This window comes from Eleutherodactylus coqui, chromosome 11 (assembly GCF_035609145.1).
Source record: "Eleutherodactylus coqui strain aEleCoq1 chromosome 11, aEleCoq1.hap1, whole genome shotgun sequence".
NCBI classification, from domain to species: domain Eukaryota; kingdom Metazoa; phylum Chordata; class Amphibia; order Anura; family Eleutherodactylidae; genus Eleutherodactylus; species Eleutherodactylus coqui.
This window is the reverse complement of record NC_089847.1, coordinates 34968506-35040594: the sequence shown is the minus strand read 5'-3', so window position 1 is coordinate 35040594 and position 72089 is coordinate 34968506. Positions and strand designations below refer to the sequence as shown.

General features: G+C 45.7%; 1 protein-coding gene across 1 annotated transcript; it reads right to left on the bottom strand.

Annotated features, from left to right (window-relative positions):
• Window positions 1-49195: 49195 nt before the first annotated feature.
• On the bottom strand, window positions 49196-61797 carry DYNLRB2 (dynein light chain roadblock-type 2). The gene is made up of 4 exons (XM_066583771.1): window positions 61688-61797; window positions 59933-60008; window positions 57982-58149; window positions 49196-50192 (listed from the first exon to the last, which is right to left on the bottom strand). Exons 1-4 carry the CDS (start codon window positions 61688-61690, stop codon window positions 50149-50151), a joined length of 291 nt encoding a protein of 96 aa, XP_066439868.1. The 5' UTR covers window positions 61691-61797; the 3' UTR covers window positions 49196-50148.
• Between the last annotated feature and the right edge of the window lie 10292 nt (window positions 61798-72089).

The window sequence follows — 72089 nt, the reverse complement described above, 5'->3', positions numbered from 1 at the left end:
GCTTACCCCAATAACAGAAGATAAATATGACAAATTTCTAAGCATATGGACCCCATGGATAAGCTATGCCCTCCCGACGGCAGGAATGAACCTACTAATCTAAACATGCCCTCACGGTGCCTTTGCCCCTACGGGCGGCAGTCCTGAGAGAGAGGGAACAACCCCCCCCCCCCTGAAATACTATTTGGCCCTGGTCAGGCCATTGTTTTCTCTTTTAACGCATATTGTCTTTCCCGAAATTTGCATTGACAGCTGTGTTTTAAAATAACGATTGTTTACCATTACTTTATTTTAAAAATGCAAGGATTGCTCTACCCTCTTATATCAAAACTGGAAACCTCTTCATAGTACCTTTTCCCTGTATGTACGTTTAATTGAAAAATCAATAAAGATTATTGTAAAAAAAAAAAAAAAAAGAAAACGGGGAGGGACGCTCTGTCCAGTGCTGGATGGGCTATTGATGTACACTTGTAGCACCGTATAGCCTACTCTCTTATTCTGGTTATGACTGTAATTCAGCAGTATTTCTGCATCCAAAAAAACTGTCAAAATTGCGCACTTCCCACCGGGCCAGTCTCTACTTTTACCAAATGCCAATCTCCAAATCCTCCAAGCATATTTTTGAAACGGATTTAATTTCCCTGAAAAAGTAGGCTATTGGCCAGTTTCCAGCAATTTCAACACAGGGGTTACTTTTGCCACATGCTAAATTAGAAAGAACCTGAATTATTGGAGGTTTACCTCACCTTGCATGTAAAAAATTCTGAACCTTTCAGTTTTGAGGGTACGCTCACACGTAGTGGAGATGCTGCAGATTTTACACTGCACAAAAATCCAATTTTTATGAGGATTTTGGTGCAGATCGATAGCTGATTTACCCTTCTCAATAGAAGAGGTGATGTCTGCTGTGGAAACGCGCCACAATCTGCACCAGTGTTGTGGATTTTGATGCAGAAATGATGTGGATTTTCCACTGTGGCAAATCTGCACTATATCTGCTATGTGTGAACATACCCTGAGTCAATTTACACAGGGTGCAGTCAAAAAGCCCAACCCAGCGCTATCTCTCCATGCTGGGGTCATATGTTGAAATAACAATAGTGTACTTGAATAGGAAGGCATGGATGCTCTACATGATGGTATAACGCATGGGCTCCTGGGGGCCCCAGAACATGGATTTCAATTTCATATTGTGGCCCCTGTAAGAGGTGGAGAGTAAAACCCAATTGCAAAGTTGAAGAGCAACATGTGAGAAGCGGAAATCTGATTTCTGCGGCTCTCTAAGTTAAATGGGACCGCTGCTATGATCGAAGTAAGGAAAGCGTGCTCGAAGTGACCTGCTAAAACTATCAGTTAAGAATATAAATAAAGTCTGATACATTTTCCATGAGTGAGAACCAGTTTTTTCACCACAGACACAAATTTGTTTCTACCACTCTGCACTGGAAAGATAAGCCCCAGCATGTCTATGGCTTGACTGTTGCTAAAGCGATATCAAAGAGAACCAGGAGTTGACTTTAGGTGTCTTGACCTTGATTGACCTTGGTCCTTAATCTCTTACACAGACAGGGTAGATTGCGTTTTCTAGCACATTTCGTATTCTAAGGTCTTCATTAATGTGCAATCTTACAATGACCATGCATGTCCACAGACCTGGCACTGAGGATGGTGACCAAGGTAAAAAAAAGTCCTTATTTCAAAAGCATTCAAGCTCCCTTCAAGACTATATACCCTCCTAAATCTATAGGCATTTTGCAAACCCCGTTGCATGCTTCTGCTTGTATTTCTGTATTTATCGAGCTCGCTCTTCAGTTAGGAGAACAGGCACCAGCTGCAGTTTATTCCCTGGTCCCAGGTACAGATCAGTCATAATACTCTCCCAGGAGCTTTCAGGCTATTTAAACCCTCCGTGGGGATAAAAAAGAGTCACTATAGTGGTAGAATGCCCAAAAGATGTTCCGTCAGTCTCCAGTGATGCATGATATATATTTGTCTGTTCTATTTCTTATCGTTTTGTTCTCTTCATTCAAGTTTTGTCATCACATGTACTCATTGAACACTGTCTGTGTATGCATATATATTGAAGGGTTTTTATTGTGATGTGTACCACTATATATATATATATATATATATATATATATATATATATATATATATATATATATATATATATATATATATATATATATATATATATATATATATATATAGTCATACAAGGTGAAGCCTTGATCCTGCAGAGTTACTCTTTCTGGTTCTACTATCGAATGGAGTTTGTATGTTCTCCCTCTGTTCATTAGGATCCCCTTTATGCTCTTGTTGCATCAATCTAAAAGCACACTTAGGTGAAATGACACACACCTCGAGACTGTCCATTTATTCACATTACCAGGAATAAAAATGAATTTTTATTTACAGTGTTGCCTTCACACATCAGTACTTCTTAAACTCTGAGGTGATCTTCACTGGTAAGGAACCACACAAATTTTAATGAGGTGCAACATGAGTCCTAAATGTCCTGTGGCAAAGAAACCATTGTTGTTTGTGCCCCCAAGAATGCTACATTTCAAATAAGTGTCCAGGAGGGAAAGAGGTTTTACCTGCAGTTTAAGCTATTACTGAGCCAATTAGCATCCAGGTAGGAAAGCTCCTTAAATAAAGACTGAGCATATCCCTAAATCATGCCAAGAAAATAAACCAGCTCATCAATAGGATGCACAGACTTTACCGGACGTAATTGTAGAAGACAGCAAGAAAAGGATCTAGCATCCATAAAATCACAGCTCTATTGAGACATTAAAATCCCAACAGGAAGGACATACAATGACATGATAACTGATGCGTTTCAAGATATTACAAGAGTTCTAAGTCATAGCATGCTATGATTAAAAGCTAGAAACCTACTGCACACCGATGAGGGGCAACCACCCGAAACAGCTGTCTGTGTATGGAATCTGGCTTGGCTTTCAATTCCCAGTCATTGTTACAAGGCTTGTATAAAGAGTCTAACATTGATTTGAAGGAATGCTGCCTTCCAACAGGTGGCACTGTGGAGGTATTGTTCCTCCTCCCTTATTTGCATATTACCCAGAGGAGCATGAATGACCTTTTAAGTCTCCTCACTCACTGATCTCCCTAAAGAGAAAAGATACCGTAGCATTTCTGACCCAAATTATAGGCCTCTCACTAGCAAAGCCAGAAACCTGCTGAACACTGATGAGGGGCAAACACGCCCAAAAAAGCTGTCTGTGCATGGAATCTAGCTTGGCTTTCAATTCTTAGTCATCGCTACAAGACTTGTATAAAGAGTCTAACATTGATTTGAAATAATGCTGCCTTCCAATAGGTGACACTGCGGAGGTATTGTTCCCCCTCTCTTATTTGTATATTACCCAGAGGAGCATGAATGGCTTTTTAAATCTCCTTACTCATTGCTCTCTCTAAGGAGAAAATATAGAATTTCTGACCCATGATTAAAAGCGTATCAGTAAATGGCCCCCAGTCTGGTTAAGAAATAGATGATATGCAGCGCTCCGTAGGGTGACCCTGGACACATGGCATGTGCTGAGGAGCTGGGAGGGCAAGGTGCTAGCTTGTCATGGCGGCACTAACCATGCTCCCTCCTAGAGGGATGCACACAACCAAGGCCAGGGCAGCAATGGGCCTCTTCTGGACACCCCCGGCATGGGGATGCCCAATAAATATTGGTGAAGGAGTTGTCACGGGTGACGTCACCATTCCAGCACCCACTGGCATGAACATCGGTGGGGAAATAACTGAGCCACAGACAGTAGTATAGTACCTCAGGTCCCCGGGAACAGTCAGGGTCTAGAAATAACTTTACTTGAAACTTCCGCAGTACAAGGCACAAATGACAAGTTTGAAAAGTGCAGAAATTAGATAAGGTAAAGTACCTCCACATGGCAGACCCAGACTTCAGGCAGCCTGTGTGTGACTAAATAAAGACTCATACCTCCACTCAGCAGGACCCAGACTTCAGGACGCTGGAGTGTGTACAATGAAAGTAGAGTACCTCCAGCTGGCGGTCTCAGACTTCAGGATGCGCGGGTGTGAAAAACAGTTAGGACAGAGTACCTCTGCCCTAGGCCTTGGAATTCTACACAGTTTCCTTGGATATCAATGCATGCCTGACAGCCATGTTGCAACTTCTTCAACCCATTCAGATAGAATTCCTTTGGGTGGGGCGGCAAACCAGGTGTCAGCCACTGCAATTGCATCAGAAATGGAGGCAAATTTGGTTCTCTTGAGGTGTTTCTTCAAATTAGAAAACAGATGGTAGTCTGAGAGAGTCAGATCACCAGATCAGGCAAACAAGGAGGTTAATTCAGCTTCTTGAAGCCCAGGTTAACTAGTATGCTCTGGCTGATGGCTGCTGTGTTGGACGAGGCATGGTCCGTCAAGAGCACAACATCTTGAGTCATCATTCTGTGCCTTTTTGACTTCAGTGCCTCCTTCAATTTTATCCATAAGTGTTTTGGAAAACATAGCTGTGATAATAGATCTCTTTGGAAGGTAGTCATGGGAAGTATCCAAGTATCCTATCTTTACCCCAGAAGACAGGTGCCATCACCTTGGATGATGAATTCTGCACTCTGAACATCTTTGGAACCATTGTACCTCTATTGTTTTGATTAAAAATGATACGTAAAAAGCCATGTCTCATCCATCATCACCAGTCAAGACAGAAAAGCATTGGCATTCTGCCAAAATGCTGCAGAATTCTCCGGGAGGCTTGCACTCAGGCATGCTTTTGATCTGCTGACAAGCATTTTGGGACCCACTTGGCAGGCACTTTCCTTATGTCCAGATAATCATGAATTAAGGACCCTAGTCTTTCTCTGGAAATGTTCAGAGCCTCAGCTATTGTCTTAACAGAAATTCACTAATCTTTCAGAGTGATGTCATGGATGAAGTCTACAGTTTCTGGAATAGTCACCACTGGAGGTTTCCTGGAATGGTCTTCATCGTCAGTGTTGACGTTTTAAATTTGGCAACCCAGTTTTTCACTGTGGGGTATGAAGAGCACTTGTCACCTAATGATTGCACCGTGTCACCATGAACATGTTTGGCCGACATTACTTTCAGAAACTGGAACTTCATCACTGCTCTGCTCTTTGCATTGACATCTGCTGCAGACGCCTCCATGTTGTATTCCAACCTGCATAACATAAGAATGGCACATGAGGTTACGCTAAAATATCCTCACAGAGTATTACAAAGATTGAACTTTCAAATGATATAACTTGCAAAACCGAGAACTTATCACCACACCCTCGTATAACATGCTGCCTGCAATTTGGAGAACATGTGCAAGCTGACAGGTTCCCTTTAAATTGGACTGAGCTGCAATTCCAGATACAACCAATTGACAAGAATGGAGCTGTTTCTGGGGAAAAAAAGCAAATACATTTTTTTTCTAATCTCATATAAGCCTTTAAACCTGGGCTGCCAGTATATAACACATTCTCTATATTAGATATAATAGGCTTTTCGCCATTGTGATATGTTCAGATGAGCAATCTGATATAAACTGGCTTCAGACTCGCTTGTATTGTCATCTAGAAATACTGCAGATTCAATTTCTATAAAGTGCAGCTTGACGAAAGGTTATAAATTTGAAATCAATGCATTCGATGTCAGCGGCCCCGTCAGATGTAATGATTTATTGTGGTCACATGACATTCCCTTCCTAAAGTGTTCAGCTTCTGGCTGTTGTAATGAGACGTTATCATCCATCATCAGATTACGCATGGAATGCTTCTCTTAATATGTGTCACGCTTTTCCACTGTCATTAAAATTCTAGGATTTCACTAAAACGCCGTATCGGTTGTTTGTTTTAATCTATCTCCAGATATCATTCCAAAGACACCGAGCCAATTTCATCCACTTACTCTATTTTTATACGTCAAGTCTTACATTGTGTTCATTTGAGGCCAGTGATTGTATTCAATTTAAAGCGGGTGTCAGATTTCATTTAAAGAGGTTGTCAAATTCTGTATTAAGGTGGCCATACGCCTTCCATAGCTGTTGGCTGACAATTATTACTCCTGAAGTCTCCAGACACATGAACGTTTGGTGTGGCCAAGCATTCATGTGGTTTCCATGAAAAGAATGAAGAAAGTCGCAACTCTGGAAGACGCTTATCTCCGGGAAGAACAAAAGATTTGGGTGTTAAAATTCATTGAGCCAATCCTTGTTTTCCCCCAACATTATCTGTCTTGGGAAAGGCAGGAGGTCTTCATATACGTCTGACAGTTGGTCGGTCCTGCTAAAATCAGCTGGTTTGGATGACTTTAATCTAATTTTGAATATGGGCTTTTAGGTAATTATTAATTAATAGAGGGGAGGGGCCTCCTGTTCAAAGCAGCAGACAGCATTTTTTAAATGGGTTGTCTGTCCTCTGGATATGCCATCAGTAGTTTATGGATAGGGGTCCACCACTTAGGACCCCTGTCTATCGGCTGATCATCTGACCCATTGTCACTGTAAAAAAAGCTACCTGCTGTTTATTAAATTGCCTAAAAAATTCATCAAATTGACTGAGTTAATGATCAACATAGTTCACAATTGGTGGATTGCAAGCGAGACGAGCTATCGAACATGGGGTCCATATACTGTTTTTGCACAGATGACCTGTGTTGTAATTGTCCATCTTTGACTTTAAGAACTATTTCTTAACTTCCTCTTTTAAAAAAAATGTACAACTTAAAGCTCACCTAAAACAAAGACCTGAAAGTTCAGCTGTGTCCGTGGATATCCCAAACACCCTATTGCATCCAAAGCCAAAATTACACAAGCCCATATTCATGCTGATATATTCAAGGTTCCCACCTTACACCTGATGTAATTGTCCTTCTACTTATATCTGACATACTGTAGAAAGAACATAGTGGTGATCTGTGGATTTCTTTCCTTGACTAATAAAGTGTTGGCTTAGCATGGCTAAAGAACTTCTTTTTTTCTTTAGCCTACAAGGCCATTTTTGTGCTAGTGAACAAAATTCATAAATGGCCACTTGGTTGCCTTCATGTTATTTGTGTATGCCAAGATCAACAAAACTTCCTAGGCACCTTAGAGAGTAACTTGAATTGTGGTATTGTAGTAAGCCAGAATGGGTGTGACATACTGAGCAGATATTGTTAGCCTCAAAGTGGCCGTTACTTTCCTAAATGGCTAAACTACTTGAAAGATGGGGGTGATGGTGAGGGGCTCATCTCTGCTCCCTGGTATGTTTGTGTGGTTTAGTATAATGTCCCCTGTGAAAAGAAAAGTCCAGAGAGTCAGGATGAGAGTAGCAGCTTAACTCATGTTTTACTTGATCCATAGGGACAACAGTGCAACATCAAATTGATGAAGACACAAAATTTTGTAATCCAATTTTAGAGTCCAGTCCTGAGGATAGTGGCTTAAACAAGGGCTGCCTTCTCTGCTCTGTACTGCTGAAGTGGGTTTTCTCGTCATGGCCCCAGAGTATGTAGCCAGGCTGTAGCTCCGCACTGCTTGTGTGGGTTTCTCACCATGGTCCTGGAAGTCTGTAGCTTTGCCGATACACCATTTCTCCTGTAGGAGCTAGTTCTAAGAATGTCTCTAAGCTCCTGTTCCTTAAACCAGCTTACTAGTTTACACTAAACTACTCTCCTGAATTGTCTAGAAGATTACAAGAACTTTGAAAGGAACTGGTCTCTCTTCTCTCTCTCTCTCTCTCTCTCTCTCTCTCTCTGTACTATACTCTATCAAACCACCATCTTCAAGTTTAGAGGTCAATAAAAGGCACAACACATTTAAATGCACATTTAAACAATTACTTTAGTGATGACATCATCTCGACACCTCTGAGGTCACCTCTGTGGCCAGTGATTGGCTGCAGCAGTCACATGGCATGTTGACACAACATCACTTGAGCAGAAAGAACAGAGGTCAGCAAGGGACAAGGCAAGTGATGGTATGGAAGAGGTACAGGATTAGTAAGGTACTACTTTTTTGTTATTTTACTCCATTCTAAGCTGTTTTTTGTTTTGTTTTTTTAAATCATGGGGTTGGATAATACGTTTTAAGGACACAAATCCTAGAAATGAAAGAAAAAAAGAAGGAAAGTACATAAATCTATAAAACAAAACCCCAAACCACTCAGTCTTCTATAAAATAAGGTGTCTATTTCTTCCCCTGCATTTAGATATTTGAGGAAAAGATGAAAGAATGGGCACAAACTACTCTATGGCAAATATGTAACACATTAACAAGGCGTTCACATCATAGAGGCATCTAAGGTACCTTGCACTTTTTTTTTCTCCACACGTAGTGTGAAATTGGAGAAGACTCCTTATCCACAAGGATCTTTATATTAGCAAAAAGAAAATTAACTTGAGGATAAGTAAGAGGATTTACAAACACCAAAGTGTCCTGTTGTTGAACGGCATCCGAGAAGGAAGTCCCCATTTTGTCTTGCTTTCTATAAAGTCCACTCTCCCCTATGGATGACCCTGTACAGTAATAAACAGTTGGGTGATCTATCACTGTAAAACGATACAAACTGAGGATCAGCCGCTGTGAAACCTACAATGGTGGCCATGCTGGATGCCACTAATATTTTAGTACCTTTTTATTGTTGGAAAACCTGGTCAAAAGACAGTTTCTTGGTGCATGCCAATAAGATTTTTTTTGCCTTTCTCTGGATCAACATTGGGGGGGAGGGGAGAGGCAATATCCTGAACTGGTTGGACACATGTCTTTCTTCGACCTTATATATTATGTTACTAAGTCATCAAGTAGCTTTGTATAAATGGTTGGGTCAGCAGGAAAAGGAACAGCAGACATTATACCAGTGTTTCCTCTGAATCTGGTCTCTAACCTCAAATATAAATGAAATATGTCTTTCAACACTTCCATCTCTAACATCTAGACCCAGAGATTATTTGCAATGGTAACTCACTATATTGTAATTTACTATATGGATTGAGCTCTTCCTTTAAAAGGTGGAAGTTTCACTCTCACCATATGGTTTACTTACAGCTGATATCATCCGTATGTAAGAGATCCCTCAATTTCCACTACCCGATCAATCATTTATGGGACATCCAAGGAAGACATCTAAGTTAGTGTTTGTACTTCCATTAGTCTGTGCAAAGTAAGAGAATTCAGTGTTTTGACAGGATTCAAGGTAATAGTGGAAACTGTAATGCAGAAGCGGCATTTAAATGGAGTGGCAGTAAACAGTCGGTGGCTACAAGGTGCCGCATTAAAAACTTTTTACTGTACGTATGATAGATTCTTACTCTCTACAGGTGGGGGCAATTTCTTTCAACATTGTAAGCAGGATACATTGCCAAAAGAACAACAGCAGAGGCCTAATGCCCACAAGGATACAGTTTCTTACATCCTTCAGTCCTGAGGAGGCACCCACTGACACAGGGGTAATTTCTGTCAGGTACAGGTTTAAGGGGTATTCTGGGATTATTTTTTTTTTTCTATTGATCACCGACAGGTCATCAGTGGATGATCGATGAGGATCCGCCTCTCTGATACCAGCCAATTGGTTGATTCCCGGGGCCAGAGTCACTGCGGTCAGTGCAGGATGCAGAAAGTGCTGACCATAGCGCAGTGGCTTGGGTTGTTATTACATTAAATTCAATGCTGGCTGCAGTGCAGAACCAGCCCAGGCTGCTGCTATATGGTCAGCACTTCCTGCTTCTTGCACTGATCACAATGACAGCATCCCCAGGAATAGGCTGATCAGTGGAGATCTGAGCGGACCCTGATGATCATTTATTGATAGGGCTTTACTAGTCTGATTTGGCCATTGTCTTCTGGGCCTACTCACTTGGCCCAATTTGGCCCATCTGTCCATGGCAGCCTTTATTGGCCAGGCAACGTCACCTGCTGTGGCAGCCACCATAGGGCTTTTCAGAGACCTACATTTGTCCCTTTGTGCCCTTAAGTTAATTGGGGCCATATAGCATGCCAATTATTGGGATGAAGTTACACTTTTGGGAATAGCTGCGCACTGCACCTTTAGCCTTTGCCACTCATTCTCAATGGAACTATCCAAGATGGCAATTTGGTGTATTTTTATACAGTTCACCCTCCACCTCACTATTGTCGCTGATGACGTAGGTCATGTCACCAAATAATGTGATGCTTCACGGGTGGGATCATTAGAGCAGGGATTCCTCCACTAACTTACCTCACTACAGAAACAGTACTGATAGCATATGGCCAATATGCATTTCATTTAGATTTATGGCAGGCTGTCTGCATTCAGTATACCCTTGTCATACTATAACTCAGTGTCTTCCAATTTGTGGTTCTACAGCTACAGTATGATGAAATTACAGCTCCCAGCATGTTCTGATAGCCTGCGGCTGTCCATTCTTTTCAATAGGTACCATGTAATACTTCTTTTCTTCTGTGGTGACACTGCAGGGGAATTGAACACTTGCTGCCAGGTTCCCATACAGATCACAGCTGATTGAGACCTCTTAAAACACTAAAATTGGCAAGAGATCTCTTCAATCTGGCATGAATATGAGCTGCTGCATTATTTTGGGGTTGGTTCAGTATAAATTACCCAGTAAGATAATTGTCACTGCATTTAGATGATTATATAATTTCTTTAACACTTCCCTAACTGACTCATGATCGATTCGAGGACTCCAAACAAAGACCAAAAAAACCCCAGAGAAGACGGGGATGCATATCTGAGTGTAGTATTCTAATAAAGAACGTACAAGGAGATCTTTAGTCTTTTCATCTGAAGGGGTTGGGATTGCCTGGGCACAACTCCAATGAATGCCAGATCTTTAGGGTTGTCCCACCAACCACAAGCCGTGATGAACACAGGGAGATATGGTCCAAAACACCTCGACTTGTATATCAGAAATGAGATAAGTCAAAAAACACCAACAGTGGTGCTGCTGTAAAAGAACCAATGCTGGGAGCTCCCAAAACCAGAACAACAGGTATCTGATGAAGACCCCTGTGAGGGTCGAAACACATTGCACTCTACCATTTGCCCTGATAGATCGATAAATCCTGATGGGCGTAATCTTCTGGTAAAGGGAGTCCCAGTGTCGGTGCTTTGTACAGCAGCTCCATTGTTGGTGTTTTTTGACTCGTCTAATTGACTCATGGACACATTTGGTTAATCTATTACTTTTCATAAAGAGTTGTTTATTTTCAATGCCCTTAGATACGTTGTCTGTGGATACATTTGTATCCATACAAAGGGAACACAAGCTGTATCCTAGGGCAATGGAGCTGAGTAAATCACTCTATGTATGAATTCATGCTGGGAAGATAAAATATGTAGCAGAGGTTATGCCTGGGCATTTAGTTATAACACTCCTTTATATGTGTTCAGCTCCACTGAATACATTAGATTTAGTCATTGTTACTTTTTATTGTGTTATCAGTATAACTAGAAGAGCCGCAGAGGAAGCGAGGGAGTAACGAGCACAAATGAATGATATTAGGCACTTCCGGACTTCATCGCTGTACAGAGTTCAATCAAGACTTGTCTATTTTCTCAATGTTAGGAGTTCAACATAAATCCAATGTTGCCGATTTTTTAATGTTTCTGATTGTTCAGTTAGATTTTCGGTCCTTGTTCCGTATATTTCTCACCCAACTGAGGATTAGATCTTAATACAGAGAAGGAAATCCTATCTTAAAGGAGGAATTCTCCGCTTTGGAAACTTCCTTTTTTTAGAAAGGTCTAATGCGGGTTGTGTGATAAGCACCCAGATACCAGGATATGCCAGAGAACATGGAGGCTTGTTTAGTACAATAGCAGTTCACACTTCAAGATGATTGCAAGGCATCACTAGAATGCTATACAGAACTACCTAAAATTTAGCATGGAGACAACTGAATGCATCATTTTTCCCTCATCTCACTCTTCACTCCCACCAGACTCATCAATCACAATCAATGGCTCCATACTTTTACCGGTTCCACAAGTCCACCGTCTCATCGTAACATTTGACTCTGCTCTCTCTTTCAAACAGTACATAAAGGCTCTCGCTACCACCTGCCGCCTCCAGCTCAAAAACATCTCAGATACAATCTTTTCTTAACTGCGAGTCAACAAAAATGCTAGTGCATGCCCTCATCATCTCCCATCTAGACTACTGCAACATTCTTCTTTGTGGCTTCCTATCCAAGGCACTTGTGCCGCTCTAATCCATCCTCAACTCTGCTGCCCAGCTAATCCACCTCTCACCCCTTTACTCCATTGCCCTCTGCCAATCCCTTCACTGTCTGCTTATTGCCCAGAGAATCCAGTTCAAGTTATTATCGATGACATACAAGGCCATCAACAATCTGTGATCTCCATACATCTCTGACCTAATGTCCCGAAACCTCGACGCTCGTAAACTCTGGTCAGGGGAGTACCTATAGGTTGTGCAGGGGTAGCAGTTGCTACTGAGCCCTAAAAGCGTAGGGCACCAAAGGCTTTCTATCATATAAGAAGACACCGGTATTATAAACAGCAGATGGTAGGTAGGGGGACCTGTTACAGATTTTGCATTGAGGTTCAAGAGTTTGCCTTTGATCGTCACAAAGCCTCGTCCTCTGCTCTCTCCTAGAGTGCTCCTCACATAATCGTCTCCAACATCCCTCCCACGCATGACCTATATTTATGGGACTCACTAACTTCACCCATCAGACTCTCCATCATCAAAAGGAATCTGAAAACCCAACTCTTCAGACAAGTCTACAACTTACAGTAACTCTAATGTCATCACAACAGGAACGCTTTCTTGCCCCCCCCCCCCATTGTCTCTCCCCCTCCCCTGTACACTGTGAGCCCTCGTAGGCAGAGTCATCTCTTCCTCTGTATCAATTTGTTAGTTATTTCGTATGTTGATCGTTTCCGTCATTTTATATATGTACTTTGGTTATGTGTGTCGCTAAACCCCTATTTTTCATTTGTACAGTGCCCTGGAATAAATGGCGCTATAAACTAAAATAAATCAACCCCAATATATACTCTCTTTTTTCTCAACTAACTTGATATGCAGAACTATTTGTCTCTTGATGCTGATGGGTTGATATATCAATCTCTGTTAGTCCTTTGTTTATTAACCACTCTTCACAGCACAGTGTCTATCTATATAACAGCTTGAAGGTTAATGGGGATGAACCAAGATTGTAAGTTATCACGTATTCACAGGATAGAGGATAACCTACTGATCGGTGGGGTCTCACTGCTGAAACCCCTGCCGATCTCCAGAACGGGATTGCCATGTCTTGTTCTGCCTGTTGCTGTGGGAGTCACTTCTCCCCCACCGTGATGTCAGTATGAAGAGAGTGCGGGTTAACCGCCATTCATTTCAATGGGGCTTATATAAATATCCAAACAGGTATTTTAAATGAATGAAGCACTAATGAGTTTTTTTGACCAGCGCTTAATTCAGTCTCCTTCTCACTGGGGGAGGGTGCTGTAACCCTACAGTGAGGTGAGCAGAGGACACAGGTACCCCACTCTCGAGATTGTCGGGGTTCTCAACGGTGAGACCCCACTGAGCAATACAGAGGCTTTGTTATACTAACCAGCCATTAGATATCACTATAGAATTATATAATAATATAGTTTTCATTTAACCCCTTTGGGTGGTTTCACGTCTGCGTTGGAATATCGGGTTCCATCTCAGATCTGGCACAAAGTACCGGAAGAAGTAACACTGCATGCAGTGCTTTTCCTTCCAGCTAAAAGCCGGGCTGCTGAGTGGTAAGTGAGCAGACCCCATTACCCCCTTAATGACATGGCCTATTTTAGCGTTGAGGACCAAATGATTTTTGGTATTTTTTCATCTCCATTTTTCAAAAGCCATACCTTTTTTATTTTTCCGTTGACGCGGCCGTATAAGGGCTTGTTTTTTGCGTGGCAAACAGTATTTTTTATTGGTACCATTTTTGGGTACATAGACTATATTGTAAAACTTTTATTATTTTTTTATGATAGCAGGGAGAGAAAACGCATCAATTCTGCCATAGATTTTTTTTTTTAAAGCGTTAATTATGCAGCATAAATGACACACTATATTTTTTCTGCGGGCCTGTACGGTTACAACGATACGAAAATTCTTCCTTTTTTTTTTAGGTTTTTCCACTTTTCCACACTAAAAACCCTTTGTTTGGAAATTAGTATTTTATTCTAAATCGCTGCATTCAAACTCCTATAACTTTTTTACTTTTCCATGGACGAAGCTCTATGAGGGCTTATTTTTTGCGAGATAAGCTGTAGTTTTTATTGGTACCATTTTGGGGTACATACATTTTTTTGATCACTTTTATTGCGTTTTTAAGAGGCAAAATGCTAAAAATTAGCATTTTGCCTCAGTTTTTTAGCATTTTTTTTTAACGCTTTTTGCCGTGCAGGATGAAAAGCATGTTCAGTTTATTTTTCTTTACTTTTTTTTAACATTTTTATTTTTTGTACTTTATTTTTCTCTTCTTTTTACACAATCTGTGTCCCTCTGAGGGACTTGCACTGCAGGACTGAGGATCGCTACGATAAGGCATGGCAGGACTTCTCTCCTGCCATGCCTTATCACTTATTATAGCAATCTTAGTCAATGGCAATACAGGACGCCGGTATCTGGCATCCTGTTGCCATAGCAACCAGCCGGGCTCTTGCGATTATATCGCGAGAGCCGGCTGAAGTCACAGAGGGAGTGCGCTCCCTCTGTGAACCCTTTCCCTGCCGCGATCTAGGTAGAGGGTGGGGGCATCGCCGATGCCCCCCGCTGTCGCAGCGGGAGGCCGGCTACTAGTGACAGCCGACTCCTGCTGCGGGATAGCGCAAGATCATATCCCTATGATATAAGGGTACGTCATTTTGCGGGAAGTATCCCGCTCCCATGACTGTTCGGCTTCATCCTAATACGGAGCCATCCAGCTGCAGGGATTCCCCTTTCCTGCTTCCTGAACGGAGGGTCTCCTGACAATAAGGTGATCATAGGCTATCATACTGTTGATACCCGATTGATAACCTGTGGTCTCTGGTAGAATCCAACAGCACTCGTTCAATTCACTTACAGCGCTGCCACAGGGGAAATGAAGCATTACACAGTTCTGATTGAAATCAATTCATGGACTTTCGAGGTCCGCCTCTTTGTTCTGACTAGTAGTTGAGGGTCCTGAACAGGGGATGTCCTGTACTAACTCAGAGTTCCTTATCAATGTACTTTAAAATAAGTTTTTACCAATGCATTAATTTGCTGTATCTCTCTTTATACTATTTAACTGCATATTTGAACAGAGCTGTGACTGTTTGTTGGTTGTTTGATTGATCTATGCTGTGATTACTTCCCTACCCCGATCCTATTTCTGTTATATTCCCCCCTCCCCATACTCTTAATGAACAAATAAAGAATATATACAAAAAAATAGTTTTTTGAAAAGAAAACTTATTTAAAGTGAAGATTTTCTATTTCCCTTTGTTGAATTGTTCCTCTTTTTAGCAAAATAAAGCAGTATTTAATGCAGTGTTTGATACAGTTTTTTAATCCAAAACTAGAAGTGGATTCAAAAGGATGGGCAATATAAAGGATGGACTTCTGCTTCTCCTTTCTGCTTGACCCACTTCTGGCTTTGGCTCAAAAACATTAAAAAAGTAAAGAAAAACGTGTGTAAAGCAATCCTAAATTTTGAGATTTTAAGGCATTTTCCTGAAAATCGTGGCCTGTCCTTACTTTAGGCCACCAGTGCTTGATCTGTGGGCACCTGATCCCCAGGACCATTGATCAGTAGACTAAAGGAGAAGCTTAGACCCATTTAAATTAAATGAACTGTTCCACTGACTAGAGAGGGTCTCAGGGGTCCGAAACCCTATACGCACACTGCTGGCCTATCCTAAGGACAGGCAATCAATGTAACTTCTTGGAAAATCCTTTAGAACTTATTTTATGCAACCATTTGGGCTTTGTCAAAACAGAAGCAATCTGTTGTCTTTTTTAGAAAACCATATACTGTTGGGGAGTTAATAGTAGGCCCCCTTGGTATGGACCCTGAACTATAAGTCAGAATCAGCTTCGAAGAGCATTTTCCCTTTCTGGACCCAGCATGTTTGTGCATTGTATTGACAACTCTTCGATTCCAACCTGTGTAATGTTTTATTTATCCTAGTGGGGCGCTGTTGGGTAATGAAACACTTAAAGGCAAATTCCCCCATAGATTACAGCTGAGAGGTACAAGCAGCAGGCTTGTTGTTGAAGACCCTTCTGACACATTTTTTTCTTCTTCTCTGTATTAGGATCCAATCCAATGTAAATTCCTGGAAGACCCATTTAGGAATTATATGGTATTTTCTGTAGTTTCATGCCCATCAATAACATACTGTTATACAGTTTGAGATTTCATATTCGATATATCATACAATTACCGGTATGTCACGGTGTGCAGCCACTTCCCATAATGCTCACCTGCTGCTGGGGCCGAATTCAGACACAGGTTCCACCCACGCCTTTTGCCTAAATACAAAGGCAATCTGCTTTAAATGGGTCAAGGGATGAGGACATCTGGACATGTGACTCAATGAATGGATGAAACGAAGTGAATGTCTCAGAGGACATGAAAAGTGACGCAGATGTTCATTAACATATTTGTGGGACCCCTGAAGCTGGTAAGTTAAGAGATGGGACACACGTTGCGTTAAACAGAACAGTCTTTACTTGGATGCCAAAGTGGCAACCAGTATTTAGAATTTGGTAATACAAACACTGCTTTGCATCCTGGATGAAATCAAGTTACAGTCTCTTTATGCACGCAGCAGGCCTGGCGTAGCTCCGGGGACACAATCGTTAACACACGAGAATATGAACTTACAGTCTTTATGGTTGTGAGGCTTTGAACCTTCTAGCAATGTAGTGGCTCGGAGTTAGTGGGGCCCATTCATAATGTTAAATGTCTGTCTCGTGCAATGTGCCTTGTCAGTGTCTTATATGTAGTGTGCATTTGGTATGTGTATTGCACCTCTGCAGCACTGAATGGGTTAATGCCTGGGTTATGTCTGGAAAATGTATCATGTGACCATGTTGGATGTGGATATGTGTTTGCAAGGTGGATGCAAGTCAGTCTGTGCTAGTCTGGAGTAGTAGTCGTAGTGGTCTTCTTGAAGGAGTGCTTGCAAAGAGTGTCAGTCAGTTATCCAGTCTGCGGGGAAGTGGACCCCACAGACATTGGTCGGTCTGTGTGAGGAGAATGGAAGAAGATGAACGATTCCCTTCTGTTTGGCCTGGGCCTACTCTCCCCAGTGTTTAGTGCTACCACTAAACACAAAGCGAGAGAGAAGGACCACTGCTTAAGAGTGACACCAGAAGCGTGAGTGTTGACCGGTAGAGAGTTGGAGAGAGAAGAGTCACGGGGAGCGGGATCACACAGATAACTGAGACTGTGGATTGTCCGGATCACCCTGAGAAGTCCCACCTGCCACACCACCTTCTAGAAGTGTACTTTGTGTCTGACAATTGTACGTTGCAACTTTACTGACGTTACAGTAAACGGACATTACTGACTGTTCCCGGTTTGTCCAGAAAGTATCCCTGTGTGTGGACCATTTTATCTCACCATCTAGAATCACCGCAGAGGACGGAATGGTGGTGTCATAAGTGACAAGATGTCAGGTAACCTCCAGTTACACTTTCCCCTGTGACCCTCCCCAGCGGTTACTTAGATGGGTTCCAAGCTTCTCCCAAGGTAGGAGACCGTAATGCCACCATGACAAGGCCCTTATCTACCTTGCCATCTTTACGGCTGTGAGCCCACTACTCGGATGCTGCAGCAATACAGAGCCCAAACTGCTCTAATGGCCAGGAGGCTCCAGCGATTTCCAAAGTTTACCACGGTGGCTAACTCTGTGGCAATGGCTCTCTCCACAACAACACAATAACAACCTGCATGTGTGATGCAACTCCCTGTAGGGTCAGCTTTGCCCAGCAATTCATCTGCATATTCACATGATCCATCCTGCACACTAGTCTGTTATGCAAATCTTAAAAATGGCAACCGCATTAGAGTTGAGACAACACGTCCTGGAAACCACAACAGAGTCCGTAATATAAACAAAATTAAACAACTGCACATAAAGCATCAGTGACCATCCCATCTGCCTAAAATAAACAGGAATAAAACTTCTGCCCCTCTACAAACTATTCAACCCAAATGTTTTCACTTGAGAGGAAGTTTGGGAGCTGATTTGTGGTATAAATGAAGATGGAAATGTACCTTTCCCAGGGACTATCTCCAGGGCCAGTCTTAGGCTGGAAGGTGCTCCATGTAGTACTTGCCCCACCCCCCTCTTATGGTGTACCTTATAATGCCCGATGATAGAATGATGCCGTATACAATTAACCATACTATAAACCAGTGGTGGCGAACCTATTGCACGTGTGTCACAGGCGGTATGCAGAGCCCTCCCTACTGGCACACACGCCGTTGTCTGCTGCTCACCATGGTAGTGAATACTGCCTGGGGTTCTACAGCTTCCCAGCTGGTATTTACTCAGCGGCGCTGATCCCAGCGCACACTGTGACGTCAGTATGCTCCCAGGATCCTCCTCCCCTGACGTCTGCTCCTTGGTTCTGCGAGAGCAGGGGGAGTTGGCGTCCAGACACACACACTGATGTCCACAGCAGCGCTTCTACGAGAAGGAGGAAGTATGTATATGGGGGGCGCTATTATAACTGAGGCTGATATAGGGGATATTATTAGTAATAGTGTCCTCTATATCGGCCCTGGTAGTAACAGTATTACTGTTGGGCCGCTGTGGGGGTGACTATTACCACTAGGACCGCTGTGGGTGACACTACTACTACTGGGGCTACTGTGGAGGTCACTAGTACTACTGAGGGGGTCAGTATTACTGCTGAGGCCACTGTAGGGGCCACTATTACTACTGGGGAAACTGCAAGGGTTACTATTATTGCTGGGGCAGCTGTGCGGGTCACTATAACTGCTGGGGCTGCTGTGGGAATCAATATTACTTCTGGGGCCGCTGTGGGGGTCACTATTACTACTGGGGCCACTGGGGGGGCACTATTACTACTGGGGCCACTGTTAGGGGGTCACTATTACTACTGGGGCTGCTGTAGGGGTCACTATTACTACTGTTGGGGTCACTATAACTACTGAAACCACTGTGGGTGTCACTATTACAACTGGGGCCACTGTGGGGTTCACTATTCCTGCTGGGGCTATTGTGAGGGTCACTATTACTACTTGAGCCGCTGTGGGCATCACTTATACTACTTGGGCTACTGTACAGGTCCCTATTACTACTAAAACGACTGTGGGGGTCACTAATACTGCTAACAGAGTCACTATTACTGCTGGGGCTACTGTGGGGGTCACTATTACTACTGAGACCACTGTGGGGGTCACTATTACTACTGATACCACTGTGGGGGTCAATATTACTACTGATGAGGTCCCTATTACTGCTGAGGCCACTGTGGGGGTCCCTATTATGGCTGAGGCCACTGCGGGGGTCCCTATTACTACTGACAGAGTCCCTATTACTCCTGAGGCCACTGTGGCGGTCCCTATTACTGCTGAGGCCACTGTAGGGGTCCCTATTACTGCTGAGGCCACTGTGGGTGTCCCTATTACTGCTGGGGTTACTGTGGAGGTCACTAGTTCTACTGAGGGGGTCACTATTACTACTGAGGCCACTCTGGGGGTCACTACTACTACTGGGGATACTGTGGAGGTCTCTAGTACTACAGGGGGTACTGTGGAGGTCACATGTACTACTGAGGGAGTCACTATTACTACTGAGGGCACTGTGGGTGTCACTAGTATTACTGAGGCCACTTTGGGGACACTGTTACTACATAAGCCACTGTGGGGGTCCCGCCACACAACACCCACACTCTGCGCCCACCCTCACATATAACACTTACAAATGATACACAGAGAGACAAGTAACACATATGTAAAGGATCAACCCTAGTTAGGGATCGTGTAGGGTAGCGCGTCTCCCAAATAGATTAGGGAGATAGGTACCGCTCATAGGTATGAATGAGAGATAGAGATCCTGTATTTCACAGAATTTTTGTGTTCAGGTCTACAGGATAGACGTTTTAAATACTGGTGCGGTACGAAAATTGATACCCATTCATAACACGATATTGTTTTGCATATTGGAGATGCTGAAACAATTTTCAATGATTACCCAGTTGTAGCACAGTGTTGTTTCATACATGAGGTAGTGCTAGGTACATGGGCTCATTGCACGTCAATGATGCTGAACAAAAAAGCTCGACGCGTTTCCCTGTCCTGGTAAAGGGCAGTTCCTCAGGAGCACGGGTGATTGTCACCCATTCATTCGTGTATCTAAATTGTCACAATAAAATAATAAAACAGCAGGCTTAGCCGGCCGCTCACCATCAGATACACTGATTAGTAACATGCAGGGTGGTGAATCCCAAGTGGTTCCCCATTAAGAAAACAACTGCGACCACATTTAGTGTAAACAATGTAACTTTACTAAATGCAACCGCCAACAAGTGGTACAGAAACCTAAAGAAAAGCTTAAACGTTGCAAGCTTATAATACGGGAAAGACTGTTTGTTCTCCTCTACTCTGTTCCTACTTACTTCACAAGAGCCCCTGTAGACTATGCTGTTTCATAGATGGCTGATTGTCCTACAATCCCCAATAGTGGCCACACCCCTAAATTAGGCCACCACTAGGCAATCAATCCCATGATGCAGCTCTTCCCCAGCATGCATGCTCGCTATCTCTGGCAGTTCCATAGGGCTGACAGATGAAGCAATGTGTATTCTTGACCGCCACTCCATTCATCCATGAAAAACAAAGGACCCCAATTCTCCTCATTGGTGGGGGTCCTAGCAACTGGACCTTCACTGATTAAACACTTATTCCCTCATCCTGTGTATAGGGGATAAGTTATAATCTTGGTAGAACCCCTTTAAGGGCCCTGGGACCAGAACTGGACTTGATATGTAGCAGTAAGGAGAGCTCTAAGGCTTTGTCCGACACTTCTATGTACCCAGTTGTGTGTCCGCATGGCCTCGGCTGGGGTGGTAGAGATGGCCATAAACATTATATATAAGACGTTTAGTTCAAATTAGTTTTTTCATATAAAAGCATTTCAACCTTTTTCTACTGGTGCCTCACTAGATATAACATAGTAAGGTCTGGGCCTCGCTATCGGCTGAAGTCCATGCCACAATTTTTAAAATTATTTTATCTTAAAATTTCACATAAAAGCTTGAGACAAAAAATTTTAATCTTTACTGTGTAGCGTTATGCCATGGCAATGGACGACCCATCCAGAGGACATCTCATTCATAGCATTAGCCTGGAATACCCCCTTAGGCCTAATTCCCACAGGCGGATTTCCAACGCGTACTACGGGGCGAAAATCTGCGGCGTTGCCCCGTAGCTATTAGGTTCTATTGAACCTAATAGCGCAATGCTCACGGTGGGGAATTCCGCCATGGAATTCCGCCTGGGAATTCTATCGTACTCACCTGCTGCATGTTCTATTTGCCGCGGGCGTACGCGCAGACGGCTTCCATTGCACTCAATGGAAGCCGTCTGTCACGCTATCTTCCTCTGTGTAGCACAGTGGAAGATAACATGAAAACACTTCACCGCCTACCGCCGGGCGCGTCATATGACGCGGTGGGCGTATCATGTGACACTGCCGGCGCGTCATGCGCTCTACTGCACATGCGCACCGCAGCGTCATGCGGAACGTCGGGCGGCGGATCCGGAGGTAAGTATGGGGTCTCTCGGGGGGGCGTCGTGACGGACTCTGCTGCGGTATTCCGCAGGTCGTGGGCATTAGGCCTTATAGTTGAAGTATTGATTTTGGGACTCACGAACACAAGAGACAGGACAATAAAGCAGACAGAAGTATTAAAAACAAATAAAATGGTCCCTTCCATGTCTGGTCTATAGTGGCCCTAAAAAACTGCCATCGCTCTAGAGACCCAGAGCCCATTGTAAATGAAGCCCTTGATTTCTATCGAGGCAGGAGTCATGTCAAATCAGGGTAAAGGTTCCAGGCATCTCATCAGATCCATAGGCGATCCTCCTGCCCATATACTCTCAGCCCGTCTTATATACTATTTACAAAAATGGTCTACACGCTCGTGTGCTCATAGACATTCTATTGTTCATCGTGCTGACTCATCTTAATATTTGTCTGTCTGTGTTGGCTCATCCTTAAATATTGGCCAGATACCTGAAGAACTCACAAGCCAGTGAAACATTAAGAGCCATTGTTTAGATAGATTCTTTCTTAAAGGGGTTCTGTCATTAGAAAAAAATATTCTAGACTTCCCTATTCCTCCCCCGTCAGTCTTCTTACCGCATCTTCTCCCCACTGATCTTTTCCTGGCTCCTCCAGGCCCTCGGGTCACCTCACCTCCAGCCAGTGGATTCTTCTATGTCCAGTGATGTAGTGTCTATTCTCAGCATTCTGCTTCCTGCAGGTCAGAGTACCCGGTCACTAGTGACGTAGCGTACACTGCCTGGCAGGGAATGCCAAATCCTTGGCAGCCTGCTTTTGTACCCAGGCTATTGCCACGACTGCACATGTGCGGTGTCTCGCCGCGAGTGTTCACATACTATATGAGCACTAACGGCAGGACCCCGGACCTGCATGCTAAAGCAGGCCGACAAGGATTCAGCATTCCCTGCTAGGCAGTGAACCCCACATCACTAGTGACTGGGTACACTGACCTGCAGAAAGTGAACAGTAGTGGAAGAAGAGAATGCGGCCGGCTGGAGGTGACGTGATCCGGGGGACTGGGGGAACCAGTAGAAAATGGGTGGGAGAACGATGCTGTAAGAAGCTGCCTGGTGAGGAATAGGAAAGAAGCACATTTTTTTTTCCTAATGACAAAACTCATTTAACCCCTTAAGGACATGGCCTATTTTGGCGTTGAGGACAATTTTTTGTAGATTTTCATCTAGAGTTTTCAAAAGCCTTAAATTTTTTTTGTTTGTCGACACGGCCGTATAAGCGTTTGTTTTTTTGCATGGCGAACTGTAGTTTATGGGTACATAGACTACATTGTAAAACTTTTATAAATTCTACCATAGATTTTTTTTTAAGGCGTAAATTATGCAGCATAAATGACACACTACATTTTTTTCTGCGGGCCGATTACAACGATACCAAAATTCTTATATTTTTTTGTTTAGGTTTTTCCAGTTTTCAGCAATAAAACCCCTTTTTTGGAAATCTTTTTTTTTCTAAATCGCTGCATTCTCAAAGTCTTCCCTCTGTGAACCCTTTCCCTGCAGCAGGGAAGGGGTTAACAGCGGGGGCGCATCTCCGATCAGTGACAGCCAGTTCCCGCTGCCGGATAGCCTGAGGTCTGTCATGATCTCGCGCTATCCCTATGACGCAAGGGTACGTCATTTTGCGCTCCCATGACGTACCCTTACGTTATATGGAGGGAAGGGGTTAGGGCTCTTTTACACGGCCCAATAAAAATTGTTCAAAGTCCTGCATCCAGCAAGAATCTGAACGTTTATCGTGCAATGTAAATGCATGCCCCGACTGAACAACGAGCGCGGGCTCATTCAGGTTTAGTCATTCACTTATAAATGACTCCCTGACCCCCCCCCCTCATATTCATTCATTGAGTGATGCTTATTCCAACACAGGAACGATTATCACTCGGGCAACTTGTCAGACAACTGTGCCTGACAGGTCGTCCCATGCAAAAGGGTTCTTCGGTGCTTACACAATTTCCTCACATCCTCGGCAAACTTGCACATTGGACTTTAGATTTCTCACAGCCATTTTCTTGAAGGCCCTTTAGTGCTGATAACCATCTCGGATCTGCTGACCACTGCCCAGCCACAGCCTTCCACACTCTTCAGCATAATGAAAACAAAGGTTTGGTACCCCCATCAACAGTAATTCAGGGACCATAAACTTATAATCCCTGATCAGTGTCTAGTTAAGAATGTTTGTGTACCTCTTGTAGCATTCCTGGCCTGAACACCCCCCCCCTTCCCCCGCCCAACAGTAATTCAGGGACCATAAAACTTTCACTCCGCTATCAGTGCCTAGGCAAAAAAAGTTTGCTTTCTGTTGCAGAATTAAGTGCTTTTAAGTGCGAACCAATCCCATCCATATCTGTGCCTTGTCATAAGTATGTATGTTGTGTGTATAAATATTCATGCCTCTTCACATCTATTCCATTTTTAGGGTGGATTCAGACGACCGAATATTGGCTGGGTTTTCACGCCGAGCCGATATACGGTGTCCTTGTCTGCAGGGGTGGGGGGGAGGATGGAAGAGCCAGGAGCCATTTCGACTATGTTAGTCTTTGTTAAGCTAACCTGGTGACCGTTCAGCCACGGAGTTGTGACAATGTTGTGGGGACATTCCTGTGACCCCCTTGTGCGTGCGGCCGAGCATTATCCAGCTGCCTCTTGGAAGCCGCCATGAGAGGAACACATGTGGCTGAAGGATGTCCTGAACATATCACTGAGCTGTTATTGTCCCTCGTACCACTACTAGGGGTGACCGACTGTTATATACGATAGAACATCACACCAACAGCAAAAGGCAGGATTGAGGCGCTCACCCCAAGGTCTCCAGACACGAACATTACCCCATCAATGCCCAAACTAAATCTAGATTCATGGTTGAAGACAACATGGTTCTACTCCGTAGCAGTCCGGATTCGTCATTTACAACACCACTGCAAACGGAGCTGATGGTGGGTGTCAAAGGCAGAACATGTAATGGGCGCCGTGAGACCAAATGTCCTTCTGCCTATAGAGTATATGCTACAGTTAGCTTCAGGTTTTATCCTGAAGGAAAATCCTTCCAGGCAATCCTGAAAGAGAGTGTAGAATTGTAGCAGTATTTGGTGCATGCTGAAAGAAACATAGACTTCTCCAATGGATTTCAGACCTGGTAAAAAATAGTACATAGTTATATAGTATCCATCCGTGCAACCTGTAAATAAAGCATACTAATCGCTAGTTACTGGACCTATAACGTTTGCACCAAAAACTGCTACAGTTCCACTCTCCTGTATTATTCTGCTCCCAGGTCTATGGATACCACCGCACTTTACAAAAATACAATGGAGGAGCCTCTCCATACCTTACAGTTTACATCCAGAACTCGAAAACTTGTCCTGGTCAAGTTATGATCACAAGGAGAGTGGCTCATTACAGTAGAGGGCTCTATTAACTGTACTATAACGTCTGTGCATCTCTGTGATCACCAGGTGCCTAGTCTGGTAATAATAAATATAGGACAAGCTCCATTCATACATGCTCACCTTCCTGCAATGCACTGCTGTATGTAGACCTTCCTACCAGGGAGCAGCATCACACATGCACCATATGTTTTGCCTTCATACCCATGAGACGTCTTACCGGGGAGCTGTTTGCCCAGAGGATTCCTTGTGCTCCAGGAAGGTTATAATTAGACTCCCGAGTCCTATTTCCATAGAAAGAGTTCGATGACAACAGACTCCGTCTGACAGTTTCCTTAAGTGTTTCTGGAAAATATGTTGTGATTTAGAATTGGGATGTACAAACCTGATTTCATCCAGAGTCAGTGGCTTACTGTATTGACCATATTCGATTGAGCTCAATATGTTAGTCAATTGGACAGACCCAAATTCTAGAAATTTGTGCCATTCATTTAGTAAATACATGATTGTAATTTAATGGTGATTGTAACACAACCTAAAGGGTCCAAGGTGATGTTGCAGCGTCGGCCCTAGTCCCCATGGTGAGCCATGTCAGCGCATGCTCACCTTCTATTAGCACTTATCAACTCCTTGCTGTTTAGTGGTTAATTGACTGTCTGAAGTCATTGACTGCTCAGTCAGTCAGTCAGTATTGTTTGGTTATTTAAACCAGCGCTTCTAAATAGAAGGTGCTGGTTATACACCCTGTCAAAGTTTTCTAGTCTTGTTGAAGTCTCCTTGTAGAGCCAGATTTCCATAACTGATGTGTTAGTTTGTGCTGCTGGGACCTATAGTATTATGGTTTCTAGAAGCACATTTCCGCAGGTGTGGCATGATTGAGCTGGCTGGGTGTGGTGTTCCCCTGCTAGCCAATCACCGCTGGTCTGTTACAGATAAATATTCACCTTTGCAAGAGGTAGCTGGTATCCCTTCACTCTATGATTTGGTTTCCCTGGTGAGCAGTCATGTTCCTTTGCAGCTTGCTATATGATCCGTGTCCTGTCTGCCTCTCTGTCCTGGGTCGGTTTCCCGGCCTTCTGTCTTGCATTGAGGCTTCCTGCAAATCTGTATCTGCTCTTATGTTTACTTTCTGTCAGTTTTAAGTCAGTTTTTCCCTTGCTCTGGCCTGCTGTTGCCTGTGCAGCTTGCTGTATGTTTGGTGTCTGGTTTCCTAGTCCATGCAGCTTGATGTATGATCTGTGCTCAGTGTGCCCGTTGGTCTGGTTCTATGTTTTAACTCTTTAGTCAAGTCTGAGGTTCCAGTGTGGGTCCACCTTTATCGAGGCGATGGCCCTGCTTATATGTAGGGTCCTGTCATTCCCCTTGCAGTCAGGGGTAAGTCGTCTCGTTAGTGTAGGGACCGCGAAAGAACGAGGACAAGGGCTGTAGACAAGGGGTGGGATGGGGGTGGAGCTAGGCCCCACCCCCTCCCACAGCCAGCAATGGGAAGAGACGGGGTGGTGCTTAGCTCCACCCCTGTCCTGCCCCCTCCCATTGCAAAGAACGAGCAGGGAGGCGAGCAGATGTGAGCCTGCGTGGGGGAGGGAGGGGAAAGGGGCGATGGCATGGTAGCCTCGGCGTATATGCATCGGGGCCCATGCCGTGTGAACGGGCGCACAAACTGTAGATTCGTGCACCCGTTCACGAGCTTCTACACCCCAGATAGTAGCGTATATCGGCTGGCTGTGAAAACGCAGGCCATTATACGCTTGTGGGAATAAGCACTAACACTGTACAAGTAGCTCTGGTGTGAGTGATATAAAAACACAATGCAAATCAAAATCAGTGAAAGGAGAGCAACATTTTTTAACCTCCTCACAATTTATGGGATTGAATATTGACACGTTTCCTGCACATTTTACATATGTTTAAATTATAAAATGTTGCTGAAAGCAAAGGCACACCTTACATTCCAGGCGTGTCCCTTGTATGTGATATATGATGATTTATTGTAATGTGGGCCACTTATCTGATAAGTTTTCTCATTATCTCAGTAATTAACATATTCACATCTGTACAATTCCAGAACTGCCCTCCCCCCCCCCAACCCGGTGTGGCTAATGGTCATGAGATTTTGCTGGTAAATCATGTGACTATTTTCCCCAAGTGGGTGTGGTTTAGCTGCATGAGTCCAGCGCTCTGTCTTGTCTCACCCTTGAGATGTGTATAGCCACACATTTATATACCGTGTTTCCCCCCAAATAAGACACTGTCTTATATTAATTTTTGCCCCAAAAGAGACACAGTGTCTTATTTTCGGGGGGGGGGGGGTTTATGCTCACCTGGCCCGCAGCACCTGAGTCCCTTGTGCTGGTCTCCGGAGTTGCGGCAGGCTTCTGTCTCCTCAGCGTTGGCACAGCACTCTCTTGCTGGTGACGGGGCTTTGAATACGCCACCTCCAGCAAGCGAGGACTATGATTGGCTATATCAGCTGTGCTCGTGATCCAATCAGAGCGGGCACTTGATGAACCAATCACAGCCATTCAGTGATGTCATTCACTAAATGGCTGTGAATGATCAAGCCCTGTCATCAGAAAGAGAGTGCTGTGTCAACTCTGAGGACACAGCAGCCTTCCACAGCGCGGCAGAGCACCATGAGCGACTCGCACGCCCCCGGCTAAGTGAGTATTGTCGGGTTTTTTTTTTCCATGTAGTTTAGCTCGGGCTTATTTTTGGGGGAGGGTTTATATTTCAAGCCCCCCTGAAAATCAGGGTAGGGCTTATTATTGGGGTAGGGTTTATTTTTGGGAAAACACAGTAGCAGGTTCTCCATGATGTAAAGAAGCGATCATGTTATGCTTACATACCGACCTTTTACCATCGTGTCGTTTCCAGGTCCAACATTCTTTTCTGATTAATTTCTTAATGTGCAAGGGTGAGTCAATAATTATCCGCACAACAGCTATAAACTATTTCAATAGAAATAGAAAACTTATAATTTCAACGCACTTCTTCCATCATTGTACAAGCTTCTTTATGCCCTCAGAACAAAACGTTTTTGGCTCCGCAGTGAGTCACGCATGCACCGCTTGCTTCAGTTGTTGACCTCAGGTGACTCAACAACCCCTTAATGTCTCTTTAAATTGACAAAACAGGTGATAGTCTGAAGGGGCGAGATTAGGACTCTATGGAGGGTGAGCTAATATCTCATACTCGAGATTCTAAAGGGTTTCAACAGTATGAGTAGGAGTATGTGGATGGGCATTGTCCTGCAACACCGCAATGACTTTCAACAGTTGTCTTCAATACTTGCTTCGAATTGCAGGCTTCAAAAAGCATCTCATGACTAATTAGCAAACAATTTGCTACTTCATCAAAAGCCAGTCTTCTGTCTAACAGAATCAATGTTGTTGTCAGATGTGGCTGTGAATGGGCATTCAGCAACGTCTTCATGGTTAACACTTGTGCGACCATTGTTTTATTTTTCAATACATTTGTACACACTCCTTGTGACAAAGCACTGTTACCATATTGTGCTGAAATCTTTGATGGATTTTGGCCCCTGATACACCTTCAGACCACAAAAAATGGATCTCTGAACACTGGTCTTCTTTTCTATCAATTAAGTTTTTAGATTTTCCTATTTTTCTGCTGCCCATATCCTTGTTACTAGAGAAGCTAAATGCATAATGACAGGCAGTGGCTTGTGAAAGTGCCGGAAGGGAAACTCCTAGTGGCAGCCACTTGAAGCTTGATTTTTAGTGGTAATGTAAGGGAATCATCCTAAAGATTTAAAATTTCCTTAGAGATAGGAAACCCAAACTTGTAATGACCTGTAGAAGCCAGTTTGAAAAACTGCACCCAGATATTTCTTCCTGTGTACTGTGTTTTCCTTAGCTGCCAGGAGGTCCTGAAAGCTGTGGGGAAAAGGATTTTTATGCTGTGATAAAGGAAGAGAGCGCTGGGGTGTTGTGAGCTACAACAAAGAGCTGTAGTTGTGGCACCAAAGTATGATAACCCACAGGAGAGCCATAGGAATGGCCAGCTGAGAAGCAGTAGCTGTTTTAAGGATGCTGATACCCTTCATTGCATAGTTGGCGACTGTCTAGATCTGCCAAGGGACTGCAACCGAGACGGTGAGAGCCAAAGCTGTGCAGGAGCTGCCAGTTGAGAGAGAAAGTTCGGAACTGTTCCACAGATGCAACAGACATTGATAATTCTGCAGCACCCAGTTGTAAGTGAGGTCAACCTCATTAAAAACCAAACAGTGTGTACACAACAGTGACTTTCTACAGACTAAGCAGGCCTGCTAATAGATGGTCATTGGCAGTATTTTTGTTATCTATGAATGATGTGTATTAGGCCACATATTGTTCAGGTCCACGTAACGGTACAGTGAAAGTGCAATTGTTTAGCAATAGATTTTACTATTTTGTAACTCCATCATTGACAATGTATCCTGTGACCAAGGTCACATTCCATTATCCACGACAGTAAAACAAGAAAATGTTTAATGTGAGTATATTACAAGGATAAAGATACACACATAGGCTGTTACATGAAGTTGTGTGAATGTTAACCCTTTCCAATCCACTGTCTGACGTCTGAAGACATTCTGATTGAAGGCTGCACAGCTCCGACGTCGGCAGACATCCGGCAGGGTATTCTTACTGTATATTACTGTCCGCTCTGTTCTCGGGGGTCTCTCCAGCATGTCCCACACCACAGTACTGGCTCTAGCCAGCAGATGGCGCCATTGTATAATGGCAGAAAGGAAAAGCCTCCTAAGAAACCCTGAATCCAAAATTGGATTGCAAAGGGTTAATGTCCATATAAGGGCTTATTTACATGGGTGATTTTCCTGTACGAGTTTTGCAAGATGCACAAAACTCACATGAAAATAGAACTCCTTTGTTTAAATAGGTCTATTTACAGGTGCAAGAGAGACGGAAACACTGCAGCATGTCCGATTTTTCTGTGATATCACAGAAACCTCTACCATTATTTTCTATGGGCGAATTAAAAATCACATCGCACTCGTATGTACATGCGAGTTTCATGTAATTTTTAAAATTTTTCTATTGAAACATGCAATTCTCACACGCACATGAAAAACGCTAGTGAAAATCGCATATACCGCAATGCGACTTTCTCTCAAAACTCATTGCACTCACAGTGAAAATCACCGGATTAAGAATGCTTTGTCGATCCAGGTTTCTCAGACCAATATTGCCTAAGTTCAATGTATATACTGTACATTTAATGACGAAAGCTCCCCCTAGTGGTGACTGCAGGCATCTAGAATTTTATTGCTTCACTTTATGGCTATGGAGGAAATTTGGAGCTCAGCGTCAGATATTTCTTTGTACTTATATTACGTGCTATAGTCGCTGGATTACTGGAACTGTGGGGTTACTCCAAAGGCATTTAATATGCCTGTTCAGATTTCTACAGTGGATATAAAAAGTCTGCACACCCCTGTTAAAATTCCATGTTTTTGTCATGTTAAACAATCTGATAAAGAAGAATGACTTATCCCCAGCCCTCTGGGTGGGGTAGGTCTGCATTTAAACCCTGCTGGCCCAGAACTCTGTGCCATTGTTTGCTTTGACTCAGTCCTGACTACACCCACATTCTGTGACCTGACTTTGTGCTTAGATATCTGCTTGTTTTTTGACTTTGCTTCTGCCTTACCCTCCTGTACCTCATTTGTGACCTTTTGGTTTTGACATGGCTTGTTTCCTGACTATTCTCTGGTTGCGCCTCTCTGTCCTCGTCAGGACATGGTTCCCACCTGTCGGTTTCCCAGTCCCTCCTCCTGACACTAGTGCAGCGCATGGACCGTCGTCCAGTTGTCACTCTGGGGCTTAGCCCAGGGGGGCAAGTATGTAGGGATACGGTAGAGGGTTGGCGTAGGGAATCCCTGTCTATCTGCCCTGGCCAGCCCTAACATTTCTTAGTTGGCCTATAAGGATCTTACAAGACATCAAAGAGATCTGATTGTTTGAAGATATCAGCTAGGAGAAGGGGCCAAGACATCTCCAAGACATTACATATACCAGGAATGCAGAGAAGATGTCAGCAAGAAGGAGCTTACGTAGTGACATTACCAAGAATTGGATGACCTTCAAAAATTGATGAAAAGACCAAAAGAACATTGGTTCAGTAGGCTGCCAAGTGGCCGACAGCAACACTAAAGAAACTGCAAGTACTGGTTGCATAGTGCATGTGGCAACCATCTCCCATATTCTTCTAGTCTTTTTTAAGAAAGAAAAACATCCAAGCCCGGCTATGTTTTGCCAAAACCTCCAAAAGCCTTTGGGACAACTTGTTATGGTCTGATGAGGCCAAGGGGGACTTTTTGGCCATCATTCTAAATGCTATGTTTAGTACAAAACCATCCCTGTGCATCATCAAAAGACCACCATACCCACAGTGAAGAAGGTGGAGGCAGCATTATGTGTACGGCTACTTTTCTTCTGCTGGAACTGGGCCTTTAGTCAAGGTGGCTCAAAACCTTCAGGCCTCTGCTAAAAAGATTGCCAAGTCAAGACGTGCCATACTGATACACACCTACGCAAAATAACTGAATGCTGTCATAAAGTCAAAAAGTACATCAACAAAGTATTAGTTTTTGGGCTTATTCAGACAACCGTATAATGGACGAGTTTTCACGTCCGGCCGATATACGGCGTCCCTCTCTGCAGGGGGAGGAGGCTGGAAGAGCCGGGAGCAGTGCACTGAGCTCCCACCCCCTCTCCGCCCCTCGCCACTATTTGCAATGGGAGGGGCGGAACGGGGGGGGGGGGGGAATCTAAGTTCCGAAACTTAGCTCCACCCTGTCTCGCGCCCTCCCATTGCAAATAGTGGCGAGGGGCAAAGAGGGGGCTCAGTGCACTGCTCCCGGCTCTTCCAGCCTCCTCCCCCTGCAGAGAGGGACGCTGTATATCAGCCTGACGTTAAAACACAACCGATATACGGTCGTCTGAAGGAGCCCTTAGGGTGTGCATATTTATGCAACTACACTATTTTTGTTTTTCTTTTTACATTTTTCCACCTTAAATGATTTCAGTTTGCTTTTCAATGGAATCGCACAGATAACGGATCACATTTAGGCCGGATGCTCATGGCCCAGTCGGAGTCAGTATGCGGGATACCGCAGCGGAATCCGACCTGGTGCCCGGCCGCTGACCGCTGCAGGCCCCTGCATACCTGTCCGGATAATTTCTCATCTGTGCTGTGGATGTGCCGGACTGTCCATGCGGAATCCACACCGAAATAGAACATGCCGCTATTTTCCCTCTGCAAGTGGAAAATCGTGAGTGATTTCCGCTCGTGGGAAAAGCGATTTTCTATAGCATGTCTCTGGGCAGTATTTGCTGTGGAATTTGGAGGCGGACGGATGCAAATATGCCTGTGTGCATTGGGCCTGAGGCTGCATTCCCATGAGCTCCCGCCCCCTCTCTGCCTCCTTTCTGCCCCTCTGCACTATTTGCAATGGGGAGAGGCGGGCCATGGGGCGGGGCTAAGTTCTGAGAATTAGCCCCGCCCCCATCCCGCCTCTCCCCATTGCAAATACTGGAGAGGAGGCAGAGAGGGCGTGGGAGCTCAGTTCCTGCTCCTGGCTCTTCCATCCTCCCCCCCCCCCCTGCACACAAGGACGACGTATATCGGCTCGGCGTGAAAACCGAGCCGATATACGGTCGTCTGAATGCAGCCTGAGGGTGGAAGTAAATCCGATATGATTCATCTTCGTCAGGTGTTTTAACATAACAAAACATGGCATTTTAACAGGATATGTAGACTTTTTATATCCACTGTAAGTCTAGGCTCATAAATCTATCAGCAAACTACAAATACAGCAAGTCTCTAGTATAGTTTTTTACAAAATAGCTTTCTTTCTGAATAGGACTATTTCAATAACAGGGAAGGACGGGAATCAATCATAGCCATGATGGTGCGTCTACACAGCAGTCACTAGTTCGGTGACAGACAATGGCAGGTGATGTGATTTACCTGCTGATTATACATAGAATACTTCTGATAATGTATACCAAGGAACTGCACCGAGCCATTCATCAGGCTTGGGAAGTAAGCCGTGGAGCAACACTATTATATCAATGCAATCTCTTGGAGCGTACAAAGTACTGTACTGTTTCATTCACTTACTTAAGATGAAAAAAGTTTAGTACCGTGTGAGCCAGTAGAGCAAAATGTGATTGTTTCCAGTAGGAGAAACCAAGTAAAATGTTTTTATTAAAGCTTTTGTGCAATTTTGCACATAAACAAAAGAAAAAGTACAATATATAGCAGGTTTCGCAGGACCGCAATAATGGCTTATGGATTAGGAAAAAGAGATATTGTACCAAATAATGCAACAACAGCCTCTGCTATATGTCCTTCCGCTACATCCTATATAAATTGTATGTGCATAATAAAACAATGTGGCGCCGGGGCCGTGGACCTGACAACTTCTTGTGCTCATAGAAATAATACAACTTTCAAGCACCTGCAGCCATATGGAAAAGAAAAAATTAAAATATTAAGGGTAAATGAAAGGAGGGATAGTACATCTTGGGACGAAAGAGAAAAAGGGAGGGGGGATAGCTAGCAGAAAAGAAGGGAAACCCTCTAGTAAGTATATAGCTGGTTGAAACCTTGCTATGTGTCATCAATATACCGGCCTCATGAACCCTTCGAGACCCATCTTTACTAACCTGTTATATTTTGGAACTCGGACGAGTCACGGAATGCGTTCCATAGCACCCAGGCGCATCCATTTGAGCATGCAGCCTCAGAGTCCTCGTCAACCAACTCCTCCATATACATTAATTGATTCAGCTCCTAGATAAATTCCAGAATCAAGGGGGTGACACTACTCTGCTAATAGCGTGGGAATATAGCCCTGGTTGCAGTGACGATATGGCATAACAGACCTTTTTTAATTGTGGCGTAAGGGCCAGGAATGACAGAAAGCAGTGCCAGCTGCGGGGTAACCTCCACCGTGCCACGAGAAATCAACCCCATATAGCTCAAAGACCCTTTTCCGGAAAGTTGTGGACATTCCTACTATATATGTAGCATTGTACCAAGCTCAGACCTACATCACCAACATACATTTGAAACTGAGGGAAATATGTGGTGAATCAGGTCTGGGCATCTGTACCACCTAGAGAGGAGCTTAAAATTTTTCTCTTGCGCCACACAGGCCAAGAGTAGTTTGTGTGCAAACGTTAAAGCTCTCTCCCAATCAGAGTTCTGCAACTCCAAGGCCAAGTCCCTGTCCCAACCCCTGATGTATTGTGGGAGACCCTCTGTGAGCCTTCCCAAAATGATTCTGTAGATCCTAGTGAGGACCTGGACCAAGGGCGGACTCCCAAAAATAATTCTTCAATGGGTTTAGGAGGTTTCTGGAGGGGGCACGACCCCAACCGCGTCCTCTAGAATGAAAACAACTGGGGATACTCCATCCACATCAGTTTCTGATCAGGTTAAGATGCCTGTAGCTCATTAAATGATGGAAGACCCCCAGAACTCACAATCTGCCAGCACCGCGTATCGTCCTGCTCCCGCCAGCGGAAGAACCTCTGTCTCACCTGCCCTGGAGGGAACGTGGGGTTGTGAAAAAGAGGGGTCAAGGCTCCCCTACGAATCACAATGTACTCTCTGGTGGTTAGCCTGTCCCACAAGTCCAGGCAGTTCAAGGTCAATGGGGTATGAGGTAGAGCTGCCCATACTCAGCGGGGATCTAAAACAATAAGCGCAATGGGGCCAAATCAAAGCTGTCTCCAAGCCCACCCACTGTTTTGAGGCTTTATGATGGTGCCAGTCCACCACCCTGGAGAAGACCGTGGCCGAATAGTAAATTTTGAGGTCTGGGAGTCCCACTCTTACCCTGGATTTCATGCGTAACATGGTCCTGTAACTAATACGGCTATTTCTCGCCCCCACACACAAATCTGCGAAACACCTGTCGAATCTGTTTAAAATAGTTTGGGGGCAGCTTAATTGGCAGTGTCTGGAAAAGATATAGAAATTTTGGTGCCACATCCATTTTTAAGACTCAATGTCCACGGGTAGATTTGATTTGCGAACCCGTGCGGGAGATATGCAAATCAAGCCACCCATAGGGATGCATTAGCATCCGCAGGACAGTAAAAAGCATGCGGGACGGCTTCCACGCGGGATCTGCAGGCCACGCACATCAGGATTGTCCTGTAGTCCCATAGCCAAGTGTTCCATAACAATGGCATAGACAAGAGGGGACAGAGGGCAGCCCTGTCTTGTCCCGTTCTTAATAGGTACCAGGTCAGTTAGAAGGCCATTCACCCGGATCTGTGCCAACGCATTCCCGTACAATGCCAGGATCCAGTTCAGAAACTTAGGCCCCAGACCTAAATGAGTCAGAAAGGACCTTAGAAAGTCCCAGCTAACATGGTGGAAGGCCTTCTCTGCATCCACCAAGAGGAGGCAAAATGGCTGCGACAACTGCTGGGCTTGGCTAATTAGCAGGAGGGTCTTGTTGGTATTATCTCTGGCTTCCCACCCTTTTATAAATCTTACTTGGTCATTATGTATATAGGCTGGCAGAATGGGAGCCAGCCTGCTCACTAGAACCTTAGAGAATAAGCTGACATCTAAATTGATGAGCGAAATGGGATAGTAACTGGGGCATAGCCCTGGATCCTTTCCTGGCTTGGGGAGCACCTTAATATGGACCATAAGCAACTGAGAAGGGAATGGAGCAGAGGGCAAAATTTGATTGAACGTCTCTTTCAAAATAGGAGTAAGGATTTTGCGGAACTGTTTGAAAAAATGGGAAGTAAACTCGTCGGGGCTAGGGGCTTTCCCCATCGTTTAAGCCCTAATGGCCTCACCAATCTCCTCTGCCATGAAATCCATCTCTAAGGCCTCTCTAGTTTCTCCTGGAATACTCGGGAGGGCTGTTCTCAGTATATAGTTATCAATCTTAGCTTTCCAGTTGGCAGGAAGCATATCAGCCAGCTGGCCTTGTATGTTGCAGAGTCTGTAATAATAAGCTCAGGGTCTATTCATGTCTCTTATGGCCTGTATTGTCAACTATCTGGGGTACATACATGAGGTTAGTCCTACTGCGAAGATAGGGCATTGGTGAGCGTCCACATTTATTGGCACTTGTATGAATAGCGCTTCAGGCTGTCCCTAAACCACAAGTATTTTTGGTCTAGCATGTGCCTCAACTCCTCTCTTGTGTTCAGCAGTTCATTCTGTGTGGGTAGGGTGTCTGACTGACATAACAGTTTCTGCTAATTTGCTATTTTGGCCAGCAGAGGGACGATGGTGGCTGCCTTCTTGCGCTTCAGGCACGCCCCATGCTTGATAAGGACCCCCCTCAATACACATTTAAGTGCCTCCCATTGGACCGGTTTATTAGGTGTGGTGTCAGCTTAGTGATCATTGAGGAAGTTTTCGTTGGTACTGTGCAAGTCCGAACAGCACAACGAATCCTTCAAAAGATTGTCGTTCAACCTCCAAGTCCAAGGCCTCTCTGGAGGAGAAGGATTGGGGCATGGTCAGACCATATTGCTGACCCAATGGATATCACCGGGCCCCAGGTTAGGGCGTGATGACTCGTGATTATAAGGTCAATGCGGCTATGTGAATGATGTGCAGGGAGAAGTAAGATAGTCCCGTTCTGAGGGGTGAGTCACCCTCCAGACGTCCACCAATTGTAGCTGCCTAAGAGCCTTGTAGAACAGACGGAGCTATGAGGCTGAGTTCATCGCCCGCCTTGATATGCAGTCTTTCTCAGGATTTAACGGGAAATTAAATTCACCCCCCGCACTACTACCCCCTCCGTGAAGTCCGCTAACTTGCTAAGTATTGTTCTACCCATTTGTAAGGGAATCTGATTTGGAAGGTGTAATGCTGCAAGAGTAAGGAGTTTGCCCCATATTCTAACCTTTAAGAAGATAAAATGTCTATCGACACCCCTCTCAACTTAGTTGTCGGCTTCGTGCTATGGAACCATCTTGTAAAATGCCTATCTCCCAGAACCGGAATGTGCACTGCATGGAAGTGTGTCACCTGAAGTAACAAAGCACGAGATTTTAGCTTGAGTTTTCACGTGCTCTCGCAGCGCAAGAAAGAAAATATCCCCAGTGGGTGTCAGCCCTAACATTGGCTCAGTTACAAGATTCATTATTTTCTGCCCGGCTGAAGCCGGTGAAGAGTCTGATTGGAGCGGGTATCCTGTCGGGTGGGCAAGGTGGGCTCGGCCGCTGGGGGGTAGTGGGCCAAAAGATGATGGCATGAGCCTTAATGAGGCAGCAGCTGATGAGGACGGACCAGGCTTAACCATCTGCGGGCAACCTCAACCATAACTAATGTCCGTCCTCATGCTCAAGCATCCATGGCTCAGCACCCTGCATTTGACATCTTGGCCTTGAACACAAACTCCATGTGTTGAAAATCAACAATAAGTTTTATTCTAAATCCTCCAGTAGTTTCTGGGATATGTGGAACTGGTATAAAACGGTTCAACTAATAAACTTGTCACAGTCACTATAGATGCGGCTAGGCTACAGGGGGCTCACAGTAGTTATATAGATTTAACTCCAACTGGGAACGCTCCGGTCCTATCAAGTCTCTTTAGGCAGCACATCTGTAGGCTGGGGGACTGCTGTGCTGCTGAACAGGGTCACCGGTAGTTGGGGAGTTAGCAGAGTCTCTTAGGCAGCACACCTGTAGGCTGGGGGACTGCTGTGCTGCTGAACAGGGTCACCGGTAGTTGGGGAGTTAGCAGAGTCTCTTAGGCAGCACACCTGTAGGCTGGGGGACTACTGTGCTGCTGAACAGGGTCACCGGTAGTTGGGGAGTTAGCAGAGTCTCTTAGGCAGCACACCTGTAGGCTGGGGGACTGCTGTGCTGCCGAACAGGGTCACCGGTAGTTGGAGGGTTAGCAGAGTCTCTTTAGGCAGCACACTTGTAGGCTGGGGGACTGCTGTGCTGCTGAACAGGGTCACCGGTAGTTGGAGGGTTAGCAGAGTCTCTTTAGGCAGCACACCTGTAGGCTGAAGGACTGCTGTGTAGTTGAACAGGGTCAGCAGTTGTTGGAGAGTAAGCAGCGTCTCTTTAGGCAGCACACCCGTAGGCTGGAGGACTGCTGTGCAGCTGAACGCTGTTACTGGTAGTTGGAGGGTTAGTAGAGTCTCTTCAGGCAGCACACCCATAGGCTGGAGGACTGCTGTGCTGCTGAATGGGGTCACCGGTAGTTGGAGGGTTAGTAGAGTCTCTTTAGGCAGCATATCCTGTAGGGTATGCGACTGCTGTGCACACGGTTTACCTCTGCGTGGAAGGAGAGGAGTGAAACTTTGGATGTTGTTACTGCAGATCTGTATCTCGTTATCAGTGGGTGATGCGGTAATGAAAGAACATCGGACTCTCAGAAAACTACCAGTGCCGCCAAACAAAGTCTAGATTTCCTTGAGGAGAAACCAGACCACATGTCTGTCTTCTTTGTTGCTCAGGCTCACTCTGAAGAACATGATGCAACTTCCTCCCAGACGCAACCTCAGCTCCTAGATGTTTTCCAGTTTTGTCAGTGCTGGGATACACCAGGGTCGGACAGGAAGCCACTGCTCCGACCCTGGTGTACTGGCCAGCGCTCATAATTGCAGCACAACTCTCATTGAAATCAGTGGGAGCTGTGTCTGTAATTACAAGCACCAGCCACTACACAGGGGTCAGAGCAGCGGCTTCCAGTCCGACCCCGGTGTATCCCAGCACTGACAGCGGGCGCTGCCTGGAAAACCCCTTTATAAGGTGATCAGTTTAGATACAACATATACAAAGTGATAATACAGTGTAATTAAACTGTGGAGAAAAAATGCAATAGGGGATGCTAAAAAGACTGCACCCCCCACCCCTTACACGGCTACCAATATTATTTTCTGCTTTTCTTCAGCGGCTGGGATGGCATTCGTTCGGCAGTATTGGCATCATTCAGAGACAGTACGATTTCTGAATATTTTAATCTTATTGTAACATCAATAGTTTTTTATTAGCAGTTTGAGACTAACTAAACAGGAACTGAGGGATTACCCCGGCTGGAGAATCTACAGTGCGCTGGCACTCATCAGACCGGATTATCATCAGAGTACAATTTAGCTGCGATCGCTGCAGGGATATTATTATTATATCAAGAGACATGTTATTACACTATTTCTTGTCATTAAATCAAAGTCAGGGTTGATTGCCTAGAGAAGATAACTCCCAGTAGGCACTGTAATTTGCCAATCACATATGTAGATTTATATACATTTGTGACTCTTAAAGGGCATGTCCAGGATTTCATGTCTTGCAAATTACTATGGTGCTTTCTCAATGAATGCGCATAAAGTCATGGAGGCCGGAACACAAAAGGAGAAATATTACACTACTAAGTATGGAAGCTTGTGAGCCAAAAGGTTCTTTTACATGCAACGATTATCGCTAAACGACCACAGAAATAAAGAAACTGCCAACATTTTTGAATAAAATTACACGTCAGATAATGGCTTTAAATCCTTTGTATTTCCTCTATTAGCTCAGTACGAGTTGTTTGCTCAGCTGGGTGTGTGTTTATGCAACAGTTATCTGGCCGGCAGGAGTCCATTGTCTCTTCCTGGCAGAGTAAACAGTACGCTCATTATGTATGCAAGGCAAACACAATGAGTACATTGTTAAGTCAGCAAGCCGCCTAAAAGACTGATGAATTCCATTCAAATGGAACGAATTTTAAGCGATGGTTTTTATGCCAGATAAAAACCAGCGCTAAACGACAATTGAATGAATAGTGCACAACTACCCGCGTTTACATGTAATGATTATCGCTCACTTTCGGCTGTTTGATGAATTTTGAGCGATAATTGTTGCGTGTAAAAGGGCCAATATGTTCTTTGGAAACCATTATATGGAGAATAAAGAGCTTAAAGAGGTTGCACTAAAATCGACTTTTATCGCCTATTCATAGGATAGGTGAAAAAAGTCTGATTGGTGGGGGTCTCACCAGTGAGATCCCCATTGATCCCAAGAATGGGGGTCCTGTGTTCTCCTCCTCCTGCAGGCTGTCTGCATCTCTCCAGTAACATGGAGATTGAATGGAGCGATAACCAAGCATGTATGGTACCGCGAGAATCTGTCACAGCCCAGCATCGGCGTCATATGCTGCATTCCGCATGCACGCTGGCTCGCCGGGCGAGACACTCGCGGTGGATCCAGAAAGGTAAGTATAGAGTCTCTGGGGGGCGCCAGGTCTGATTCTGCTGTGATATTTTACAGGTGAAATCTGACCCAGCTGTGGGCATAAGGCCTAAAATTATTTTGCAAATTAGGTTTTTATGCCAAATTTACAAATTTTCAGCTGTTTTAAAAAACAAACAAGAACAATTTAAATAGCGTAACACAACTAATATAACTAGTGGTTTCTCCAAATTCAACAGAAAATGTCATTTTTAATGACTACTGCAGTCTCAGAATTATTCAGCCCCTGATTAGAATCCCTCATAAAACTGCACATTTGGGGGGGCGAGTCCAGCAGATGGCGGAATAGGTCACACATTAGGCGAGCTCCTGCATCTCTTACCCAGTCTGCAGCTCTGAGGCCCCAGCAAGCAGCGCAATTTCACCACTGGACGCGGCATGGGGCAGAGGAATCCTCCGCAGTCACAGCTATCCATGCCGAGCAGAGGAAGCGGCATAATGGAGCGGTTTCTCGGGGCTCCAGGAGACATCTCCACGAGGCTCAAGATGGCCCCGCTTGTCTTCTGCAGCCAGCTGTTCCCCACTCCAAGCGCCTGGCTGTTATACAGCCGAGCGCTGTGAGTGGAGGATGCAGAAGACAAGCAGGGTGTCTCCCGCTTGTCTTCTGCATATAGATGTTTTCTGCACGGAGCGCCCGGCTGTTATACAGCCGAGCTCTGCATGCCGGATATGAAGAACAGAGCTGGACCGCTCTGTTCTTCATACCCCGCGTGTCATCAGGGAGCGGGATACAGCTGAAACAATAGTATCAGCTGTATCCCGCTGTGAACTCCTGATAAGACTCATCGTTGTCTTTCAGCAAGCTGAAAGACAACGATGAGCGACAGCATAACGAAAACTGCACGATGTCAGTGCAGTTATATGCGATTATCGCTCAAAAGACGGCTTTTGAGCGAATTTTGAGCGATAATCCTTGTGTCTAAATGGGCCTTTAGCTAAAAGCAGTTAATAGCCCGAAGGCTCTTATCTGCTTTCAGTTCTGTTGTTCTCCAGCGGGAAACAATGCTATCAGCACTACCCGCGGAGAACTGCTGATAAGGCTGAAGGCCAATTTTTAGGTTGGACTGAATTTAACAATCAATTAGCAGTGTACGAAAAGTGCACGATGGGCGCGCGTTTAGACGCAACGATCATAGCTCCAACGATCATCGCTCCGTGTAAATGGGCCTTCACTTGGGGAAAGTGACGACTAGGCATTACCCTGTCTGTCTCACTCGCACCTTTCTATTGTGGCACTTTCTGTCTTTTCTCTTTACAGCATACTATTCGGGAAGGTGTTCACTCAGATCCGGAACAGATGTTGGAAGCTTAGTATTGTTGAGTATGTCTATCTCGTCCCAGAATTCTAGGAGTATTTTTTAAAAAAGGTTACATTTTAATAGGGACCTTCCCAGTGAATATTTAATTTGCAACAGAGTGCAACTCTAAATATTTATTTCTGTTATGTAGACGCATACGCCTAAATGACCGTTTAACTACAACTAATTCCAAACAAGTATTAAAATGGACTACAACAGTTCCTATTAGAGATGAGCGAGCACCAAAATGCTCGGGTGCTCGTTACTCAGGACGAAATTATCGCGATGCTCGAGGGTTCGTTTCGAGTAACAAACCCCATTGAAGTCAATGGGCGACTTGAGCATTTTTGTATATCGCCGATGCTCGCTAAGGTTTCCATGTGTGAAAATCTGGGCAATTCAAGAAAGTGATGGGAACGACACAGCAACGGATAGGGCAGGCGAGGGGCTACATGTTGGGCTGCATTTCAAGTTCCCAGGTCCCACTATTAAGCCACAATAGCGGCAAGAGTGCCCCCCCCCTCCCAACAACTTTTACTTCTGAAAAGCCCTCATTAGCAATGCATACCTTAGCTAAGCACCACACTACCTCCAACAAAGCACAATCACTGCCTGCATGACAATCCGCTGCCACTTCTCCTGGGTTACATGCTGCCCAACCCCCCCCCCCCCCCCCCGCACGACCCAGTGTCCACAGCGCACACCAAAGTGTCCCTGCGCAGCCTTCAGCTGCACTCATGCCACACCACCCTCATGTCTATTTATAAGTGCGTCTGCCATGAGGAGGAACCGCAGGCACACACTGCAGAGGGTTGGCACGGCTAGGCAGCGACCCTCTTTAAAAGGGGCGGGGCGATAGCCCACAATGCTGTACAGAAGCCATGGGAAATATAATCCTGTGCCACCGCCATCAGGAGCTGCACACGTGGGCATAGCAATGGGGAACCTATGTGAAACACACTATTCATTCTGTCAAGGTGTCTGCATGCCCCAGTTAGACCGGGCTTTTTAATTCATAGACACAGGCAGGTACAACTCCCTATTGTGAAGTCCCTGTGGACCGACAGCATGGGTGGGTGCCAGGAAGCCACCGGCGGTACATAGAAATATCCCATTGCATTGCCCAACACAGCTGAGGTAGTAATGTCGTGCGTAATACAGGTGGGCTTCGGCCCACACTGCATGCCCCAGTCTGACCGGGGTTCTTTACAAGTGGACACATGTAGGTTACACTCCGTGTGCACCTACAGCATGGGTGGCTCCCTGGAACCCACCGGCGGTACATAAAAATATCCCATTGCATTGCCCAACACAGCTGAGGTAGTAATGTCGTGCGTAATACAGGTGGGCTTCGGCCCACACTGCATGCCCCAGTCAGACTGGGGTTCTTTAGAAGTGTACAGATGTATTAAAAACTCCGTGTGCACCTACAGCATGGGTGGCTCCCTGGAACCCACCAGCGGTACACAAATATATCCCATTGCATTGCCCAACACAGCTGAGGTAACGTCAGCTGTAATGCAGGTGGGCTAAAAATTAATTTGATTACACTGTAGGCGAGGGCCCACAAAAATTGCTGTATCAACAGTACTAATGTACATCCAAAAAATTGGCCATGGCAAACCAAGAGGGCAGGTGAAACCCATTAATCGCTTTGGTTAATGTGGCTTAATTGGTAACTAGGCCTGGAGGCAGCCCAGTTAAAATAAAAATTGGTTCAGGTGAAAGTTTCAACGCTTTAATGAGCATTGAAATGTATAAAAATTGTTTACAAAAATTATATGACTGAGCCTTGTGGGCCTAAGAAAAATTGCCCGTTCGGCGTGATTATGTGAGGTTTCAGGAGGAGGAGCAGGAGGAGGAGGAATATTATACACAGATTGATGAAGCAAAAAGGTCCCCGTTTTTGATGGTGATAGAGAACGATGCTTCCATCCGCGGGTGCAGCCTACGTATTGCTTAGGTATCGCTGCTGTCCGCTGGTGGAGAAGAGAAGTCTGGGGAAATCCAGGCTTTGTTCATCTTGATGAGTGTAAGCCGGTCGGCACTGTCGGTTGATAGGCGGGTACGCTTATCTGTGATGATTCCCCCAGCCGCACTAAACACCCTCTCTGACAAGACGCTAGCCGCAGGACAAGTAAGCACCTCCAGGGCATCCAGCGCGAGTTCAGGCCACGTGTCCAGCTTCGACACCCAGTAGTTGTAGGGGGCAGAGGCGTCACCGAGGACGGTCGTGCGATCGGCTACGTACTCCCTCACCATCCTTTTACAGTGCTCCCGCCAACTCAGCCTTGACTGGGGAGCAGTGACACAGTCTTGCTGGGGAGCCATAAAGCTGGCAAAGGCCTTGGAGAATGTTCCCCTGCCTGCGCTGTACATGCTGCCTGATCTCTGCACCTCCCCTGCTACCTGGCCCTCGGAACTGCACCTTCTGCCACTAGCGCTGTCGGATGGGAATGTTACCATCAGTTTGTCCGCCAGGACATACCGTCCTGTGGTATAGCATCACTCTCGAACCCCTTTCCTCTTCGGGTATGAGAGTGGAAAGGTTCTCCTTATACCGTGGGTCGAGCAGTGTGTACACCCAGTAATCCGTAGTGGCCAGAATGCGTGTAACGCGAGGGTCTCGAGAAAGGCATCCTAACATGAAGTCAGCCATGTGTGCCAGGGTACCTGTACGCAACACATGGCTGTCATCACTAGGAAGATCACTTTCAGGATCCTCCTCCTCCTCCTCCTCCTCCTCCTCCTCCTCCGGCCATACACGCTGAAAGGATGACAGGCAAGCAGCATGGGTACCCTCAGCAGTGGGCCAAGCTGTCTCTTCCCCCTCCTCCTCATGCTCCTCCCCCTCCTCCTCAACGCGCTGAGATATAGACATGAGGGTGCTCTGACTATCCAGCGACATACTGTCTTCCCCCGCCTCCGTTTCCAAGCGCAAAGCGCCTGCCTTTATGCTTTGCAGGGAACTTCTCAAGAGGCATAGCAGAGGAATGGTGACGCTAATGATTGCAGCATCCGCGCTCACCATCTGGGTAGACTCCTCAAAGTTTCCAAGGACCTGGCAGATGGCTGCCAACCAGGCCCACTCTTCTGTAAGGAATTGAGGAGGCTGACTCCCACTATGCTGCCCATGTTGAAGTTGGTATTCCACTATAGCTCTACGCTGCTCATAGAGTCTGGCCAACATGCGGAGCGTAGAGTTCCACCGTGTGGGCACGTCGCACAGCAGTCGGTGCACTGGCAGATTAAACCGATGTTGCAGGGTCCGCAGGGTGGCAGCGTCCGTCTTGGACTTGCGGAAATGTGCGCTGACCCGGCGCACCTTTCCGAGCAGGTCTGACAAGCGTGGGTAGCTTTTCAGAAAGCGCTGAACCACCAAATTAAAGACATGGGCCAGGCATGGCACGTGCGTGAGGCTGCCGAGCTGCAGAGCCGCCACCAGGTTACGGCCGTTGTCACACACGACCATGCCCGGTTGGAGGCTCAGCGGCGAAAGCCAGCGGTCGGTCTGCTCTGTCAGACCCTGCAGCAGTTCGTGGGCCGTGTGCCTCTTCTCTCCTAAGTTGAGTAGTTTCAGCATGGCCTGCTGACGCTTGCCCACCGCTGTGCTGCCACGCCGCGCGACACCGACTGCTGGCGACGTGCTGCTGCTGACACATCTTGATTGCGAGACAGAGGTTGCGTTGGAGGAGGAGGAGGAGGAGGAGGAGGGTGGTTTAGTGGAGGAAGCATACACCGCTGCAGATACCACCATCGAGCTGGGGCCCGCAATTCTGGGGGTGGGTAGGACGTGAGCGGTCCCAGGCTCTGACTCTGTCCCAGCCTCCACTAAATTCACCCAATGTGCCGTCAGGGAGATATAGTGGCCCTGCCCGCCTGTGCTTGTCCACATGTCCGTTGTTAAGTGGACCTTGGCAGTAACCGCGTTGGTGAGGGCGCGTACAATGTTGCGGGAGACGTGGTCGTGCAGGGCTGGGACGGCACATCGGGAAAAGTAGTGGTGACTGGGAACCGAGTAGCGCGGGGCCGCCGCCGCCATCATGCTTTTGAAAGCCTCCGTTTCCACAAGCCTATACGGCAGCATCTCCAGGCTGATCAATTTGGCTATGTGCACGTTTAACGCTTGAGCGTGCGGGTGCGTGGCGGCGTACTTGCGCTTGCGCTCAAACAGTTGCGCTAGTGACGTCTGGACGCTGCGCTGAGAGACATTGCTGGATGGGGCCGAGGACAGCGGAGGTGAGGGTGTGGGTGCAGGCCGGTAGGCACTCGTGCCTGTGTCCTCAGAGGGGGGTTGGATCTCAGTGGCAGGTTGGGGCACAGGGGGAGAGGCAGTGGTGCAAACCGGAGGCGGTGAACGGCCTTCGTCCCACCTTGTGGGGTGCTTGGCCATCATATGCCTGCGCATGCTGGTGGTGGTGGCTCCCCAGCTGATCTTGGCGCGACAAAGGTTGCACACCACTGTTCGTTGGTCGTCTGGCGTCTCTGGGAAAAACTGCCACACCTTAGAGCACCTTGGCCTCTGCAGGGTGGCATGGCGCGAGGGGGCGCTTTGGGAAACAGTTGGTGGATTATTCGGTCTGGCCCTGCCTCTACCCCTGGCCACCGCATTGGCTCGGCCTGTGCCCACACCCTGACTTGGGCCTCCGCGTCCTCGCCCGCGTTCACATCCTCTAGGCCTACCCCTACCCCTCAGCATGCTGTATTACCAGTAGTGCAGAAACAGAACGCTGTAATTAAATGTGCCGCTTATTGGCCTGTGGTTGGAGGCTGACTTCGCTTACGGAACGCACAGCAGAGGCAGGAAAGAATTTTGCGCAAGCCTGCTGTAACACTTAGCTGGCTGCGTATGAATTAGGACAACTACCCCCAGCAGAGACCCAGTACACTTGTGGACAGGAATACAGCGGTGATGTAAGAGGCAACACAGAGGCAGGAAAGAATTTTGCGCAAGCCTGCTGTAACACTTAGCTGGCTGCGTATGAATTAGGACAACTACCCCCAGCAGAGACCCAGTACACTTGTGGACAGGAATACAGCGGTGATGTAAGAGGCAACACAGAGGCAGGAAAGAATTTTGCGCAAGCCTGCTGTAACACTTAGCTGGCTGCGTATGAATTAGGACAACTACCCCCAGCAGAGACCCAGTACACTTGTGGACAGGAATACAGCGGTGATGTAAGAGGCAACACAGAGGCAGGAAAGAATTTTGTGCAAGCCTGCTGTAACACTTAGCTGGCTGCGTATGAATTAGGACAACTACCTCCAGCAGAGACCCAGTACACTGAGGACGGTCACAGGCAGCCCAAATAGATTTCTTTTCCCAAATGTTTTTGGAAAGGCCCACTGCCTATATACACTAAATATGTCTTCTGTCCCTGCCTCACCACTACTGGCCCTGGACAATGTAAAATTACTGCAGGACACAATGCTCTGTACGGCCGATATACAAAAAAAAAAAAATGTGCAACACTGCAAAAAGCAGCCTCCACACTACTGCACACGGTTAGATGTGGCCCTAAGAAGGACCGTTGGGGTTCTTGAAGCCTAAAATACTCCTAACGCTCTCGCTATAGCAGCTCCGGCACCAGCAGCACTGTCCCTGAACTATGTCAGAATGCATCTGTGGCGAGCCGCGGGAGGGGCCGATTTATATACTCGGGTGACACCTGATCTCGCCAGCCACTCACTGCAGGGGGGTGGTATAGGGCTTGAACGTCGCAGGGGGAAGTTGTAATGCCTTCCCTGTCTTTCTATTGGCCAGAAAAGCGCGCTAACGTCTCAGAGATGAAAGTGAAAGTAACTCGAACATCGCGTGGTACTCGTCACGAGTAACGAGCATCTCGAACACGCTAATACTCGAACGAGTATCAAGCTCGGACGAGTACGTTCGCTCATCTCTAGTTCCTATGCATGTTCTGTATATGTACTGCATATGGAGGTGTATGTAAAATCACTCTCACACCCACTACAACATCTAGCATATGGTGCTGCATGGTGAGTCACTACAATAATGACAGTACTGCAAGGATTAACCCCACCCTCCAACATCCCAAAATCTCTCAATAGAATGAAACCTTCTCCATGAAAAAATCAAAAGCACACTTGCCAAACTTTTTGAAAACCAGTGGAGGTTGGGTGGTGAGAGAGAGCTGCCGGTATATAGGTGGAGCTTTGCTGGTACATACAACTAGCTGACAGATGGGTATATGTTGCCTTTGGCTATGATCCAAAGTTTGAGATCCATTGGGAGATTTGGCAGATTCAGGGTGAGGCTTTACACAACAACATGCTTGATGAGGAGTTACGTCTTTTTTGATACAGGATGATCCTGTTACGCTGGTGTTGTGTGCATTGCCTAAGATCAGAAATGGCTGGAGAACCCATGTGGGAGACCTCTTCTGGCCAATTAGTTCTTTATGCAGGAGACTATCAGGTCTATGATTTAGGGCAACGTGCTTGCCTGAAACATGTAAGACGGCACATGCGTCTTGTTCCTCTAGGTCTGTCTGGATTTTTCAATAAAGAGAAAAAGGGTTTTTTTTACCCTACGCTGGACCTACTCTGTTTTCCTGTGCATCAGTTGTGGTTTCCAGCCAGTCCTTGCATGGGGGCAACTGCAGAGGAGCTGGTTTCTGAGTTACATTCAAATGAATGGTTTCACTTTCCGTGCAAGGTCTGTCCATCTCAGACACGGCAGAACTCACGTGTGAATATTGACCGTCTGAATACGGCCTAAGGAAAACAAAACCCTATAAAAAGATACAATAATAGGTTAAGGAGCACTGAATTTTGTCATATTTAGTCCGTGAGGTCAGCGAGCTGGAATCCCCAATAACTCCAAAGCCAAAAGGTGCTGCAGCACGCAGAAAGAGTCCAATTCTCTGGCTGGGTTTTTACCCAAATGGACTCAATTGCAAAGTGCTATTTCTGGAGTATCAGCGATGACACTCCCATGGAGATATTTTTTTTCTAGGGTTTTAAAGACACCGTCAAGATATTAATAATCCAAACAAGGATTTTACAGGAGTCCAAGCTTATAGATCTCCGACACCATGATAAAGGGCGTGTAAGAAGGTCATTTATTTTGGATTCTATAGCAGTTGGCTTACATCTCTCCACCGGTTTGGTGAGCTACATAGCACATTCACTGTTATAATTATGGATTCAGTTTTCCTACTTTGCTATGGAAGATGCAATCCCCAGGCCAAACGGATTCTCCTTATAATGGAGTCCCATTGACTATGATTGGGTCTGTTTGGTTGCCATCCGACCTTTGCTAAGACGAAGTAGTGCTACATGCTGTGCTATTTTGCCTGGGACCTTCACAGGAATAAGTGACAAAAGTTCCTGATGGAACTTCCAATGCCAATATGAAGATAGCCTTACCTGGGCATAAGTGTCAATCTAAAAATTTGCAATCCTGAATGAAATAAAAGAAGGCATCGTTTGATTGGAAATAATACTTTATTGTAAGTACAGTAAACACATTTGTCATGCTGGAGTGTGAAGTGGTCATCTAACAAAAAGAACCGCTGCAAAACTGGAGAGCAGTAACAAGAAGAGTCCAAAAAGTGGAATAACACCTTGTAACCTTTACCGCCATATTGTGCAGTTACATTAGATGTCCAGGGGGAGTATTGTAGTAGAAGGACATTGGCGAATAGTATTAATAATGTAAAGAGAACCTGTCATCAACTATAAGCACCACCAATGGTATTTATAGTTTAGAGAATGAGGAGTCCGAGGAGCTGTATGTCATACTTACTGTTCCCCTGTTCCTGGGGTGTCATCAAGCAAAGTCAGCGTACGCACTGGCAGCTCGACTCTACAGAATGCTGTGTGCACGCTCCATAGAGATGAATGGAAATGTACGTGCGCAGACTACTGAAAAGAGTCAATCTTGCCGTGCATGCGCTGACTTTGCTGGGGGACAGGGTATGAAAAGAAGCTCCCTAGACTATAAGCACCATCACTTAGTGTATGGCGCTTATAGTTGATGACAGGTTCCCTTTAAAGGGGCCTTACACAGGAAATATTTGAGAAAAGCTGAGACTTTCTAACCTCCACCTTGTTCCCTTTACACACGGATTGCAGGGTAAGAGGGGCGCGTGTGCAAAGCTACAGTATAAGTGCACTTTATAAAGAATCACCAGATGTAACGCAGGCACTTCAGTACAGGGGAAGACACTTATAATAGGATATAGCGATAACGGTCTCTCCTATATCCACACCACTGCCCCCCCAGGTGCATAAAGGTAGAATTAGTAGGTGTATGGTAGAAAATTGCATCTTTTCACAGTTTCTGCTCATGGGGGGGGCGGGGCAGCTTTTTAGGTAAAGAACCCCTCGTAAAACATATGCCAGAGTATTCAGCTAACAGATCACCAGCAGGGTACTTTCAATCTGATGGATTCTGGATGACGATCAGTAGATAGTCTTTATCTGAAAAAAAGAATAGGCAAAAAATTAATTGTTAAACGACAAGCTGAAATAATTGCCATGTAAAATATAAATAAATTTTAAAAAAATAAGAATGCAATGATTTGGAAATCTCATACCCAGGTTTAATTCACAGTAGAACACATCAGAAGGTGAAAAGGAGACATTTCAGGGTTCATACAGGCTTTTAAAAATGTTTCCTGACAAAATCTTGATTTTAAATGGCACTCGCGGGACTCGAAATACACACAAAGTTTTTTTATTGTTTTATATACAAAAATAATAAGAGACAGGCCCTGCTAAGTCAAGCCATTTCCAGTTAAATAATTGTTTTTTAATAAAAAATACCCAACCAGTATATACACTTTGAGGCTGCATTCACACGAACATATATCGGCTCGGTTTTCACGCGAATCGATATACGTCGTCCTCCTCTGCAGGGGAGGGGGGGTAATAATAATAATAATCTTTATTTGTATAGCCCCAACTTATTCCGCAGCGCTTTCAGGCATGGATAAATGCAAAACAATACAACAATTGCAACAGTTACGATGTGAGGTACATTGGGTTAGACACAAATGGGTTGGGGTGGTACAGGAGGTGCAGGGGTTGGGGAACACAAGCAATAGGAAATTTTATGTACAGATCATTTATCAGAAGGCAAACAGGGTGGGGCACCATAGGGAGGGGCGAGGGACTAGGTCAGGAGATTTGGTATGCTTCCCTGAAGAGGTGCGTTTTTAAGGCACGTCTGAAATTTCGTGCATCGGGAATTGTCCGGATGCCTTGGGGTAGAGCGTTCCAGAGGATGGGTGCTGCTCTAGTGAAGTCCTGTAGGCGAGCATGAGAGGTTCGTATTACAGGGGTGTTTAGTCTGAGTGTGTTAGCCGATCGGAGTGAGCGGGCTGGGTGGTGTACTGACAGTAGGGAGGCGATGTATGGTGGTGCAGCGCCATGCAGAGCTTTGTGAGTGAGGTAGAGGAGTTTAAATTTAGTTCTGCAGTGGATGGGCAGCCAATGCAGCGACTGGCATAATGCAGAGGAGTCTGAATAACGACTGGATAGAAAAAGGAGTCTAGCTGCTGCATTTAGTATGGATTGGAGCGGAGCGAGTCTAGTGCGGGGGAGGCCAATGAGTAGCGAGTTGCAGTAGTCAAGCCGGGAGTGGATGAGCGCAACCACGAGCGTCTTTAGCGTGTCCGTGGTTAGGAACGGACGTATTTTAGCAATATTTCTGAGGTGCATGTGGCATGTTTGGGCCAGAGATTGGATATGGGGGGTAAAGGAGAGGTCAGAGTCCAGTGTGACCCCAAGGCATCGGGCATGCCGTCGGGGGGTTATGATGGTGCCAGACACTGGAATGGAGATGTTGAGGGGAGGTCGGTTAGAAGGTGGAAAGACAAGGAGGTCAGTTTTAGAGAGGTTTAGTTTGAGAAAAAGGGAGGACATAGTGTTAGAGACAGCGGACAGACAGTCGGTGATATTTTGGAGGAATGGTCCAGAGATCTCACGAGAGGAGGTGTATAGTAGGGTGTCGTCAGCGTAGAGATGGTATTGGAGGCCAAATCTGTGGATGGTTTGTCCAATTGGGGCAGTATAGATAGAGAAAAGAAGGGGACCAAGGACCGAGCCCTGGGGGACCCCAACAGCAAGAGGAAGTGGAGCAGAGATAGAACCAGCAAAGAAGACACTGAAAGAGCGGTCAGAGAGGTAGGAAGAGAACTAGGAGAGAGCAGTATACTTTAGACCAATAGAGTGGAGCATAGTGAGAAGGAGATTATGGTCGACAGTGTCAAGGATGGAAGAGCCAGGAGCAGGAACTGAGCTCCCGCTCCCTCTCTGCCCCTCTGCACTATTTGCAATGGGGAGAGGTGGGATGGGGGCGGGGCTAATTTGCGGAACTTAGCCTTGCCCCCATTCATTGCAAATAGTGCAGAAGGGCGGAGAGGGGGCAGAAAGGGGGCGGGAGCTCAGTTCCTGCTCCTGGCTCTTCCATCCTCCCCCCCTGCAGAGGAGGACGACGTATATCGGCTCGGCGTGAAAACCGAGCCGATATATGTTCGTGTGAATGCAACCCACAACTGAGTTTTACAAGGGACACTTAAAAAAATCTGTAATATTTAAGTGAACTATTATTCTGCCAGTAGTCACCTAAACATAACAGAATCTATGCCACCACAACAACAGAATTAAATTACCGTATATACTGGAGTATAAGCCGAGTTTTTCAGCCCATTTTTTTATGCTGAAAAAGCCCCCTCGGCTTATACTCCAGTTAGGTAAAAACAAAATGCAATACTCACCTCCCACTTGGCGTCTGTGTCCCCGTTGCGATGGTCTCCCCGGCGGTGTGGCAAGCTGCTTGAGAATTCTCCCTGCTGTTATCTCTGTGCTCGGCTTTAAATTCCGCAGCTGCCAGCGCTGTGTAAATAAGCCCTGCGATTGGATCGAGCACCAGCCAATCACAGCCAGCGCTCGATCATTCATAGCCATTCAGTAAATGACATCACTGAATGGCCGTGATTGGTTTATCGAGCGCCGGCTGTGATTGGTTGGAGCTCGATCCAATCACAGTGCTTACTTACACATCGCTGGCAGTGGGGGAATTCAAAGCTGAGCGGGGGAGAATTCTCAAGCAGCTTGCCGCACCGTCGGGGAGATCATTGTGTCAGGGACATAGACACCGGCTTGGAGGTAAGTATTGAGGGTTTTTTTTTAACCTAGTATATACTCGAGATAGGTAGGCTTATACTCGAGTCAATAAGTTTTAGCAGTTTTTTGTGGTAAAACTTATTGGCTCGGCTAATACTTGAGTATATACAGTAAGTGAGTTTGACAAAAGTTTTTTTTTTGTTTTTTTTAACAGACTCTCAGATAGAAAACAACTTGGAATATTTTGACAAACCAGTCTTTGATTCTGTCGATCTCCCAACCATCCTCCCATTTTTAGTGTATTAACTGCAGTCAATTAACTTAAATACAAGAAGTGGTACTCTGTCATTGATACGAGTGGAAAAAAAAGCACAGATTTGACTCTTAGCAAGATTCAGAAAAAACTCCATGATTAAAAACCAAAAATCCATGACAAATCAGGAAATTCCATGACATTTCCAGGTATTCCATGACTTTGTAAAATCAAATTCCAGGTTTTCCATGACTCGTATGAACCCTGCATTTATCTATTTTATTTTAAAAAACTTTACTTATTTAGAAAGTGATGGCAGCAACAAAAGGCTGTAGAAACAAGTGGTACTAATGAAAAACAGCTGGAGTTAAATTCTCAAAGTCACATGACTGTGTAACAAAAGAGTATGTTAGAGAGGCAGAGTCTCTCAGAAGCAAAGATGGTCAGAGGTTCACCAATCTGTGAAAAATTGGGTCTTAAAATTGTGGAACAATTTCAGAAAAATATTCATGAACGCAAAATTGTGAAAAGTTTGAATATCCCCCATGTACAGTACAAAATATCATCAAAAGATCCAGAGAATCTTGAGAAAGTTTAGGTGTACAGGAGACAAGGCCGATGGTCAATACTGAATGCTTGAGATCTACGGCCCCGCAGGCGTCACTGCATTAAAAACAGGCATGATTCTGTTATGCATATCACTGCGTGGGTTCAGGAATATCTACAGAAGTCATTGTCTGTGAACACAGTTTGCTGCGTTAAAGCTGTATCATGCAAAGAAACAATATATCAGCACAATACAGAAATGCCGGCATCTTCTCTGGGCCAAAGTGCATTTAAAATGGACCAAGGCAAAATGGAAAACTGTTCTGTGAGCAGATGAATCAAAATTTTAAATTCTTCTTGGAAACCACAGACGTCGTGTCCTGTGGACTCAAGAGGAGAGGGACCATCCAGCTTGTTATCAGTGCATAGTTCAAAAGCCTGCATCTCTGATGGTATGGGGGTGCATTACTGCATATGGCAGTGTTTCCCATCTTTTCATCCTTGGGGCCCCCCTGGGAAAAATTTTTTACGGTGCGGCACCCCTACCAAAAGGGGGTGTGGTTAGAGGTGTAGCTTATTACAACATATGATTTTTACCTCCATCGTTATAAAAAGGACAGGGCTGTTTAAAAAAAAAAAAAACACAGGGAAGAGCGCTGGATGGGCTATTGATATACATTATATTTAAAATTATCATGCTGCGGAATTAAATCCCCCACCCCATGTCAATAACCACACGGGTTTTGTACAGATTATTTCCACACCGTTTAGACGATTTTGAAAATCTCATCCAATTTGTTGCTACAGCTACTATGGATTCCACAATTAATCCGCCCCGTGTAGTAAAAGTGTCCCAGCCCCAAGTTGGTGGCCCCAGTAGTAATAGCTACCCCCTATATTGGTGGGCCCACTAGTAATAGCAACCCCCTATATTGGTGGCCTCACTAGTAAAAGTGACCCCCTATATTGGTGGCCCTGGTAGTAATGGCAACCCCCTATATTGGTGGCCCCAGTATTAATGGTGACCCCCACAGTGGCCTCAGTAGTATTTATTGCAGCCTCTGCAGTAGCAGGTGACCCCTATTGCAGCCCCAGCAGTAACAGGTGACCCCAGTAGCAATAGCGACCCCTATTGCGGCCCCAGTAGCAATAGCGACCCCTATTGTGGCCACCCGTAGTAGTAGTGATCCCAGTAGTTATAGCGACCCCTATTGCTGCCCCAGTAGTAATATTAACCCCACAGTAGACCAAGCAAAAATATTAACCCTCCCCCAGTAACATTAACCCCCCCTCCCCCAGTAACCTTAACCCCCCCACCCCCAGTAACATTAACCCCCCCCCCCCCATTAATAACATTTAACCCCCCCCCCCCCCTCCCCGAACCCATATACTTACCTCCTCCTGGTACTGGTGTATCTTGACGCCACCGGGAACAGAGATGGTTGACAGGGCAGGGATGTAGGAACACTCCTAGTTCCCCATTGGCTGTTTTCCTCCAGGTCCTTGAAGGTCCTTTAGTAGCTCTTGCATGTCCCCTATGAGCAGAGCTGTGCTTCTGCTCGGTCTCTGCTCCTGGCAGCACTCCTCCAGCTCCTTTAGCAGCGTCTTGCCTGTCCCTACTATCGATGTGATTTCCAGCCAGAGAGCTGCGGCACCCCTGGTAGCCTCTCGCGGTACACCAGGGTGCCGTGGCACCCTGGTTGGGAATCACTGGCCTATGGCATGGGCTGCTTACACATCTTTAAAGGCACTATTAATGTTGAGCAGTATATAGAGGTTTTAGAACAACGTATGTTCCTACATCCAGATGTCTTTCAGGGAAGTCCTTGCATATTTCAGCAAGACATTAGTAAGCCACATACTGCATCCATCACAACAGCAATTGGTCTCCTCAATTCCCAGACATTTACAGACTGATATATAAAGAAAAGAGGCCGCTACACAATGCTGTTGCATGCTGACCAGGAGGACCTCTGGAGTGTGAGCCTTGGATAGCTGAAGCAAAGTACTTTTTGTTTAGAGGGTTGTAGAATACCGCCACAGAATTTTAAAAAGGATGTGCAGGAGGTTAATTTGGAGGAAAACCTTAACATTCAGGTTTTTATACCTTGTGCTCAGAACAATACGCAAGTGTCTATTCACACTGCACTCACAGTTTACGTTGAATACCTCTGGTGTATTCCATGTGTGAGACGGTGACCGGCCAGGTATGTGTCGCTTAGGATGCTCTCCTATGCTGCCTTGGGGAGCACTTGGGCAGATACGTGCCACCGAGCAGCCTGGGCTCGGTGGAGGAAGCCGGCAGTATAGTGTTAGTAGCATTAAGCTACTAACACGTTGTAGTATGTAAGTGGCTCCAAGCCACATAATCCGGGCCGGCTTTTCCTGGAGTGACCAAAGTGAAGGGTGGGATGGTCACTCCCACGTACCAGGTGGGGCTGGTACCAGGCCATATAAAGCCTGGGCCTACAGGGCCTAGGGGAGAGCTGAGACCTCTGCAGGTCTGAGAGTCCTGGCTGGCTGTGTGCAGGTGCCATTTGTTAACCAGTACGTAGACAGGGACGCTACACGTTTAGTAAGTGCTCGGACGAGCAGGATTTACTTTATGTTTGCCTAATGTTAAGGCCTGTATTTTGCTTTGTTTGCTTGGAAATAAACCCAGGCGAAGCCTGGACTAAAGACTTTATCGCAAGTGTCACTGTCTCTGACTGCTTATGCCCAGGTTGCTACCGATCCTAAACGCTAATCCCTCACACATGGTATAGGCATACATCAGCCATAGGCTCCCAGGTTTAAAAAAAAAAATGTGTAAACTTGATACATACCAATAGATGTAGCTGAATAGACTATTCTATACATCAAGAAAAAACTATTCAACCAATTTATACTGACCTGACAGAGGCCGAACCCCCTCCCCACTCTTTTGGTCTGTGTTGGGTGAATAGGAGCCTACGGATATGTTTGACATATACACCAGGCGTTTCCCTAAATACACCAAATATACACTGCAGACACAGTGTGAAGACATCTTTCGGGTATGGGCAAAGAGGTAAGAAAACCAAAAGGTGCAGATTTGACCATTTGTATTGCAAAGGGTGAAATCCGCACCAAACAATTGGCATGCTGCAGATTTAAAATCCGTCTATATGTCAATTCCAGATTCCATATAGCTGGTTTCTGGACTAAGTGAGTGAGATTTGTTAAAATTTTATTCAAACGGCTTGTACTGTAAATACTGCGAATATTTCATGCAGAAAATCCGTAGCATTTATGCTACGTGTGAACATTCCCAAATGCCGAAAGAAAATCAGTGATATTGCAGGGTTTTCTCACGGCGATATCACAACTTTGTAGCGCTCATGACCGGATTTTTTGGGGGGCTTGAAAAATATAAGCCTCAACCCGAAAATAAAACCTGGCTACTTAAAAAAAAACAAAAAAAACAATACATTACCTAACAGGCGCTGTCTGCTCCGCCGCACATCTCCTCCGCAGGTCCAACATACTTCATAGTCTTCATCCAGCACTTCCTGGTGAGCGGTTTCAAAAACCCTGGCTCCAGGAAGCGCTGGCTCTGATTGGCTCTCAAGTGCCGCTCAGCCAATCAGAGCCAGCACTTCCTGGAGGCGGGGTTTTTGAAACCCCTCACTAGAAGGCACTGGCCGAAGACTACAGACAAGTATGTTGGACCTGCGGAGGCGAAGTGCGGCGGAGTGGACAGCGCCTGTAAGGTGATGTACTGTTTTTTTTTTATGCAGGTAGGGTTATTTTAGGGCTTAAACAATAGGACCTCCACGTTTTATGTGATGCAACGCAAAGGAAGGCTCCATAGGGAAAAATGGGCTAAAAAACATCGCAAATCGTGGCTGTATAGAGCATGCTGTGATTTTTTTCTCGTAGTGTAGCAGCCTACAAAACATCGCTAATGTGAAGGAACCCATTTGGAAAGCATGGCTTCACATACATGTGATTTGTAGCTCTGTCGAATCGCGATATAATCACGTGATTTTGTCTCCTGTGTGAAAGCGGCCTTACACTGATGTATAAGGGCCCTATTACACGGAATGACTGTCATTTGGAATTATTTCTGGATTGTGTGAATCTAAATCAGAATTGTTCAGTGTAAACACGGCCAGCGATTGAATGGCAAGCGATAGTTTGCTCAGTTTAAGCAGGCATAAAAAGCAAGTGCTGATCGGCCCACGTAAATAGGCAACCATTCACCTATGAACGCCTGCCTGCTTACTGTGAATAGACGCAGGCGGTCGGAGGCGATCTCTGGACACTCCGCCTCCATTTACTGAGCGATCATTGCTCATGTCATAAAAGTGACTGCAGTACCTGGAGCAACCATGATCTCGTGCTTCTTGGATCGGATCCTGAGGAAGGTCAGATCATTTTGAGGGTCGAGATCACGCACGGTGCTTCTAGCCTTCATGGAGAGCTGGTGAAGGAGCCCGGCATACTGCACTGTGGTGGAGTTATCCAGAGTGGTCCTTATGGGGATGCCTGCAAATAAACACGTACATGCCTAAATCTACGGATATCACTTGCACTGCAGAAAACCGTACTGGGTAGAATGCTAGATTATGAGGTTGGACGCAAATCTCTAACTATCATTCTATCGCGTTTTTCACGGCATTGAAAACTCTCCCTGTTGATTTCAATGGGCAACACGTCGCGTTTAAAAACGTGAAAACGCACAAAAATGGAATAGATAACACTTAAAAAATGCTAGTCTGAGAAGCACCATTAAAATCAATGGAGGCGTTTTACAGCATTTAGCGCGGCATTTGAAACGCCACCCTTAACGCTGTAAGAAGTGCTAAGAAGTGACAGCGAGAATTGCGTTGGAAACCGCACAAGTGGATTTTGCCCATTCACAGCGCTAGATCTGCTGTAAAATACGCAGGAACAATTTGGCGCTTAGGGCTCCGGCACACGAGCGTGACGGTATTACGTTTTGAATGGAACGCTATCACATGTTCTCCCAAGTGTTTCCACGCAGCCTACTGTACTTTTTGCACTACCGGGCCCGTTCACATTGGCATGGGACACACCTGCGCCAATTTTGAACCGGTTCAGCAGCTTAATTAGTCTCCGGGGGTTAGTAATTAACACCGTGAAATGGTACAGTTAAAGGGGTTGTCCCGCGCCGAAACGTTTTTGTTTTTTTTTTATTCAATAGGCCCCCCGTTCGGCGCGAGACAAACCCAATGCATGTGTTAAAAAAAAAAACCGTCCAGTACTTACCCGAATCCCCGCGCTGCGGCGACTTCTTCCTTACCTTAGCAAGATGGCCACCGGGATCTTCACCCACGATGCACCGCAGGTCTTCTCCCATGGTGCACCGTGGGCTCTGTGCGGTCCATTGCCGATTCCAGCCTCCTGATTGGCTGGAATCGGCACACGTGACGGGGCGGAGCTATGAGGACCAGCTCTCCGGCACGAGCGGCCTCATTCACCAGGGAGAAGACCGGACTGCGCAAGCGCGTCTAATCAGGTGATTAGACGCTGAAATTAGACGGCACCATGGAGACGAGGACGCTAGCAACGGAACAGGTAAGTGAATAACTTCTGTATGGCTCATAATTAATGCACAATGTACATTACAAAGTGCATTAATATGGCCATACAGAAGTGTATAACCCCACTTGCTTTCGCGGGACAACCCCTTTAAGTGCGCAATTCAGTGTGACCGGAGTGCGCATTTGCGCACCCCCATAAATCCCTAATGAGCGCACAAAAACAGAGCTCCTGCACACGGGTGCACACAAAAATTGCAAAACCGCCCGTGTGCGGGAGCCGATAACCATGGATTTCTGCAGCGGTTTACAGAGGCGGAGTCTATGCAGAAAAATGTCCGTTGATTTCTGCTTTGTGAACAAGGCCTATGTGTGCATTTGGACGTGGAGGATTTGGGTGAGCATCTGCACCAAAATCCGTAGCATATTTTGCGCTGTGGAATGAAAGGGCCAAAGTCTGCTGGGGATCTGCATCAAAATCGGAAGACGTCCGGCAGGGTATTCTTACTGTATATTACTGGCCGCTCTGTTGTCGGGGGGGGGCCTCTCCAGCATGTCCAATACCGCAGTACTGGCTCTAGCCAGTAGATGGTGCCATTGTATACTGGCGGAAAGAGAAAACCCCCTAGGAAACCCTTAATCCAAAACTTGGATTGCAAAGGGTTAATACATTTGGATTTATGATCACAGATAAATGGAACATTAATAGGAAAAAAGATCTATGTATATACATGGCCCCCCCAGGTAATAAGCAGGCGTCGTCTTACCTTCGGCGTTTACTACTATAGTCCCAATCACTCCTTTCTGGGACTGAATCCTCTTCAGGGTTTCTTCTACCTCAGACTGCAAAATAAGCAAAAAAACATCGTCAGTAGTCATATTTGTATGACATCTATTTACCGCACTTGGTTCTTAAGGGGTTAAAAAATCGTTCTCTCAACAAGCCAACAAAGAGCTATCCTATGCAGTTCAATAAGGGCAGATTGTATCGTCTGAACGCACCAAACGCCGATCCCATTAGGTTCTACGGGGCCGGTTTAGGACGGGTTGCAATGCAGATGAAGGGTGCATCCGGACGAGCGTACATACATCCGCACAGAACCACGCGTCTATTAGAACCATTGGTTCCCTATGGTGTGTTCACATGTCCGTGCAAACACAGGTACCTGCAAAACATAGGACATGCGTGCACCATAGGTCTGTGGTGCATGTAAATATTCCCCAGCGGGGAGTCCCCTTATCACTGGTTACTGTGACAGCGTGAGGAGGGGACTCCCCATGGGGAGTAAGGAATCCCCTGTCACAGCTGTGGCAGAGGATCGCGAAGTTCTCCCATTGATTTCAATGGGCCGGCTACTACCAGCAGCCCCATTGAAAGCAATGGGGTGCAGGCACCCCCATAGTGATTTTCAGGGAAGGGCTTTAAATATAAGCCCTTCCCTGAAAATCATCCATAGCTGTAAAAAAAAAAAAAAAGTAAAAAAATACACTCACCTCTCCGCCGCTGTCGGGGCTCTGGCACATCTGGCCGGTTGGGTCCCGACACTTCAGTGGAGTTCTTTCAGCAGGCGGGGATTTAAAATCTCCGCCTGCTGAAAGGGCTGCATCTAATTGGCTGAGCACTCCGCCATTCATAAGATAGGTTATGCCGCGATTCGGGGAAAAAAATTGTAAAAAGGTAATCGCTCATATATTGCGATTTACCGCGCTCAAATCTCACGTAATTTTCACGGGCGTGTGAAGCGGCGTCAGATCATTGCAACCTGCGCTGCAGCAGAGCGTGATGACATGCACCGCAGAGGCTGCAGAGCATCGCGAACCGTAGTGCAAGTCATGCGGAGCAACGTAAACCGCACCAGCACGTCATATAATGCGCCGCAGCTGCTGCAGACCTTCGTTACTGAGACTATAAGAGCTCACACCCACTTACGTTTTTTTAAATGCAGCGATATCGCAGCGTTAAAAAAAAACTTAAGTGTCTGTGAGCCCCAAGGGTGTTTCATATTAATTAATCACACATTCCAATCCCCACCCCCACCCGCCCGGACTCACACCGGTATATATGTGCCGTGGTTTTGCGCATCAGCCGTTACGTTTTTGCATGCACCACTTGTTTTAAAAAAACCCACAGCCGCAGTCCCATACACAGAAATGGCTAATTAGCCTAATTAGCTTCATATTTTCTATGTGCAGTAATAGAACGTGCGGTTTTATTTTTTTGCGCTACGGAATTGCGCACACCACATACGCGCTTGTGAACGAATCCATACATTTTGCATGCAGAAACATAGCTGCGTGTATTCAGCCTGACTCTTCATAAAGAGGTTCTGCAGCAGCTCAGTGCGCATTTTTAAGAAGTAATCTACATTACTTTTAATTCTAAGCCCACCAGCCATCCCCCTCGTCAGGGTGCGTTTCCATGGTGATGGGAGGTTATACTCTTATAATGTACAGCGGAGCAGCAGTAACCCCATATATATCAGCTGTCCCCCCACACCACTGCCCTGTACACCGGCACTCACCATCCCGCTCCTCCGCGCTGCACACCGTCAACAAACCGCCGCTTCTCCCGTCACTATGGTAACACGGGACCGACGTGCGGAGGGCGGGCAGAGGGGCGCGGCCTTTTCACCATGAGGTAATCACGTGGCGTGCCTGCCTGGAGTTAGTGATCTGCTGCCCCCGCTGGCCGCTGTGCGGTAGTGCAGGGCAGTGTTGCGCACGTGATTTGTGTCATAGTGAATGGTAAACAGGTTATTAGCAGCTGGAGGAGCTGCTGAAGGGCGGAGGCTCCACCTCCTCCATGTCACCATGTGCTGGGAGATATGTGTCAGAGGGGCAGTTAGCAGCCACACTGGGGTTTGGGACAGGTTGAGAAAATGGCAACTCTTCTAGAAACCTCCAGCAGTTTATCACATCGCCATATTATTGGCTCTGTATCTCATGGAAGTGGTAGAAGCTGCCAGTGTGTGCCAGGCTCGGCTGCCCACCGTAGTGCCACAGACGGGTGCACAACATGGTACGGGGCCACATGCGGCCCACAATGCCGTTCTGTGTGGCCCCAATCATCTGGACAGAGAAATAGCTGTGTGGCATTACTGCATTCAAAAATACCCGCAGCTGATGTCAGACTATGCGGCGCCCTCCGTAGGCTTCCCGCTGTGAGCGCTCCCTGGCTTCCAGTTCCCAGCGGCCTGTAGTGACGTCACCAGACCAGCATCACCTGACCAGCGCTGCCGCAACTGACCAGGCCGCTGGGAAGCTGGGCACCGCTGGCAGCGGAAAGCCTACGGAGGAGGTGAGGGGGAGCGCCACATAGTATGACATCATCTGCAAGGAACGCAGCTGACTGCCAGTCAAAATCCTCACCAATGTACGGATTTTGACTATTTTTTTATGCATAAATGCTGCGGAATTTGCGACAAAAATGTCTGCTGTGGACATTCTGCAGCATTTCCACCAGGTGTAAACATATTGTAAGGCTGCTTGAAGTATGCTGACACATACAGAGTGGCCCCAGTAGTTATAGCGTCCCCTATATTGGCCTCAGTAGTATTAGTGTCCCCCACAGAGGCCTCAGTAGTAATAGTGACCCCTATATTGGCCCCAGTAGTAATACTGTTCCCCACAGTGGCCTCAGTAGTAATAGTGCCCCCTATATTGGCCCCAGTAGTAATACTGTCCCCCACAGAGGCCTCAGTAGTAATAGTGACCCCTATATTGGCCCCAGTAGTAATACTGTTCCCCACAGTGGCCTCAGTAGTACTAGTGATCCCCAGAGTGGCCTCAGTAATAATCGTAACCCCCACAGTTGCCTCAGTAGTAATAGTGCCCCCTATATTGGCCTAAGTAGTTATAGTGCCCCCTATATTGGCCTCAGTAGTAATAGTGTCCCCCACAGTGGCCTCAGTAGTAATAGTGCCCCCTATATTGGCCTCAGTAGTTATAGTGCCCCCTATATTGGCCTCAGTAGTAATAGTGACCCCCACAGAGGCCTCAGTAGTACTAGTGACCCCCAGAGTGACCTCAGTAATAATAGTAATCCCCACAGTGGCCTCAGTAGTAATAGTGCCCCCTATATTGGACTCAGTAGTTTTAGCGCCCCCTATATTGGTCTCTAGTAGTAATAGTGACCCCCACATTTACCTCAGTAGTAATAGTGTCCCCTATGTTGGTCCCAGTTGTAATAGTGACCCCCACAGAGGCCTCAGTAGTAATCGTGCCCCCTATAGTGGCCTCAGTAGTTATAGTGCCCCCTATATTGGTCTCTAGTACTAATAGTGACCCCCACATTTACCTCAGTAGTAATAGTGTCTCCTATGTTGGCCCAAGTTTTAATAGTGACCCCCACAGTGGCCTCGGTAGTAATTGTGCCCCCTATATTGGCCTCAGTATTAATAATGTCCCCTATATTGACTCTAGTAGTAATAGTAACCCCCACAGTGGCCGCAGTAATAATAATGTTCATATATTGGCCTTGGCAGTAATACTGTTGCTACTAGGGCCAATGTAGGGGACACTATTGCTAATAGTGTTCCCTATATCAGCCTCAGTAGTAATAGTGACCCTGACAGTAGCCCCAGTAGTAATAGCGCCCCCCTTAAACTCATGTACTTTGCCACTTCCTAGTCTTCATAAAGGGCTGCTGCTCCTCTGCTGCGGGTGGAATTGTGCGCTCAAATGCCTCTTCCCTTCTCCTCTCCTACTGTGGAACCAAGAAGGAGAGGTCAGGGAATGAGGATCCCAGGTGCACACACTGCCATCAGTTTGTGTACCCGCAGCAACATCGCTGAGTGATTACCAGCCGGGGAACCGCTTCCTGGTGACCTGGCATCCCAAAAATGGGACAAAAAGCAAGACAGACGTCCTGAAAGCTGGACAAGATGCTATCCCACTTAGGACCCTGGGCACAGCGTCATCAAAGGTCCATCATCCAGAGGTTATCCTGAGTGAGTGAATTATGCATCCCCTACAAACCCCCACAGACTCAGTTGCTATAGGGGCTGTGATGACATCACCGTCATGTTATCAGGGGCAGAGCATGTAACTCACTCACGGACGGACAAGCGGTTGTTAGTATTTTGACTTGTAATTATTAGGAAATTATAGTGCTAGTGTTTCTGGTTGCACAATGCGCCACTTACTAATATAATATAGTGAAAGAGATTGGAGTTGGTCACTGGTCCTAAACCAGCACACAGACAGCAGCTGTGTGCTTACAGGATTTATGATGATGTCACTGTCATGTGATTAGTCAATGGGGCTCTGAGCTCTGCCCCTGATGACATGAAGGTGACGTCATCACAGGTCCAAAAGCAGCAGAGCTGTACAGCAGTCTTGTGCTTACAGGAGCTGTGAAGATGTCACCATCATGTGATGAGTCACCGAGGCTCTGATCTCTGCCCCTGGTCACATGACGGTGGGTGCCTTGCTTCACTCATTAGGAGAGCTTTAAACTAGAACAATATGGGAAGGGAAGTGGAAGGCCAGGTAACAATATACAGCTAATTAATACATTTTAGAACCTCGCTATTAGAAGTGGAAAGAAAGAACAAAGACTCCTAACACAAGAAGAGAAATATGATGTCATAAGCATCACGGAAACTTGGCGGGATGATACACGTGATTGGAATACAAGGCTTGAAGGATACAACTTATTTCTAAGAAACAGACCTAATAAAAAAGGAAGGAGGTATTGCGTTGTATGTTAGGAAAACATTAATCTCCACAGAGATTCAAGCTTCAGAGCTAGGAGTTCTGTAGAAACTGTTAAGGTAAGAAATAAGAATACAAGGAGAGAACAACAGAAAGGACACCATTGTAGGCATTTACTACAGGCCACCAGGACAAGCAGAAGATATGGAGGAACTCTTTCTACATCAGATGGCCAAGCTCTCAAAACAGCATGACAAAGTGATCATGGGAGATTATAACTATCCAGACATTTGTTGGGAATCTCTCTCAGGTAAAAGTAATGGATCCAACAAATTCTTATCCGCTCTTGCTGACAACTTTATCTTCCAAAAGGTCGAAGAGAAAAAAAGAGGATCTGCTATCTTGTACCTAATTCTTACCAACAGGGAGGGAATGGTTGAGGAAGTAAGGGTGGCTGGGACCTTAGGAGGCAGTGATAATGCCATCCTTGAATTTTGGATAAAAAAGGGAGGAAGACCTCAGAAGACTCAGACCTTAAGGTTGGATTTCAGAAAGGCAGATTTCAATGAACTTAGAAAGAGGGTAGGTAGAATCCAATGGCGGGATGTTCTTAGGGACAGAAATGTCCAAGAAGGTTGGAAAATATTATGAAATGAGATTCTCAAAGCACAATTGTTAACCCTTTCCAATCCACTGTCTGACCTCTGAAGACATTATGATTTAAGGCTGTACAACTCTAATGTGGGAAGACATCCGTCGGGGTTCTCTTATTGTATATTGCCAGCCTCTCTGCTGTCGGAGCCTATCCAATGTGTCACCCCATGCAGTACTAGCTTTAGCCAGCAGATAGCGCCGTTGAATAACGGCAGAAAAAGAGTAAGCTCCCTAGGAAAACCAGGATACAAATTGGATTGGAAAGGGTTAACAATCCCTAAAAGAAGGAAGAATGGGAAGTATTTAAAGAGACCAGGATGGATGAACACAGAACTTGCACACATGTTAAAAAGGAAGACAAATTTGTTTATCAAATGGAAAGAGGGGCAGGGGATATCTAAAGAAGAATATAATGTGGTCTGCGGAAACTGTAGGGCAGGTGTCAGAAAAGCTAAAGCTAATAATGAATTGAGGCTTGCAACAGAGGCCAAAAGCAATAAAAAAGGGTATGTCAAAAGCAAAAGAGAAGTCAAAGATGCTATTGGATGCATACAAGATGAAAATGGTGAATTGGTTAAGAATGATGATGAGAAGGCCGAACTTTTAAATTCCTATTTTGTATCTGTTTTCTCTCAGAAAGTAGATAAAACTACTTTTTTTTAAGTGCCGGACACAGAACTGGACACAGTATTCGAGATGAGGTCTGACTAAGGAAAAGTAGAGGGGGATAATTACCTCAGGTGATCTAGACTCTATGCTTCTCTTAATACATCCCACACTTGTGTTTGCTTTTTTTGGCTGCTGCATCACATTGTTGACTCATGTTCAGTCTATGATCGATTCGTGATTGATTAGTAAACCCAAGTCTTTTTCACATGTGCTGCTGCTTAGCCCAATTCCTCCCATTCTGTATGTGCTTTTTTCATTTTTCTTGCCTAGATGTAGGACTTTGCATTTCTCCTTGTTAAATACCATTCTGTTAGTCGCTGCCCACTGCCCAAGCTTTTCTAAATCTTTTTGATCACTCTCTCTCTCTCTTCCCTAGTGTTAGCTATCTCTCCTAGTTTTGTGTCATCAGCAAATTTGATCAGTTTCCCATCATTTCCCTCCTCCAGATCATTTATAAAAATGTTGACCACCACTGGGCCTAGGACAGAGCCTTGTGGTACTCCACTTGATACATTCTCCCACTTGGATGTGCAGCCATTTATGACCACTCTTTGAGTACGGTCACTGAGCCAGTTGCGAATCCACCTAACAGTTGCCTTGTCAAGTAATTATCTATGACAACAAAGCCAACCACATTGTCTGCTATAATGTCAGTGCCCACATAAGTGCCATGGTGCCCATATAGCAGAGCCACAGTGGTATAGGGCAGTTTCCAATTAGTAAAGCCACTTGTTTGCATAATCCAGCAGGTAATCACCAGCGGAGAAATGACTGATCAGCTCTGGGCATATTCTCAACCAAGTGACCGGACCAGAGATAACAAGTCATATTCTGGGTAAAGGTTGAGCATGCATGTGTGTACAGTATGTCTGATCTGGGCAGGCGCTCCTTATCTCTGCAGTGCAGTGTCTCTGCTGCTTCTGATATGTTTCTGTAACTTATATTGCTCCTGTCTGTAAGAACAAGATTCAATAGGCACCCGACTTATTCTGCTTTGTATACAGGATTCAAACTGCCCAAAAGACATTGATGGCCCTCCACCAATTACATCTTATTCTAGGTCACAGTAATGCAAAAATCAGCATTAGGGCCCATTCACACAGGCGTATTCTCTGTTGGTATTCAATCTCTATTTTTTGCTGATGGAATACGGACCTATTCCTCATGCAGACGGGCATATGCAATTTCAATCTGAGAAAAAAGCACCATTTTTCCTTCCTGTGTATCTGCTTTTTTGTTGCGGATTTGGTGTATGTGCATATATTTTTACATCCATCTTGCATCCGTATTCACTCTGAAGCATACACTAAAAACGCTGTACTGAGCCGCCAATGAGATCCGGGGAGGATAGTCCTGAACTGGCACACCCCAATAAGTTTGCAATGTTGTCAGATGAGGGGATGCCATTAGAATTAGTACTGCTGCAGCACAACATGGCCTCTGACCACAAATGTCTACTCTAATAAGAAGGGGGATAGGAGTGCAGGGCAGGCTAGACAGGTCCTGGTGGTGGGAGACTCAATTATTACGGGGCAATCTGCGACAAAGACCAGGATCGTCAAACAGTTTGTTCTCTTCCTGGTGCTCCAGTTCAACACATCGCGGATCAGATTAAAAGATTACTGGGAGGAGCTAGTGAGGATCCAGCAGTCATGGTACACATTGTCACCAATCACAAAGTTAGAGGTAGGTGGAAGGTCCTTAAGATTAGGGAATTAGGATGTGAGTTTAGAACAAGGACCTCCAAAGTAGTATTTTCTGAAATACTACTTGTACCACATGCCACACGAGAAGGGCAGCGGGGGATAAGGAAGGTAAACAAGTGGAAGAAGAGTTGGTGTAGGAAGGAGGGGTTTGGGTTCCTGGGGAACTGGGTCGACTTTGCTGTTGGCTACAGATCCTACAGTAGGGACGGGCTGCATCTCAATGGGGAGGGTGTAGCTGTGCTGGGGGAGAAGATGGATAGAAGGTTTGAGGAGGGTTTAATCTAGGTACTAAGGGGGGGGGGAGGGGAGCAAGAAGAGAGATAGGAGGGAAGAGAATGTAGACAGTGACCTAGGACTAAGTAATGGAAATGGAGGTGGAGCAGTGGGAGGGGTTAGTACAGTTAGAACTGGCAGAATAGTTAATAGGGATACACAAAAAAAACCTTCTAAACTGTATGGTGGCTAATGCCAGAAGTCTGACTAATAAGGTTGACAAACTGGAAGTAATAATGTCTGAGGAAAATTATGACATAGTGGGAGTAACAGAGACCTGGATGAAAGCAGTGACTGGGCGGTCAACTTACAGGGTTACAGTCTCTTCAGAAGGGATCATAAAAAAGGGAAAGGGGGAGGAGTTTGTCTTTATGCAAAATCGTGTTTAAAGCCGACACTACTGGAGGATATATATGAGGGAGATGAATATGTGGAGTATGTATGGGTAGAAATACATGGAGGGAAAAACAATAATAAAATCCTCATTGAGGTTTTCCATAGACCACCAAATATAACAGAAGGCACTGAAAATCTACATTGAGACAAAAAGATGAAGTGGCAAATCACAATGAGGTAAAATGGGGAATAGAACCTCTGTCCTGCCTGGAGTGCTTAGTGTGGTAGCTCAGTGCAGATCTTACAGATGGAATAGATGGTGGAAAGGGACTCCAGGAGTCGGGTTGTACAGTAAACCAGCACAGTTTTATTCTTCAAGAGCAGATAAAGGGTTAACTTGTCTTGTTGCATACAGATCACACTAGATGATTTTTGGATAAACAGTTGCAGCTCTAGGCATTAATTACTTCTGCATTTTGCTCAGGGGTTGGTACAGGAAACTGCATTTGTACAGTTTGCTCTCCTTCCAGCATTACTCCCTGGGTGTGCCTATGTCTGGCTGACTTAGTTTCTTAGTTTCTAGCTGTTCTCTTTCCCATAACACTGGCTTCCTCCTTGTATCTCCCCAGCCTCTATTAAACTAAAGGCCCATTTACACGGAGCGATGATCGCTCAAAGATCACTCAAACAACAGTTTGGGTGACAGCTTTGAGTAATCATTTTGCATAAACTATTAAGTAGCTACTCAGCTACTTAATAGCTTATTAATGTTCAAATGAAGCCTTTAGCTGAATGCAGTTATTAGTTGGAGGGCTCTTATCTCCATTCAGCTCCTTTGTTCTCCGATGGGTAACAATGCTATCAGCACTACTCGCAGAGAACTCAGTGTGCGGTCCTGATAAGCCCGCACAACAATTTTTAGGTTGGCCTGAATTTAACATTCGGCCAGCAGTGCACGAGACGTGCATGATGGCCACGCATTTAGACGCAACGATTCTTGCTCAAACGATCGCTTTTTAGCGATTTTTGAGCGATCATCGCTCCGTGTAAATGGGCCATAAGGCTTAACTTTAGACTTGGAAGACTGACTAAACTCCGCCCACCCTCTTCTTTTGTACTGTCACTAGAGATGAGCGAGTATACACGCTAAGGACAATTGCTCGATCGAGCATTGTCCTTAGCGAGTGTCTCCCTGCTCGGAAGAGAAGGTTTGGCTGCAGCCGCGGGTGACAGGTGAGTTGCGGCCATGAGCAGGGGGGAGCGGGGGGAGAGAGGGAGAGAGAGATCTCCCCTCCGTTCCTCCCCGCTCTCCCCCGCCGCTCCATGACTGCCGCCGGCAGTCGAATCTTTGCTCCCGAGCGGGCAGGTACTCGCTAAGGGCAATGCTCGATCGAGCAATTGCCCTTAGCGAGTATGCTTGCTCATCTCTAACTGTCACACTAATCCAGCCTAATAAGGAACTCTACCAATCACAGGCCTTCTACACCTGACTAACCACTCCTCCAACTGTTGCTACCTGTACTCACTCGAGAGCTGGAGAATTTTACTGGACGCATAACTAAATGAGAAATATGAATAGCATAGCATCATAACATTTCACACATCATAATCACATTAAACCTAATTTTACACTGTAATCAATACAAAAGTAATAGAGTATCCAACTCTGGGGTACTACACATGATGGGGGCACCTGGGAAATAGTGACCATAATATAGTAAATTTCCACTTGTCTTTCAAAAGAGAGCTTTATTGGGGAGCTACGAAAATACTAAACATTAGGAAGGCAAAGCTTGACCAGCTCAGAGTTGTCCTAAACCTTATTGACTGGGAAAATGTCCTCAAAAATATGAATGCAGGCAATGTAAAAGCCAACTGTTCTTCAATTATACAAATAATAGTAGAGGGTGATGAAGAAAAGCAAATCTATTAAATAGTTTTTTCTCCAGTGTATTTACAGAGGAAAATGAAATATCAGATGAGATGCAGAGTGATAAAGTACACTCTCCACTAAATGTCATCAGTCTAACCCAGGAAGAAGTTTAGACTGACTGTTGTTTCATATATTTATAAACTCAATGTGACAAGGTCTGTTAGAAAGACGGACATTAACTTATAAGGAAGCTGCCTTCCATAGGTGATGCTGCAGAGGCATTGTACCATCTCACTTTTGCATACCAAAGTCCTCATCTCAAGCACCCTCGTTAATCAGTGTCTTCTAAAATGCCCAGAAATGCTATTTCTACAGCACAGCATCAAATTAAAAACTGCTTCAACTTGGAAGGACCTCTTGTGTGCTTACCCAGGTGTTCTACTTCCCACCTTCCTTTGTGGTTGAAACAATGTTACATCCCCAACATGTTGATAGAATGTCGATAGTGTATATAGGGTAAAAATAGTACAAAGGAGTGGCAGCATAGACAATGAAAAATTCAATAAAATCATCATAGTGGCCAAAACGTAGCTTACCTTTTTAAAAGACCATGAAGCAATAAAGGTTATGTTTTTGTTCAATTTTTCATTGTCTATGCTGCCACTCCTTTATACTATTTTTGGACTATATATAGAGTCTTGAGGTGCAGACTCTTATTTAGTGGCCTGCATCTTCTTCCACCTCACCCGAGGGTAGATACTGAGTGCTGCTTGATACTGTCCTTTGGACTTACTGTATATAGGGTGTCACAGCCACAGATATAGATTTGTGGTGTTCCTCAGAACTAATTTGATTTGTAGTGGCCTAGAGTTGGTAGGACCCGTCCATAATGTTCTGTGTCTGTCTCGTGTTAATGTCTTCTCATTGTCTTGTTTGTGGAATGCATTAGCTTTATGTGGATTGAATGGTTGCAGGACTGAAAGGGTTAACTGTCTGGTATGTCCTGTCCTGTCTGGAAAATGTATCGTATTTGGTGTATCATTTTATAGTCACGTGAGGGTGTTAGATATATGTGTCTGCAAAAGTCGAAAAGTGAGTCGGGAGAGTTGAGTGAGTGAGTCAGTCAGTCAGTGGAAGAAGTCTGGCAGAAAGTCTGTGAGGTCGTCGGGTGTATGGAGAATATGGAGGAGGCTGAGTGACTTCTTTACACTCAGCCTAGGCCTATTCTACCCAGGAGACCTCAGTGCTTTTACTGAGTGTTGAGGGAAGGACAAACCGCTTCACAGCGAGAAGAAGAAGAAACGAGAGTGATTGTTGACCGATAGAGAGAGAGTTTGCCAGGAGAGGGATTGCACAGATAACTGGGACTGTGGATTACCCAAATACCCTGAGAATCCTCCCTGTTTCACCACTCTGACTTGTTGCTTCTGTACCAAGACTTTTTGTTTGGATCTGCTTTCAAGAGTTTACAGTAAACGAGCAGAACCGACCATTCCTGGTTCTTGTTCAGAAAGTCACCCTGTGTGTGGACTACTTTATTTCGTCTGAAGGATCTGCCTCAGAGGACGGAACGGTGGCATCGCGAGTGACAACTGGACTTAAGGTAACCCCCGGTTACAACCCCTGTGATCTCCCCCAGCAGTAACAGTTCTGAACTACCCTCAGTAGAGGAGATGGTAGAGCCCCGTGACAAGGCCTTTCTCTACCCTGCTGTCTCCTCGGCTGTGGGCCCGCTCCTCAGACGCTGCAGATTTAGAG

Bases quoted from the DNA above. Each gene is read 5' to 3' on its own strand.
- DYNLRB2 (XM_066583771.1), bottom strand. The intron at 58,150-59,932 runs GTAAGACGACGC...GTTTATTTGCAG, and splicing joins TATAGTAGTAAACGCCGAAG to GCATCCCCATAAGGACCACT. The intron at 50,193-57,981 runs GTACTGCAGTCA...TCTTTTTTTCAG, and splicing joins CGAGATCATGGTTGCTCCAG to ATAAAGACTATCTACTGATC.